Source organism: Lepidochelys olivacea (genome assembly GCF_965140295.1).
Source record: "Lepidochelys olivacea isolate rLepOli2 genome assembly, chromosome: 8".
In the NCBI taxonomy this organism is placed as follows: domain Eukaryota; kingdom Metazoa; phylum Chordata; order Testudines; family Cheloniidae; genus Lepidochelys; species Lepidochelys olivacea.
The window spans coordinates 2,207,916-2,280,004 of NC_140418.1; the positions used below are offsets into that span (position 1 = coordinate 2,207,916).

The following is a 72,089-nucleotide window of genomic DNA, read 5'->3' on the forward strand; positions in this document are numbered from 1 at the left end:
CCGGGGAGGAGCCGGAGGCGCCGCGCTCCGAGCCGCGCGCCGCCCGGCGGAGGGGGCTGCCCGGACCGACGCGCCCCCCCGCGCGGGCCCAGTGGCGGCGCTGCTGCGGGGGGGCGGGGCGGCGCGGCGCCGGGAGCGGTACTTTGTCTCCGCGCGGCCCGCGCATGCGCCGCCCGCTGGCGGGGCGGGGCCTGGAGCCGGGGCCGGGCGCAGCGGGGCCTGGAGCGCGCTCGGGGCGCCGGGAGCCGCGCGGGGAGGATGGTGCCGGCGGGAGACGCTCTGCCGCCGCCCCCGCTGAGCCAGCGCAGGCCGGGCACCGAGCCGCGGCTCTGACTGAGACCCGCCCGCCCGGGGAGGAGCCACCCTCGCCGGCCCAGGTAACTGGCCGCCCTCCGGGGGCCCCTTGAGCCCCCCCGCTCGCTTCACAGATACCCTCGGTTCCCCCCCCAACCGGCCCCCCCCCCGAGGGGGCCCCTGAGCCCCCCCCCGAGGGGGCCCCTGAGCCCCCCCCCGAGGGGGCCCCTGAGCCCCCCCCCGAGGGGGCCCCTGAGCCCCCCCCGAGGGGGCCCCCCTCCCCGAATCCCCCGAGGGGGCCCCTGAGCCCCCCCCCCCGAGGGGGCCCCTGAGCCCCCCCCCGAGGGGCCCCCCTCCCCGAATCCGCCCCCCCCACAAATACCTCCGTCCCCCTCCCCGCCCGACTCCCCAAATTCCCCGCGGCCCCAAGGGTCCCCCGAGCCTCTGCCCCCCCCTTCCGCATTCCCCCGTGAGCCTCCCAAGCAGCCTTCCCCCCCGATTAGCCCGCCCCGCCCCCCATCCCCAGACCCCCCCCTCCGAGGGCCCCCTGAAACCCCCCCCCTCTCTCTCTACAAATGCCCCTTGAGGGCCCCCCCGATCCCCCCTCCCCGACCCCGAATCCTCCCCTTGGGTGGGGGGGGTGAATCCTTCGCCCCCCGTCCCCTCCCCCGAGACCCCTACTCCACCCCAGTTCTCCTCCTCCGCTGGGCCTCTGGATCTGGCTCGTGTGGCCCGCCCCGGCTGCGGGGAAGGGCGGCGGGGGGAATTCCCCGGCCGGCGGGTCCTGGTTTGCCGCGAGCTGTGCCGGGGTTACTGGAGTTCAGGCGCCGCTGAGCTCAGCGCGGCCCGAGCGGAGGATGCGGGGGGCTCTGCAGCGGCGGCGGCGGCGAAGATTAACGGGACCTCTCGCATTGCAGTCAGGGGCGAACAGGAAATAGGTCCCTGGCTGGAAAGGCACTGGGATGGGGAGGGGGAGGCGGAATTGGGTTTACAAACAGAGAGCTGGGCTGTGGATGCGGCGCTTGACTCGAGCCCAGAGGATGAGCCGGTGCTGCAGTCGTGACCCAGGTTTATGGCTCAGTGGTAGAGGCTGCGGTGCTCTGGTTCCCTGTGTCTCTGTTTACATGCTGGTCTTGCAGCCCTCGGAGAAGGGGACAGGACTGTAAATAGCGCTAACGCTTTCTTGAGGGCAGACACTGCAAGTTTTTGTGTGTGAGAAACAGCCCCTACAGCAGACTTTGTGAAATTCAGGTAAGGAAGTGAGAAGGGGAGAGGCCCGGTTATTTTAAAAGCCTGTGATGATGGTTATGTAAGAGGCATTCTCTTTCTCCGACTGGTTAACTTTCTCTGCCTTTATCGCTGATGTCACTTTAGTTGTTTCTTCAAGATCTTCTTTCTCTCTGTACAATAAGGCTTGTGACATGGTTTTGTATCTTGAATTTTAGTGTACGATGGAGTATGGTGCCATGTGTTATGTGCCTTTGACGTATGGACTGTTATCAGAATGATGCCTCCCTTTCAGATATAACAGCACTTTGCAAGGGGGAAGAAGAGTATGCGTGAGAATAAGATGCTGTGGGGGGGGACGTTTTTCAAGTTTTAAAAAAAAATTAGCACACAAAGCAAAATTGGTTTTGCCTACAAAAAGGAACTGTTTTGATTGTCCGTTAACTAGAAGACTTCTGGAAGACCTTTGAGACACAACTCTTAAGTGGTTTGTTTGCATGTGATATTTTAATTGAAAATATTTTTTACTTAGGCTTTAAAAAACAAAAATTAGGTGGTGCTGTGGTCCCTTCAATGTGCGTGTGAACTCTCTTCTGTAGTTTTAGTACAAAAATTTTCTCTACCAATTCATCTTCTGGACTACTATGCTTTGATTTTTTGGATTAAATCTGGTTAGAGTGCAGTACATTTTTTAAATGTAATGTATCCTCTAGGTTTCAAACTGAAAAAAACAGGAAACCATTCTGGTTTTTGTTTGATCACACTGATGTGTAGTTTAGTAAAAACAAAGCTTTCATTAGAAATTCATTTTTTTCTCTTCTGTAAGACACTGCAGATATTAAATCATCACAATCCATTATTGTGGCTGTCCATGCCAACTATTTTAAATGATCAGCTATCTGTGAAGGAGAGAAACTGCAGCTATGCCTTGGTTTTAGTCAGCCTACTACTATTCATTGCAAGATGTTAGGATTAACATTTTCCTGTTCCGAAGACATGTGGGAAGCTTTGTTTTAATCCCTAAATTCATTAATATTGTTGCATGATGTATTGAGGAATTGGTGGTCTTTGAGAGAGATTTTATGTAGCAGGATTGTAACCATTTTACAATACAGAACAATGGATGTTCTTCCTGGGTCCAAAATATAGTGGGCCGATGTTTATCTTGCTTACACCAGTTTCATGCTGTTCTAAATCCATTGAAGTTACTATTAATTCAGACTGTGTTTGAGCAGACACCAGGGACCTTTGTTGAAGCTGATGGAAATAGATTACTGCCTCAGTTCTTAGCAGTTTAACTCTGTGGGATAGATTTTAAGAAAAAAATGCACATAAAGCCAATAAAACAGTAAATGGATTGGTATGTGTCTGAAATTTGTCATCTGCCTTATGCTTGGTATTGGCTTCTTTAAAAAAAAAAACAACAACTCCATGCTGTTTACTAGACTGGAGATGAAGACTCATTGCTGTTGGTTCCCTTTTATGGAGACTGTAGGTAATTTCTATTTCAATCCACTAGAACACAGTTTTATATTTAATTTTAAATTTGTGCTTTTTTGGACCCAAGTACTACATAGAATGTCATTTTAACTATAAGTGAATATACCTTTTTTAACATGTATGTTTGTGGTTATAAAAATTAAGCTAATGAGAATTATATGTTCTAGATACACTGTAAATACTCTCCACATGCCATAGCTGCAGTCATTAAACACTGTGACATATCAGTATCACTTGCATTTACTTTTGTAAGATTCATTTTGCTTTTGGATAAGGGTGATCTGCCTAAGTCACTCCCTTATGAAATTGTTTTTTTTAACTTTTGTCTTAGGCCCTGATTCTGTAAAGTCTTACCTGCTTAACTTTACATACATCCCCCTGAAGTAAACAGCTTCTTGCATTTTGTAAAATTAAGCATGCATATAATTTTTTGCAGGATATAGGGTTCTTAGATTGTAGTATAATTGAATTCTGGATGTTTTTCACCTTAAGAAAGATGTTTTACAGCCCTCTGAAACGTCCTACAGTACATCATCCCGGTATATTCTTGTGAAAGTTTTAATGTGTTCGCATCTTGAGTTTCCATGTCTTTTAATTTTTTTTTCCTAATGGCAGCAGCCTTTCATTCTTCTTTGCTATCATGTAAATCTAGTTGTAGGGAAAAATGCAAGACTGTTTGACAGTCCTGGAGACTGAAGCTTCCTAAATGCCCACGGTGCTTCAATGTTGAGCTAGAGGAATCCTCTCTAAAGCCCTGTCCACGCTACATCATCTAACTGATTGTGTAACCAATTACTGTCATGGCTAAATGTTGCTTGTGTCCGCATAAAAGTACCTAAAAGTAGGTTAGTAACAATGGTTAGTATCACCCTCTTACATAGTTGTGGTTCCTGTAACAAGTTCAGCACACTGTTTCTTTGCAGGGTGTACAGGATATCCTCAGTGGGCCCACTTACTCAGTTTGGCTGGTAGCTAGACAAGACATCCAATATTGCATTATCCCATATACTTCTGTCCTTGCTCTACAAGCATGTGCTCTGGGCACTCTTGTCCCCTGCAGAGGCACTATAGGATAGCTGCCCAGATTTTCCTAGAATACACTGATACAAACATAGTTAGGTGGACTCACAAATACAGTTGTGATGGCAAAAAAGCTGCTTTGTAAGCACAAACTGATTGGCTAAGGTGACCAAGCCTCTGGCTGGTTAGAAGATGTAGAGTTGGACAGGATCTAAGGGTGTTTCAGTCTCCATGTCAATTCGCTCTTTGGCATTTCTGCTGAAATGTTCACATAGAGATGCAATTTGTTATGGTATTGTTAAAGATGTGCTCTCCTGTCTTCAAAGAATTGGACTGAAACCACCAACTAATTTCACACAGTTCACAAAACAGGCAGCCACTCTTACTTTATCTGGATTTGAACTGGTGATATATAAATGAAGGGTTCTGCGTTTCTGTCATTCCCCTGGCTGATTGGGTTCTATGTTGATTTGTTTACCCCCTTTTCCAACAAACTTTAGCCAGAGTTCAGTCTTCTTGGGAGACAAGTTTTTGTGATTTGGGTGTAAAGAATAGACGAGGCATATCATATTTTACAGTCTGTCTTTAAAGAATACAGCTGCTGTGAAACAATTAGGTGCTTTGGTTGGCACTGTAGGAATATAGAGGATGACACATTCTTTGCCTCTTATTATTTATAACCTAAATCAAATACAGACAATGCATTACAGGCCAAACTGGACCCTGCAAACTTACTCATGGTGCCTCAGATGTATGTGTAGTCCTGTTTTCTTTAGTGGGACTAAGTAAGGTGCTTAAAGTTAGGCACATGTATATGTTTGGCAGGATTGGTGCCTAAGTAGATGGGCAGTATCAAAGACATATGTTGCACTCTTACACACACACACTGTGTGTGTGTACATACATAACAGTATATGGTAGAAAGAAAAGGAGTACTTGTGACACCTTAGAGACTAACAAATTTATTTGAGCATAAGCTTTCATGAGCTACAGCTCATTTCATCGGATGCATTCAGTCCACTAGATTGAATGCCTCAATTCATATTTGTCTTTAATTTTGGGTGGGTTATTGGACCCTGAATGTTTTACTTTTCATTTAACAATTCACTTGCTTTTTAGGTGAAAATAGCGACCTCTGTTCACTTGATCTTGTCAGTGCTCTAACCATTCATTTTATTGCACCATATAGGAAAAAATACGGTGTATGCTCATAACTTCTTGTTCAAATAACAAGGCTATGTCTGCTTGCAGTACTGCCTCATTGTAAAACTTTTAGAATTTAAACTCTAAATTCCATCTTGATATGATTTGAAATTGCTGAGCTCCTATAGTAAACCATGAAAACCGCTTTTTAGCGGAAGTGCTGACAAGTCCCTAATTATAGTGTTACGATGCATAATACTAATTTTCCATTTGCAGCTTTAGTATAAGTTATTTGCAAGTCTGCACCATATCCAGCCTCTCTTTGCAAAATATTAGTATGCTGTCATTGTTGGCAGGCCAAGAACATACCCTCATTTAAAAATTACATGCAATTCATACATTTTTTACTTCCCTTGAGCTGGGGCAGGAAGAAAAGAGTTTAATGAAAGCTCTGGAAACAGAACTGTTCTGCTGGATCATCAGTCCCAAACCCAAAATGTTGGACTTCTCTGTGGACTTGTATCAGCACTGGCTTTTTCTGTGTATTTGGCACATAACATTGTCCCTCCATTCTGTCTTGTTCTTGTATATTTCAACACTATGCCAGTTTACAAGAATCCAACTCTCTGAAGAACTCAGAATTGTTTTATATTTCATATCTCCTGCTCCCAAGAACAGAGCGGACATGCATAACACAGAAGCATTGAGATGTGCGTGCAGGCACTCAGAGCACAGCTGGTGGGTCTAATTTTAGGCTTACCAGCCTTGACATTGAATCTTTTAATAGTCCTTAGTCAAAACAGTCTCTGATGCAGCTAGGTGTTCCATTTTAAATAAACGTTTAACCAAGTTAAACAACTAATCAGGAAAAAGATCTTGGAGTCATCGTGGATAGGTCTCTGAAGATGTCCACACAGTGTGCAGCGGCATTCAAAAAAAGGAAACAGGATGTTAGGAATCATTAAAAAATGGATAGAGAATAAGACAGAGAATATCTTATTACCCTTATATAAATCCATGGTATGCCCACATCTTGAATACTGCATACAGATGTGGTCCCCTCATCTCAAAAAAAGATATACTGGCATTAGAAAAGATTCAGAAAAAGACAACTAAAATGATTAGGAGTTTGGAACGGGTCCCATATGAGGAGAGATTAAAGAGGCTAGGACTCTTCAGCTTGGGAAAGAGGAGACTAAGGGGGGATGTGATAGAGGTCTATAAAATCATGAGTGGTGTGGAGAAAGTGAATAAGGAAAAATTATTTACTTGTTACCATAATATAAGAACTAGGGGCCACCAAATTAAATTAATGGGCAGCAGGTTTAAAACAAATAAAAGGAAGTTCTTCTTCACACAGTGCTCGGTCAACCTGTGGAACTTCTTGCTTGAGGAGGTTGTGAAGGCTACGACTATAACAGAGTTTAAAAGAGAACTGCATAAATTCACGGAGGTTAAGTCCATTAATGGCTATTAGCCAGGATGGGTAAGGAATGGTGTCCCTAGCCTCTGTTTGTCAGAGGGTGGAGATGGATGGCAGGAGAGAGATCACTTGATCCTTACCTGTTAGGTTCACTCCCTCTGCGGCACCTGGCATTGGCCACTGTCAGTAGACAGGATACTGGGCTGGATGGACTTTTGGTCTGACCCAGTATGGCAGTTCTTATGTTAAGTTTAGTTCAAAAAAATCAAAGCTTTGCATAGCAATATTCTTATAAAATAATGTTTGGTTTTTTTCCCCAGTGTAAGTGCAGCCTATGGACCAAATTCTGCTCTTACACCCATGCATCCAAAATCAGTAGGGTTTCACAAGTATAAGAGCAGAATTTGGACCTATGTCCCTTTTCAGTTTCTGGCAGATTTCTCTGCAGATTTCTTGCAGATGTTCAAGACATGAGCTTGTGAGGTGCTGAGTGCCTTTTCTGCCCATAGTAGCCAGTGAGAGACTGGAGCGCAGAGTTTATTGCAGGTTGGGGCCCTTGGGGAAGGATTTTCAAATACACTAGGAGTTGGACTAACTGCTCTCACTGAAGTCAGTGGTATTTTTTACCATTGTCTTCGGTGGGAGCAGTTAAGCCAGCACTGAGTGTTTTTGAAAATATTCCACCTTTAGTGTGTTTCTGTAACTACTCACTAAGCATTGTATTTAGGGCTTGTCTACATGAAGAAATTGTAACTACTCACTAAGCATTGTATTTAGGGCTTGTCTACATGAAGAAATTGTAACTACTCACTAAGCATTGTATTTAGGGCTTGTCTACATGAAGAAATTGTATCAGGTTAGCTTAAATGTGCTGAATTAAACCAGCGTGAATTTTGGGTATGTGGACTCGTATATTGATGTAAAACTGGTTATATTGATTTAGGTCGTGCCTGTACATTTATTGATGCAAGCTAATGTAAGTCAGATTTAAACCTATGAGTACATGCATGCAGATTGCATTTTTGTGCAGCTTTGTGTGTAGACAAAGCCTTAGAAATAAACCTATTCAAGGGAAAGTGTGAGAGTTTTTTGTCAGTTTTTAATCAAAAGTTTGCTGGTACTGTATTCTTTTCAGCAGTATTTTATCTATTCTGAAATTGGCATGACCTGCACTTGTAATAAATGCACTGGCCGTGTTTTTCAAAATGGTGTGTCTTAAATTAGGCTCTTAAGTCAACTTTTGGCCACTTAGGGTTTGTCTATTCTACAGCTGAGAGTGAACCTCCCAGCCCAGGTAGACAGACATGTTAAAAACATCTGGATGTTCCAGCTAGACACCCAAGCTAGAACCTAGGATGTAGGGTGGGTTTGAAGTCACATGACTAGCTGGAGCCTCCACAATACAACTATTTTTAGCATGCTCACTCCCAACTTTGAAATGTAGACATACCCTTAAATGACTGGCCTGGTTTTTCAGAAGAGGTGAGCATCCAGCTGCTCATATTGACTTTTTTTCTAAGCATATAAAGGTTTAATGTTTTTTTGCCCAATCAAAATAATGTATTTTAAGATTTTTGTCACATATCAAGAGTTTAGAATAATGGACTTTGCTCACGTGTAGCACATTGTATTGAAACTTGGCAGCAGTTGCATTAGGCTTTAAAGCTTGCAGATTTCTAGTAGACATAATTTAAAAGGGTATCTCATGAATATTGGATGTTTTGTTATGCAGTCTTGTCTCTTTCACCAACAGAAGCTGGTCTAATAAAATATATTACCTCACCCACCTTGTGTCTCTTGTTATGCAGTGACAAGATTTGCTATGATTTTCCAGTGTAGCCACTTTCTGTAATATATTGCCTACCAGTTGCACCATGTTACAGTTGTCAAAGTTGTTTTTAAAAACTAGGTTTAGAAATTTTACGCTGTACCGTTAAGACACAAATACAGTAGAACCTCAGTTACAAACACCTCTGGAATGGAGGTTGTTCGTAACTCTGAATAAAATGTTATGATTCTTTCAAAAGTTTACAACTGAACATTGACTTAATACAGCTTTGAAACTATTATGCAAAAGACAAATGCTACTTTCCCTTTATATTTTTAGTAGTTTACATTTAACACTGTACTATACTGTATTTGCTTTTTTGGTCTCTGCTGCCACTGGATTGCGTACTTCCGGTTCCAAATTAGGTGTGTGGTTCACTGGTCAGTTTTGTAACTCTGGTTTCGTAACTCTGAGGTTCTGCTGTACAGTTCACTTAAGCTCCCAAGTATAGGTTTGTGAATTCAGAAGGGAAAAGCAAGCTTGCCCAAATCGTGCCAATTAACTGAGTTATTCATGGCCCCATTTAGCCTGTGTTTGGGAAAGCAGGTAAGTTCTGCTTGAGTTTGTGGTGAGTAAGGAGTACTAAATAGGGCCCTTAAATAAAACTTAATTTTTCTTGTTCTTCGTATGTAGATATTGTGCCATACAGCTGATTGGTCAGATATGACTCTGGGATATGTAAGAGCTTTTTAATAAAGTCCATTTTGTCAGCCTCATGGGTTTGTTTTTGTTTGTTTTTAAGCAACAAATATGAACTTGTAGCTCAACATGGTTGTCAAGATGTATCTTAACTGCTTTTAAAAAAATCTGTAGATAGTTTGGCCCCCATAAGGGCTGGTGAATTTATGTATTTGGAAAAAACAAAAGACTTGGTAAAAGCTACTTAAAATTCACAGTACCTTTAACTTTTTTTCACATAAGCTCTTAAACTAGATCTATTTATCTTGACACTTTTTCTGAGTATAGGCTTGCAATTTCAAATCAATCTGACTAAAATTTTCTTCTATATATTCAGCCTGCATCCAAAATTGTTTTCTTTAAAATAATATTTTAATACATAAAGCTCTTTTTAATTTATACCACAGCAAAAATATTATGTAAATTATTTGCAGGGGTGTTTTGTGCGGTCAGAACAGTGTTTTAGTGGCTTGGGCAGTGGTTTTGCCTATTCATATTTTAGGATGCTTATATTGTTTTGACTGTCTTTTAAATTCTTCTTGCATGCTATTGTGTAATGCTTCTTAGAAAGATATTGTGTGGGCAGTTTGGTGTATGGCTGTTACTGTTTTTGTATGAGGTGGAAAGATGTGCTGTTTGGAGTTTACAGTTCTGTTAAAATAGTGGGAAGAGTGGGAATTGTACACAAAAATCAGTCTGAATTTATAAAATTGAAAAAGCCCAACAACGCATGATTTACTGAGATCAGACTGATAGGCCACCTTGTAAATTTGTTTTTGGCTTTTTTTTTTTTTTTTTTTTGATCAAGTGCTATATAAAAATAATTACACTTCTTCTTGAGAGCTGTGGAAGGTGGGCTACCGTTGGTGGACAGTATTGGCTTCTGATTGCTTTAACTCTTCTAGAGCTGAAAACACTTGTGTCCCTATGCCTTGTGCAAGTCTTAATGCACTCTTCCCTCCCACCTGCCAAACTTGACCATGAATTATGATTTTTTACAGTATCTTATCTTTGAGGGCTTATGTGAGACTTAGGCCAGGTCTGCACTACTGCGGCTGGTCGATCTAAGCTATGCAATTTGAGTAACGTTAGTAGAGTAACTCAAGTCGATGTAGCTTATGTCTACTTACTGCAGGATCCACACTACGCTATGTCGATGGGAGACACTCTCTCACCAACACTGCTTCTGCCTCTCGTTAAGGTGGAGTACAGAAATCAATGGGAGAGCTCTCTTCCATTGGTTGAGCGTGTCTTCAGTAGACCCACTGAATCAATACCACTACATCCATTACAGCAGTGCGATTTAGCTCCGTAGTGAAGACAAGCCCTTAAAGTGGTTCGTATCCCTTGTGCCAGTCCTCTGAACAAAAGTTAATGTTGTCCAGTATTATGGCACTGAAATGTAATTCCAGTATTTTTTTTATTTAAACTTCTGCATTTCATAGCCATCCAGTAGTGGCGAGCATTTGTGAGTAAAAAAAAAATAAAACCTAAATTTGCAATGAGCAGCATCCCAAAGTAAGGTACCTTAAACCATTTTCCACCTTGCTGTAATTACAATTTAACAATACTGGAGAACATTAATATTTCAGCAGAATAGTCTGGTTTAGTTTTGTGCTGGGCTTCCATATTGCCTTGGTACAAATGATTTTATTATTTTTATAGCCAATCGTGGTAGTCTCAAAAATACCAATAGTAATTGCTCATAGTTTTGAAATGCATTTCACAGCTTTTTCAAAGTGAAAGGCATCTTTTGCTTCTGCAAATTGTTCAGAGTATTGGACAGAGTACAGTTCTTCTGAAATGTTCTTCTGATATTTGAGGCATTCAACCCTTTGAGCCTGGTTTGGGACACAAATCTCCAACAGTGATAGTTTCCACTTGCTTAAACAGTTTCCCACTGCTGGGTTTGAAATCACAGATGCTCATGTTGCATCATCTCTCCACAGGCTCTGTTCTCTCTCTCTTTCTCAATAAACGATGACTTGGTAATAAAGGTTCCTCAAGTAGCGATTGAGCCTGAAAACAACAAAATTGGAGCATGCTTAACACACAGATGCCTGAAAAAATTTGTTTTTTAGCCTCCCCTTCTAGCCTGCTTCTCCCAGCGCCTCTCCAAATCCACTCACCTGAAAATAGGTCCAGGGTGGGAGTGAACTGAAAATGGTTATTGATTTCCTGGTGGTCTGTGTGAAATGCATTGCCTTATTGCCATTCCTACAATGGACAGGTGTCGTCCTCATGAAAACCATTACAATTGGCACCAGCTAAAAGTCTTAGCTGAAGGCCACGGTCTGAATGTGCATGGAGACTGAACCTATTCACTTCTTTATATGTTTCAGAGTAGCAGCCGTGTTAGTCTGTATTCACAGAAAGAAAAGGAGTACTTGTAGCACCTTAGAGACTAACAAATTTTCTTGAGCATAAGCTTTCATGAGCTACAGCTCACTTCATTGGATGCTGAGCTGTAGCTCATGAAAGCTTATGCTCAGATAAATTTGTTAGCCTCTAAGGTGCCACAAGTACTTCTTTTCTTCTTTCTTCTTTATGTGGTCTTTCCAGTTTGACTGAGGTACATTAACAAGTTGTTGTAGAGAAACTTATACTGTGTCTTTTCTATAGCTAAACAAAACCCTCCAATCTCCATTGCTATCAATCTAGCCCAGTTCATGAGCACTAAATTCACTTTACAAACAAACCAAACCCTAATTCCAGAGTACTACAGTAATGGGCCATTGCAGTGAATTACATTAGTATAATCAGGATGGAGCTGCCTTACTGATGTTAATCTAAAAGAAATGCTGTTTGCATAAATGTATACAAACAGAGGTTAACGAATGCCACAAATAATAAAAGCAAGATTAGACTTTTAAAATTACTTCAAGCCGCAGGGAGGAAACAAACCTAAAATGTCATGATTGTAAAATGCAGTGTTGTAGCCACGTTACTCCCAGGATATTAGAGGGTCGGTGTGGTTGAGGTAATATCTCTTATTCTCTCTCACCACTGTCTCTCTCTCACAATAACAGAGAGAAGGTGGGTGAGGTAATATCTTTTATTGGACCACCACCTTTGGTGAAAGAGACAAGCTATTGAGCTATGCAGAGCTTTTCTTCAGGTCTGGGAAAGGTTCTGGTCTACACTACAGCCCCATCTGATGAAGCTCTCTCGGCATAATAAACCGCCTCTGCAAGTGGCACGTGTCTGCCCCAGTGGGTAGATCAGTAACTGCTCCGCTCAAGGGAGTGGATTTTCTACACCCCTGTGCAACATAGTTATACCAACATAAGTCTGCAGTGTAGACCTGGCCTGAGCCTATGTTCACACTGGCACTTCTGTTGGTGTAACTTATGTCACTCACAGGGGTGGCTTATTCACACCCCTAAGTGACAGAAGGTATGCCAACATAAGCTGTAATGTAGACCTCAGGCTGACTTAAGTTGGTATAACTGTGTTGCTCAGGGTTGTAGAAAATCCACAGCCTTGAGCGAAGCAGTTACCCCCAGTGTAGACAGCGTTGTGTCAACGAGGGGGCTTCTCCCATCTGGGGTGGAGTAACTACACTGAGAGGGAGAAGTTCTCCTGTCAACACAGTAGCGTCTTCACTGCAGTGGTGCTGCTGCCTCGATTATCTTTCCCAGACCTGAAGAAGAGCTCTGGGTAGCTTGAAAGTTTCTCTCTCACCAGCATAAATGGGTTCAATAAAAGATATTCTCTTACTCACCTTATCTCTCTCATATTCAGAGACCAGCATGTCTATACCACTACCCAAAGGGTTATTGTAAAAACTGTTTCAAAAACAGCTTAATTTGTTAACGTTTAACATTTTAAAAAACTATTTTTACTTGGCATGTATTTCAAAAGCTGCTTCATCTCAGATGGCTATAGAGAGAGATTTCAAGTTAATCTGGGAATTCACTCCCAAGTGGTCTCGCTAGGTTTTTTCTGCTGCTTTTTTTGGCTCTAAAACCCAAGTATGTTTACTAATGAGTTTTCACAACACATTTTCAAAGTGGAAGAGCATTGTCCAAAAATAATAATAATAAAAGCACAGTAAGTCTTTATGGAAAATAGCTAGCAAACTCCTCTTAATATAGCAAAAAGCAAAAGCTATGCTGTCTGGATTTTTGAGTTTAACTCAATTGATTTGTTTACTGATATATGGCCCCATGGTGTTCTCCATTCATACATTCATGATGCCTAATGGCTGGCTGTACAGTGAGATTCATTTGATTACTTTTGTCTGTCTTGTGCTATTTAGAGTCTGCTACAAGTTCATTGAAAAGGAACAGAATGGCTGCAAAGGAGAAGTTGGAGGCAGTGTTAAATGTGGCCCTGAGGGTCCCAAGCATCATGCTCTTGGATGTCTTGTACAGATGGGATGTCAGCTCCTTCTTCCAGCAGATCCAAAGGAGTAGCCTCAACAACAATCCCCTTTTCCAGTACAAGTACTTGGCCCTCAACATGCACTATGTGGGTAAGTCTGTACACCTCACAGAGATAATATAGTTTCAAATTAATATTTTGCCACAAGAATTTTAAGAATGCAATAAAATAACAATAGTATATTTTTGGCTGTAACACCTTTTGGTCTAACTAATAAAATGGTGCTGTTTATCCTAGCAGTACAGAGATCCGTTTCTAGAATCTCCTAGTGAATTATCAGAATGAGGTTTATTGCATAGCCTCAAAAGGATTTATGATACGTATCACATATGAGTTGGGTGAAATGCTACTAATGCACGGGAAGAACAGAGTACCAGAATGGGGATGGTTTTATCAGGTACTGCTGTGCATGTGACAGATGAACAGGAGAGCGAAGATGGTTAATTGTGATGTAAAAATTAACCTAGTTGCTTGAAGCTAAATAAAAGACTAGAAAGAGGGAAATAAGTTGCTGCCTCTGAACTATGGCCTGCAGCTTGACAAAAGCCAGCTTTCAAACTCTATTACTTGAGCTCAGTACAGATATGGCACTCTGGGTTAAAGTCTTAAGCCTTCAAAATAGTATGAGCACCGACAGTGGATTGGAATGTGTAACAAATCCATGTGCTGCAGACAGAATTTCTAGATAAATTACTCACAACTCAGGGAACTAGAAGTAGAAGCCTGGTCCAAAGCTCTAGCTTTGTTTTTTGGGAGATGAAAGGACCCTGGTTCTTGGGTCAACTCTAAAGGGGTGTGTGTGATTGGCTACAGTATGTGATTTAATTACAGATTGGTTCCCCATTGTTGCATTTGAACTCCTGTGAACCTCAGATGATAACTTTGCGGGGGGTAGAGGGGGGCTGTTCAGTAGGTGTAAGCAAGTGATGTTTATATATTACATTTTTGCCTGATTACAAATGAAAATATGGTCTATGGCCCTTGGTTTGCTGATTTAATGTGATGCTTGTGGAGAATTTCAGGAATATACTTGCTGCTCTTCAGTGTAAAACTACCAGTAGTAGTAGTTGCTCTTCAGGGGGAGAGGTGGGTTGGGGTGGGAATAATGGGGCAGTGCCTGCTTGACGGTGCCTGAAAGAACTACAGGGTCCTTAATGCATATGGTGGCGGTGGTGCCAAAAAGAGGTTCACAACATTTTCAGGAATTTGAGTTCACAAAATCGGTTTGTAATATAAAAGTAGTTGCAGAATAAGTCAGTTTTTAGAGAAATATGCTTAATGACATATCTCTGAAACAGCTTTTCTTTACGGTCATTTGCTATAGCATTACTCAGCTGGGTGCCTATTTAAATACTGGAATGATGGCGTCTCACTTTTCTTTCCCCTTTTGCCTTCCCTTCATCCTCCTTCCTTCTTTCTACAACAGTAATTTCACTTCTTACTTTTAAAATATTGAGTCTTTGTGCTGTTACTGCTCCGATTTGTAATTGTTGCTCTGGGAGGAATTCTAGGACATTGCTTTTATACAAAGCTGCATTTGTTTAGCTAAAACCAGTTTTGAATCTGGTTTATATTTGTAGATAACCCTGTGGATACTCTTAAATTGCTATAATTTTGGCTTATATTGATTTATCTTAAATTGATTCCTTGCTGATTTAAACTAAATTAGTTTACCCTGGTTAAATTGGTTTGTGTCCACACAGGGTTGGGGGGGGGGGAGTGTTTTTTTGCACTGATTTAGTTAAATCAGTTTAAAAACACACCTTTACCTAAGCCAGTGTAACTATCTGTAAACCACAGAGGAGGAGGAGGAGGAAAACAGAATCCTTTCCCTTCCAATTGGGGAGAGGACGGAGATTTCAAATCTACTTGGAAAAGATATTCATCGGTGAAGGGCTTGATTAGCATAGCAACTTGCTGTAAGTATGTTTTAAAAAAAAAATCTACTTTTAAAAATTTGATATAAAAATGTGTCAGTTGGCTAAGCCTCTGGTCACGTTTACAGCAGCAAAAGCGGGATCTGAAAAAACATTGCAGCCACTTGTTGGCAATATCAGGCAGTCACTGAATTAATTCCCACTGACATAATAGGGCAAAGGCTCAAACAGCCACACCCAATTTCCTGACCTGCGCTAGTGTTAGCCGACGGCCAAGGATGTTTGGTGAGGTGCCAGCTATGCCCGTTTATACCATCCGTGACTTTAACCGCTAGGACGCACTGTCCCTTCGCGGCGGGCAGCCCGGGCTAGGCTGACGGATGCCCCAAGGTCCTAACCACCCGTGACTTTAACTGCTAGAGCTCAGAGCTCCTTCGCAGCGGGCAGTCAATACCTGACTGACAGGTGCCCCAATGGCAGCACTAAGAGCCTCTCCACACCCGTGACTTTAACTGCTAGAGCTCAGAGCTCCTTCGCAGCAGGCAGCCAGGATTGACTGACAGGTGCCCCAAGAGTTTGCCCCGTGGAGGCGGCACAACTCAACGCTAGGCTCTTAGTACTCTCACCTAATGGCCAGGCTTTAGAGCCAAAACGGCTGAGGTTCTTTAATTGTGTTGGCTGCTTTACAGTAAACCAGAGAAAACAAGTCAGGCTTATGCATAAATGGTTACCAAAAATTTATTAAGCTAGATTCTAATCATGTGGTTACAAAATTGCTAGTGCCTACTTATTTAAATGTAGAGATGTTACACACACAAACAAGTTACAAAACTGAAGCCACAATCCCAAAGAAAGAAAACAAAGTATAGAGCTCTATTTCAAAATATGTGTACACTAAAGATAGGAGATCAGGTGTGGGTGCTTCTTACCCTCCTTGCATCTCTCGATTCCAGCGGTGCCAAGCCAGGATCGGTCACTCAATTCCGCGGAAAGACGAATAAGGGACAAGGCGTAGGGACCCTCTTAGCTGCAGAAGCCTTGGGAGGCTGTCACTTATCTGACCAGCAGATAGATAGTGAAAAGCACTCAAAAATCATGGTGCTGTAGGTCCCCTACTTATACCTCTGTACTCCTTTATTCTCTTTCTCCTTTCTTATGCCAAATTGAGGCTGGTCTGTCGGGGTGACGCCAGCTTTCGCAAGAGTAGTTTACACTTGCAAAGGAGAGAAACAATAAGTTTCGACTACTGGACATTTCTTTTATCAGGGTAAATATTTTCCCACCTAGGATGTTGGTGTGTGTGCATCACCCTATTTAGTAGGGGCTAAGAGCCATGTCTGTCACAGGGCCTCTGCCTGCTGTGAGCTTAATCCTTGTATCTGCTCCCAGAGGCACATTGTAGCAGCACACCTGTGCTTTCACAGCTTCAAAGGCTGTGCTGGAATATATGTTAAGTGCCCTGTTCCTGCTTCCTCCTGTGTTTCCAGCAATGCTGGTCTGAAGCGGGGGGGGGGGGGGGGGGGCTGGCTGTCTGGCTACAGCTAGGCACCCCTTATATGCCAATCCACTTCAGGCAAATTTCTGTTACTCTTAATTATCTTAATTATGTTTTATGGTTAAGCTCTCTGCAATATCCCGGTGACACGTGCAGTGCATTTTGTTGAAATAATCATCCCCTTGCATAACTAGGCTACTCCATGATGGTAAATTGGGTCATTATTGAAAGAACCAAGTGGGAAGTCACGACTATCATGAGCCAAAGGCTCAGTTATGATAAGAGCCTACTTCCATGATAGTGAATTAAGTTACAAACAGTGAACTATGAGCTCTCTGAAAGAATCCAGCAAGGGAAATAGCTGATTCCCTTCATTGCGGATCGTAGGGATAAAAGAAATTGAGTCCAGTGCTAGTTGGGATTTTTATTTTCAAACAAATACTTGAAATGGTTGAATGACACTAAATGTGTTTGGATAATTAGAACAGGAAGATATATTGGAATGAATGAGAGTTTGGATAACCATCGAATGTACTGAAGAGTTTATATGTTTATAAAATTGATAGTTTTTGCATGTCGGCATGTCCATGTGTGTATTTGTCAGTATATTTTCTGCATTGTGCAAAGTAACTGACCGTACCAAGAGAGCAAAATGTACACTTAGCAGCTTGAACTACACAAATGTTGCATGATAATTATATTTGATTGGGAAGCCTTGTCTGATCTTTTTAAAGATAAAGTATGTTGATTCTAGATTTATGAGGCTGTCTGCCAAAAGGTTACTTAGCTCATAAATGAGCTGATTTGTGGTTCCCTAATCTATTGAACTCTTGCACAAACTCTTTTTTTGAAGGCATTCTTTGGTATTGTTTACAAAGAACTTGGCTCCCAGTAAGTGTGTTTAAATTTTAAACTGCATTGAAGAATTATTTAGTTAACATGCGTAAGAGAGTACAGAAGAAGCTATTCCTGTTGCTGCTGTTATTGGCTGGCTGGTAGAGAACAGTGATATGGATTTTGGCATTATATCTAGTCCTAGTAACTAGACGTGTGGATTAATTTCAGCCTTGAGAATTTTTCATGAATTGTGCCTATAGGCCATATATAATGCAGGAGATTCTTACACTTTCATGGAGATGCTATATGACGTTGCACTTCAAGTTCTTTCAGCTTTTCTAACAGAGAAGCTGTCTTTTGAGGGGAGGGTCAGCAGGGGATATATCTGTGTCTGCCAGTTATGAAGAGCCCATCTTGCTGGGTTCTGGCAGGGACTTGTTCCTGGTGGTCCAAGTGGGGTATAAAGGAGAATTAAGGTGAGATATGAGGAAAAAGAATGGTTTGTTTCTATTATTTTTCAGGAGTTCAATTAGTGGGATTAGAGTCATAGATGTTAAGGCGAGAAGGGACCACTATGATCCTCTAGTCTGACTTTCCTGCATTACACGGCTGTAGAATCTCACCCAGTAAATTGTGCATCAGACCCATAATTTCTGGTTGAGCTATAGCACATCTTTTAGAAAGATATCCAGTCTTGATTTGAAGACTTCAAGTGATGGAGAATCTGCGACATCTGTAAGTAAATTGTTCCAGTGGTTCATTACCTTCACTGTTAAACATTGGTGCCTTATTTTTAAACTGAATTTGTCTAGTTTCATCTTCTAACCATTGGATGTTGTTTTCTGATAGACTAAAGAGTTTATCAGAAACCTCTTCCTCAAGTAGGTTCTTCTAGACTGATAGTCACCTCTCAACCTTATTTTGGATAAACGAAATAGACTGAGCTGCTTAAGTCTCACTGTAAGACTGTCTTCTCTGCAATCTACTCTTGAATTGGGCTGTCATGAGTTAGTCATCTCATTTTAGCATAACTCAATAGTGTGTGGCTGCTATACAGACCAGCAGTTGAGTTTTCCATGCTTGCTGTCACTCCATGTCTGCGCCCGCATGTGATTCAGTTTTGAGACCCACAGATATCTGATGCATATCCTGTGGTTCCTAGTGCTATAACTCTCTGCCACAGGATGTTGTGGGGCAATTTGTCAGTTCCCCTGAGAGATTGGAGGCAGAGATAGTCTAGGCCTGGGAAATTCATTTCTTGGAAAGAATCCAAGCTTCTGTACAGTTACCTCCTGGTCCTTGAAAGTATGGCTCCTTCTCGTCCTGCCAACCAGCTGCTGTTTCTTTATGGAGGCAATGTTTCTTTGACGTGGCTCTGCAAAAGCAACCACCAAGAGATACTGTTCTTTCTTTGAGACAAATATTATGAACTCCTTAACTGACTCTTATGTGCAAAGTTTCCCTGCACAACCTAAGCAGTAACAGTTTCAAATAATTATTGGAAATAGGCAAAATATATTTGAAATGTAACCATGCAAAAAAAAGGAAATTAAAAAGGTTCATAAACATAATGTGTTGTATCATTTGAATAGTGTTGATATATGTTCTAAAGGATGCAATAATATGCAGCACATCAAAGACTTTGATGCCTGGTCCTTCAAAGAAGCGGAGGGCTATAAATAGATTATATGTATCTGTGGGACAGTGACTTGGACACAACTTACTTGTTCGAGGTACACAAACAGAAATGCTGAAAGGCAGACACTGCGCAGCTGTGTAGTGGAACAGTGAATGTTCAACTATTGAAGGGTTTTTATCTGTTTGAACCAACAAGTTGTAACAGAGATCATGCATGGCTAGCTAGTAATGTACATTGTTTTCATTTAGCTGTGTTTAAGCTGGTCTCCTTAAGTCTTCTAGTGGTTTCTCTTTATTTTTGTAGTATGTTTGGGGCGTGATTGTGGCCCAGCATAGAATGGCGGGGAAGTCAGAGCGAGGATAGAGAGGGGACCCCAAATTGTCTGATTCTGCCAGATCTCCTTCCTTTGGGCTCCTAGGGAATGCAGGGTGCATTTGCTTTTCCATCCTTTCAGGGAGTGTTAGGCAAGATTACAATTATACGTTTATATGTTGTTCATTAATATGCAAATATTTTCCAAATTAGTAGGTAGCTGCTATGTGTGCAGAATAGCTACAGGGTTTAGGGCATCATATTTCCTTCCTTTAGAGAAGGTAACACTCATCATAGCAACTCTGGTCTTTGCAAACTTATCCACTGTCACTGAAAGTAACACTGTTATTAAGATGGCAAGGTCCAGTACTTTAACCCCCAAAATGACCACCTTTAACTCTAATTTGAAGTAGAATTTCCTTCGAAATTAACACTTGTATTCAGGAAAAAAGGGGAATGAAATATAGCCCTTCTGATTTGTCTACATTTACACTTCCTCTTCCTTGTAACAAGCCAACCTGTTAATGAATTGTTTTCCATTTTTGTTTGTCAGAGGCATCCCAAATGGTAATGATGTTGGTCCGCTTCTGGGAACAAGGCCTCTACTGCAAAAATGTGAATATTGCTGCGTGACGTGTTTTAAAACGTCTATTTTTCAAGCTTCAGAATGGAATTGTAAATAATGAAATGAAAAAGAAACTACTTGATATGTTTCCCCTTTAAACAAATAATTATAGCAAATGCAAAAACTGCATAGAAATTAACACTGAAATTCTGGCCTGAATCCATGAGCTGCAATGTTCATCACTAAAGCTGCTGCGGCAATCTTGGCTCTGCTGGTTTGCTTACCAACTGCAGTGCATTGAGGACCATCACTATTTATGGCCTTTAAACCAAGGGTTTCCAAACTCTGTTACGATCTGTTCTTTCCTTTGATTTGCACTTGAATTTCATTCTCCTCCTTGAGGTGTCTGTGGGCTTGTCTTCACTACCAGGGTAGGTCAACCAAAGTTCCACTACTTCAGCTACATGAATAACGTAGCTGGAGTCGATGTAGCTCAGGTAGACTTACCCGGGTGTCTTCACTGAGTTGCATCGACGGAAGACGCTCTCCAGTCAACTTCTCTTACTCTTCTCTGGGAGCTGGAGTACTGAGGTCGACCAGAGAGTGCTCTGCCATTGATTTAACGGGTCTTCACAGGACCCACTAAATCAATCCCTGATGCAATATCTCCCTGTAGTGAAGGCCAGCCCTGAGAGTCTCTTCTCCCATTATTCATTTGGAGTTGTGATCACAAAGGGAAGAATGAGCACAGTATGTTCTACAATATTCCAGCACAACAGGGATGCATTATGGATGCAGTAACTGCCTTAGTGCTGAACTTTCTTGCCTTTTACAAATATACTATAGCCCTGTTCAGCGGTAGCTCTAAAACTCTCTGCTACAGTGACTTTCCTGCTCTGTCATCTGTTTCCATCTCTTTGCTCTTAAGAGCTGAAATATGAAAGGACAGAGCAGACAGTCTTGAAGTAGTTACAGCAAAGGAAGACTGCACACCAAGGTAAAGGGAAAAGCTTGTGAGATTTAGGGTGAATCATGGGTTAAAGTGAAAAGGGAGGGTTTAAAGTGAGATTTGGAGAAGGAGATACTAGTCTTAGAGTGGTACAGTACTGGGCAGCACCACTGAAAGTGCTAACCCCTAATTGAAAATTGGAGGAATTAAGAGAATGAGACTAGAGAGTGTTGCCACCTTTTTGTCACCTCAAGTCCTCAGAGCATTTGAGAAGGAGGAAGGCTTGTTGTTGATTTCTAGTCCTCCTTTTCTTTTTGCGAATACAGACTAACACTGCTGCTACTCTGAAACCTACATTAAACATTGTTTGGATTGGATTGTTTGATACTGAGTAAGTAACAAAAACATGTAACAAGTGGCAGTTTTAGCAGGCACCTGCTAATGTGACAGGGTTAAACACTTTTGAAACAATATAAACAAATTTCCAGCTGAAGTCACCTTCACATCTGTCTTTGGAGGCTGTTAATTGAATTTTCGTAACCTGGTGTGCCCCTCTTTGACCTTAACATTGGCTACAGAAGTGCACATCTGCTTAGTTCTTGTATCCCAAAGAGAGCCAAAACTTGTTGCTTGGTCTGTGGGATTTAAGCCAGGCATGCCAAATATTAGGACCCTTCTTCCAGCTAGTTCTTCTTGGGGTGACATAGGACAGTTAAATACAGATTCAGCCTTAAGGAATGATGTTGCCCAGCAGTCCTTGTGGTTGCTGTTCATGTGTTTGATGAGAGACGAGGAGGTGGAGAATAGAGAAGAAGATAAACCTGATAAAATGTGATTTTCTATTTAGCCAAGAAATAGAAGACATGAACGTTTCGTTTGCCTTATTAATTAGAAGTATGTAGCTCATCTAAGGTTTCAGAGTAGCAGCCGTGTTAGTCTGTATTCGCAAAAAGAAAAGGAGTACTTGTGGCACCTTAGAGACCGATGGAGTGAGCTGTAGCTCACGAAAGCTTATGCTCAAATAAATTGGCTAGTCTCTAAGGTGCCACAAGTACTCCTTTTCTTTTAGCTCATCTAAAACACCCTAATTGCTGTAAGCAAACTGTTTCAGTGCCAGGTCTCAGGCTCCACAAAATAGCTGTATTTAATTGAACTTAAAGCTCAAAAGAAAAGAAAAACATTCAGGGGCTTTGTGGAAATTCAGTGGCATTATAGTCCTGTTCCTGTTTGCAGCAGGGAGCGTAAACTGTGCCTTGAACTTTGAAAAATAGTGACCCTCCAATGGACACCTTAATTTATCACAGCTTTGTGTTTTTAATGCAAGATTTCAGGAAATTTTGGAAAATTATAATAAACGGCTCTGCTGTTACAAGTGTACATTTATAGATGTATTTTTGTAAAAATTGGTGAGCAAATAAGTTTTATCTACCTACCCTTACATGGAATAAGGAAGTTTTTACATGCCTGAATGGACTGTTGATTGCTTGGCTATTTTATGGGTCTGAAGTTTTTTCTATGGGCTCATTGCCAGCTGTTTTTTTTTCAGTGAGTGCACTTTTACAAGAGCTTTATAGAGTTGGGAAATAGTAAGTTGCTGGTAATTGAGGAGAATTGGAGTGTTTCTACATCAACATTTGTCTTAGTTTGGGATTGCACCCTATTAAATATTGAGACATACCAGATTGGTAGATTGTCTTATAGTAGCTAATTGTTATTGAACTACTCATATATATATTCTTAGAATATTTATTCAAGAATCTCTGTGCTGTTTCATGCTCATAACTATCTTACAATATACTCAAAACAGCATAATCAAGTCTAGTTAAAAAGGTTGTGACCAAGTAGGGAATTTGCTAAGTAGATGCATGATATTTTAAAACAAGTGGCATTTACTACATATCTATGATCTGTGTGATGAGCCCTTCTGAAGATGTTTTGTTCTTAGCTGCTAGGAAATCCTTTGCTCTTGACAGATTTGCTGAATGGATTTTAGTGCCAGTCACTTAAGTTATTAACCTCTGAAATTAGGATCTCTGTGGCAGAGAGCTCAAAACAAAGGACAAACAAGACAACATGTGGTGTGCATAGGATTTCTGCTCTCTGTCCATATGGTATCTTTGGGGAAATACTAGGGAGTGCCAAACATTAGATACTTATCACTGAATCCCTGAAGAAGCAGGCTTTTCAATGTCTACTTTATTTAGGCATCCGGATAGAAAGATGTGTGAAAAGAAGGACCAACATCTTGTTTCTTGCTTTGAGCTATTCCCTAACCAGGCTGTGTTCTTGAACAGTAAAGCTGTGTATTCATTGGTAATTTTCCTCAATTTCCGCAAATGCTAGACAGCCATTGAAGTAGCTGCAGTGCAAATCCCAGGTGGAGGCGAGGAAAGATGTAATTGTCGCCATTGGAGTGTGCCCTTGCTTGAAAAAGCATCACCTGGGAATTTGCCTGAATTGGAGCAGTGTAGAGAAGAACCTAAATTTCAGTCTCAAATTGTGGTATTAAGCAGGGATTTCAGATTTGAAAATGAATGGTGAGAGAACTGAAGTAATTTACAAGTTAAATTTTGCTTAACATACAAATGAAGGTCTTAAATGTATCTATGTAATGCATTAGTCTTTACATTGTTGTAACTTGATCATTTTGTGAATGTGGTGGATATATTCACTGATATTTATTCCCTACAATGAAGATATTTTGCTTATGCTAGTGCTGAAATTTATCTACACTTAAACATGTGCCCAAGGGAAGAGGGAAGCCTGGACACACACATCTTTCTCTTGTCTTGTTTCAAATCTTGCAATCACTTTGACTTTTGCCAAAATATCATGGGTGGGTTTCACCACTGATATAAGTAGATGCAACTTGACTGAAGTGAATGGAGCTGTATATGCATGTATGCTACCTGTGTGTTTTTCCTCTCTTGTATCCAGGTGCATGTTTTGTTTTTTTAAAATCCTGCAGTAAGAGAGTGATGTCTAAGAGTTTTAAAAAGACATCAGAGGTTTCATTTCAACTTCTGATTTCTGCTCCAGGTTACATCTTAAGTGTTGTGCTCCTAACCTTACCTAGACAGCACCTGGTTCAGCTCTACCTGTACTTTCTGACTGCACTGCTGCTGTATGCTGGGCACCAGATCTCCAGGTAAGAATGTGTGAAATTTTTCACACGACTTGGTTTTCAAATCTGAAAAACTGTGTAATTAATATTTTGCCAGTAGTAGCCATACACAGAGCGGAAGGTCTGTTTTTTCTTTCATTTAGCTGTCTGGAATATATCCTGTCTTTCCATGTGTTGAAAAGAAGTTACAGGATTAACACCAATTCTGCTCCATTTCTGTTGGAAGACGTGTGGGGCCTGATCTTTTCCATTGACTTCAGTGTTGGATCGTGGACATGTGGGCCAGTGTTGGGCCCATAAAGCCTTTATTTTAAAATCCCCCATCAGTCTTCCCTAGCCATCACAGGGGGGTCTCTCTCCCATCCAGTATGAAAATACATTGCTTTTGTGATGCACATAATTTCTGTTGGACCACGAAGAGAGAGTGCCTGTATCTCTTTGAGTTTCACAAATGTTTTACTAGGAGAATGAGACAGATTGTTCCTTTCAACTTGCTGGTGCCTAGACAAAGGAGAAAATGTGGAATAAAGAGCCATAGAGAGGGATAAGTGTAGAATAATAGTGTTGGAAACTTTAATACTGGAATATGAATTTCTTTATCATAAATTATATTGTCCATTATTTTACTTTCATAAATCAGTAGTTCTGATTAGAAATCTTACAGTAATAAATAAGCACGCCAAATACGAGTGGGTATAAAATGTAAAGTGAGACGCAGTGGAAAGGTCTGCGATGATACAATCAACCGAAGTAAATCTTTCGGAAGTAAATGTTCGGAAGTAAACCGAAGTAAATGTTCTTTCGGTGTTGCTGAATATATTTAATCCAAAATAAAAACCCTCACTTTGATTAAAGGCTTGGATTGGAGCCTGAAAAACTATCATTTTGTTAGGAGGCTTCCCAAAGAAATATCTGAAGTGTGGCATTGGACCTGATCCTTTTGACGCCCAGTGGTGGAAAATATTTGAAAACATCATCTTAAACTGATTTGTATAAAATGGTAGGTTTGTTATTTACATGGTAAAATTGTTGTTCCAGCAAATGCTTTGAAACTTCCCTTTTGGTTAAATCTGTTCATTATCAAGGAAAGTTTAAATAGAGGTTTGGGGGCAGTTACGATGTGTTGATGTTGTGGCTGTTAGGGTTTCCTTTAATGGTGTTCTGAATGTGGGGGAGAGCATTGTGGCCTCATATTTTCTGGATAGGAAGGAGGATGGCTTCCTAATTATTCCCCTGGGAATCCTGAGCTTTTCTAGCTGTAGTTTACAGATGTTTGTCCTAGTATTTTAAATACTGTATTTTCTTACTAGAGAAAGAAGCCTAACTTTGTTTTAAGATCTTGGGTTTAAATCAGAATAAGGATACTAATATGACATCCTAAGTGTGCGTGCTCTCTCGGGTGTTCATCAAATGCAGGTGGGCTTTTGTTCCAGAGGGCATGCAGATAGAAGATTCAGAGTGAGTGCCTTGACTTCTGCAGCCTTGAGCTTTGGTCTTTTAACCTGAAAAAAGGGAAAGAATGCATAAACTTCAATTTATATACAGTCTTTGCATGGCCCCCTGTTGGATTTTAATTCTGATGATTTTTTCTCTGTAATTTTTTAATTTTACTGTATCAACTTATGAATATTGTGAGACATAGGATTTATGAAAGTGTATTGCTGTATTGTTTGAACCATTACTGTATTGGTACTCGGCTCCACAGATTTATTAGACAATTCCTAATAACGAGTTAATACGCAAGATTTTCATTTAAATGTAGTTAGGACTGCAGATTTGCCATGGCATTTTTATATAAAATCATGGAGTAGCTCGGTCCTATGGGGTTGGGCCTGGCTTCCTGCTCTGGGCGTTGTGACCTGGTGCACAGAGTTGCTGCGCTACTCAGGTTTGGCCTGGCTGCACCTCCGTTAGGGCAGGTGGGCCAAATCTGAGCAGCGCTGTACCCTGCTCGCCCTATCGCAATGCCTCTCACTGAAATTTGACCTAGCTGCTCCCCTGTCATGATGGAGGGGTGACCAGGCCAAGCCAAGCTGCAACGCCGTGCACCCCAGTTCGCCTCTCTGTCTGGGCATTGCCGGCCCAGCCCCTTGGAGCTATCACAGCAGGAAAATCACGCACATGGGTATGCACACAAAGCTTGGACAAATGGGAAAATCATGCTATCTGTGACTTTTTCTCCACTGTGACAAACCTGCAACCCTAATTTTTCACTTTCACTAGCACTGCACATAAAACAGGCTCCGTTTTAAAAATACAATTGGATCAAATCAACAGTCTAGTAGTAGAGCAAAGTCTAGCCAGATGAAGAGCCATGTTGGGGCACTGAGCTTGCTGACAGGGCTAAAGTGTGGCTTGCTGACATTCTCGAGCAAATTTACCCATTCCCCTGGAGCAGTACGGACTGGTTTTGGCGGGAGCTTGGTCCAGTCATCCTTGACTGGTGGTAGGCTCCCCACAGCAGCTTATGACAGTAATAATGGGAGGACCACCACTCTTAGCACCCCTCAAAAGGTTTTCAGGTTCGACCAGGGTCTTTCACATTAAAAGTACAGTATGACGTGTGACTAATGTACAGATATGCTCTGTACTGTACATATTGTCACTTTATTGAGCATCCAGCTTGCTTTTTATATTGTCTAGTAGACTTAATGTACTAAAATTACAAGAAGCAGGTATTCAGACTATTCTTTCAAATAGTCTAACGCGGTATTGCTATTTAGTTTTAAATCGTTTGAATAACTTGGTGTTGAATCTACTGCAGTTCATTAGCTGGCATGCTGTTTAAGATGGGTGAGGAAGTAGCGCTGGGGAACTACAAACACACCATGGTTGACAGACAACTTTAAAATGTGAAACAGCAGGATTTACTTAGTCAAGAATGCCAGCTGATGTTATGTGCAGCCTTTTGGAATTTTTGAATCACTGGAGAACTTCTGTTTCCAGTGCTGCTGTTCCACTTCTGGAATAACTTGTGGTTAAGACACAGGACTAAGAGTCATGACATCTGGGTTTTATTCCTGGCTCTGGTTTCAGGTTTCCACTCAGAATGTCACTCAGTGATTGCCTGTTTTTGTTCTTTCCCTCTGAAGCACCTTGCTTTGGCCACTGTTAGAAGACAGGATACTGAGCTAGATGGACCTTAGGTGGGACCCAGGATAGCCGTTCTTATGTTCCTATCCAAGCTAACCTGAAAGGCAGATTCACATGCCCCCTCATGAAAAGTAGATGCTCCTCTATTTTATACACAGTTACATCAGCCTCTTGCACAAACCATGCTATTATACAATCTTTCACTGGAAATAGTAATGAGTAGTGCTGGAAATTGTGCTTATGTTAAAGAAAAGAACCCTGAATCATTGCATATGCCTTGTTTTCCTGTTGTGCTGTGGTTCTATCCCACAATTGGCAGCATTGAGAATTATGGGGTTCCAGTGGGGGGAAATAACAAGCAGGAACTATTTTTATATCTAACTTAATTTGTTTTTCATATGACACAAGACATGAAACATCGAGTTGTTTTTTGGTGGGCTTGTTTGACATTAATTGAGGAGACTGATTAACCAAAGTAAATGACAGTGGCATGACACAATTGGGCCAGATAACCGCTGTGTGTTACAATAGTTGACTACAAAGCACCTTTGTTAAAAACGGAAGACCCTTTCTTCCATGTGTGAGAATGTAAAAGTATGAGTCAAATATAAGCACTATCTGAATTGTCCCTTTGTTTAGAAATATAGGTTATTCCTAAGGCTGTTTTAGTCATGGGTATTTTTAGTAAAAGTCACGGATAGGTCATGGGCAGTAAACAAAAATTCATGGCCCCTGACCTGCCCATGACTTGTACTATATGCCCCTGACTAAATCTTGGGCTGGGGGGGTGACCCGGGGGCACCACAGGTGCTGGGGAGGGGCTGGCAGACTCCGTACCTGGATCCGCACCTCCCCATAAGCAGTGACATCCCCCTTCCTCAGCTTCTAGGTGGAAGCGTGGCCTCTGCCCTGAGTGCTGGCTCTGCAGTTCCCATTGGCTACAAACTGCGGGGGCAGTGCCTGCAGGCGGAGGCAATACGCAGATCTGCCTGGCCATGCCTCTGCCTAAGATCTGAGGGATGTTGCCGCTCCCAGGGAACCTCCACCCTGAGGTAAGCGCCACACAGAGCCCTCACCCCCTCTCAGGCCCCAAACCCAAATTCATGCTCCTGCTGTAGAGGGAGGAGGGTGTGTGCGTGGCCTGAGACTGCCCAAGCAGCAGCTGGCCCGGCAGCTGACCCCTGGGTGAGCCGCACTGGCCGCTGCCGAAGTCATGGAGGTCCCAGAAAGTCACGAAATCCGTGACCTCTGTGACAAACTCGCAGCCTTAGTTATTCCTAGTTGATTGTGAGTGGCTTTCTTTTTTTAACTTTCCAACCTGGATTGGCTTTAGAGCTGCATTCCCAACAGCAGTAAATCTGGAAATCTGATCTTAGAAAATTAGGACATAAATATAAAGCTAACACAAATCATATGAGACATTTTATTTAATAAGAAAATAATTGTTTTTACACTATTCCAGCAGAATGAACGATTCTGAGACGTAAAAGCTGCAGCTTAATAAAGCTTTAATTGACCAAAATTGAGTGCGCACACTCAGTCCTGTCAGCATCTTTGTATGGCACTGCAGCTGTTCGTGGCCTCTTCTGAATATCTGTATCAGAAGATCATTATGCTTGTGCTGCTAATGTAATGTAATAAGAAAATCACTGCTGTGATGTTTCACTAATTTTGGATAAGAAATTAGGATTCTACTCAACTACAAATACTTTTTTTAAAAATTGTGCTACAGTTTTATAATGTAGTACTTTACAGATCTGTTACACTGTCACAATATAAATTATTTTCCTTCAAATGTTGCTGCATTTAAGCCTGTAGAAAAATGAATGCATGAGATCTCCTTTGAGTGTGCGTCAGTGTGGATCTACTGTAGGTGCACATGCACTTGAGATCAGAGTCTCTTGAATAGCAGTGTCTGTCATGGCCATGCATGTGCCCTGTGCCTCTTTGTTCTCCCATCTGAGTACATAAAGGGTGTAGGGGTTGCCACCCTTTCTCAGTTCTCTCGTACCACCCACAGCCGTGAGAATGAACCCAGTGAGTGTCTGACCAGCTACTCCCTTTAAAGACATTTACATTGTTGTTGTTTTCTTAACCAGGTTTGTTGACTTTTTATCTACACGCTCCCAATCGAGGGATGTTCCCAATAATCCCATCCCCAATCCGTGACACTGTTGAACATTGGTGCGAGGTGCTTTGCATCAATCACCATGCCTCATGGTGGATTCCAAACCCTGCCCGTACTGCCATGGACTGATCCTTATAGGGGATAATTGCTAATGCATATTCTACCTAGGGGAGAGCTACCTGTGCTCTGTGTGCAAGTCCTTTTCTTCAGGGTCTGCAAATCCAGGGATGTTCAGCTCAAACTACATCAGCTAGAGCAGTCCACGTGGGTCACTTCAAACCCAGAGGTGATCATCACTACCAGAGCAAGGCCAGCTAAACCAGCATGGGACAGCATTCCTTTGAGGGCAAATCATAGATCTGGATCGGGCAGCAGAAAGAAGGCAAAGAGGACTCTGGTAGAACTGGCACTGACCTCTTAGGCACTGACCACCTCTGTGTTGATGAAATCTTCAATGCTGACAGCCCCAGCCAACAAAGCCAGCACCTGCTCCCAGAGGTAAAGGAACACAGACTTATGCAGCTAGACAGAGCTCAAATATAGCTCCAAAACTGAAGGGACGTGCTGGAAGGAAAACATCTCTCCTTCAAGGACAGAGCTCCTACGTCTTCAGTCAGAATGGGAGTGGATCAGGGGACCAGAGACCTGGCACTGCCCTGAATACTAATATCCATGATAAAAGCTAGGCAAGGGCCCAAGATACACTCTGGAGGAATCAGTCTCCTCTCCAGAGACATTTTGAGGACTGAAGAGGTGACCGGCACAGGTGATATATCACCCCACAGCACCGCCATTCAAAGAAGAAAAGTATTGCTTATCACCAGCATTGAGCAGAGAAGAGGAATTGTGTATAACTGGTGTTGGGAAGAGAAGGACAAATGTTCTTTCTAGAACCAATCCTCTAGATTTCTCCTCAATCCTCATGTATTTTAATGCAGATTACTATCTAAAGAGCCCCATTTCAGCATACTTGGCACGTACTGTGATGCCTGAAAATCTGCATTGAGCAAGCAGGGCTGTCACACATAGAACAGATTTTTGAAGTGTTTGTTTTTACTACTTGAGATTAACTTCTGAATTCCAGAGACCTTTTGCAAATGAGAAGGTGAATTGCAGGGTGAAAGCATAACTGTTTATCAAGTCAGGATAGAGCTGGAGTATTTCTCCATGTTTAACTGGCACAAGGTTGAATCCCAGGGCATAGTTGCATTAAAGCAGTGTGAATTCGTTGGATAACTAGCAGCGAGTCACATGCACTTTCTATGTTCAAGTGAAGGGAAGGACTTTCCTCTTTCATTTGATATGGGGATATCTGTTAATAGGTTGCTTTTGCTTTAACTGGAGTGACTGCTATATTGTCCCAATATGTCCTGTTTATTTGGAGGTGCTAAATGTTCATATTCTTTCTGCAGAGGTCCACAGATCCATTACCATGAGTACTTCCGCCTGCTTGGGGGCAGAACCAGACTTGTCAGTCACTGGCAGTAGGGAATGCCCCGCATCCTGAAGTTTCCTCCAGGTTTTTTTCTGCCTCCCCAGCAGCTAGTGGCTCAGCCAGTCCTCCTCTCTGCAGAGCTTCTCCGAAGGAAATAACAAACTTTATTTCAAATGTTTAGGCTAGCAGTTTGGTTTAATTATGTATTTAGTTTCCAATTGTATCCCAGGGCTGTTTCAGATTTTTAAGACGACTGTCCTCTCAGCTCTGCTCCTCTTCTAGGTATTTGCAGTGGCTGGCACCCCTGCAAGCTTCGGGGAGCAAGGCAGGCCATGAAAAGCCAGAGGCAAAATGAAGGGTTTGCCTACCCTGTTTCCTTCTTACTGCTTTGGAACTCAGCCAGCTCTGCGGGCAGGATGCTGTCTCCGTCACAGCCTGGTCCAGGTGATGTCACCTTAGCCAACCAGAAGGGTTGGAGAGACTGGACCTGCCCGGCAAGATGCAATGCGGACCTGACAAGATTGCCTCAGCCCCCTCCTTCCCTGGCAGGAATGGAGCCAAAGAACTGGTTCCAGGGCAAGCAGCCCATTTACCCCATCTCCGTAAAGGTGTGAAGCAGGCAGAGCATCAATATATTTTCTCTTCTCATTTGCACTGCAATGTTCCCTATCCCCATCTTTAGTGGAAGAATACTTACATTGGACTTGTGCACGCTATCCTGTTCTTAAATAATCGAAAATGTGTGTGGGTACATATGGGTATGTGAATTTGTCCCCCTTCCCTTTAACTATACATATTCTACTGAGGGAGCAATGCAAATAAATAAATACCAAGAGTGACACAGATACGTAAATTATGTACATCACGTTATTTCAGCTGTCCATGACTTGTTTTTATGAAGCACTATGATAGACATTCAAGTGTTAATGTTAAATATGAACTTCACCTGGTACTTAGGTTTAAAAACAAAAAAAAGAAATTAGACGAGATGGGGAGCGATGAGGGGTGGGGTTGGAGAGAGGAGTGCCTTCTAGCTATTACACAAAGAACAAAAACTGGCTGGTTTCATAGAACTTTGACCTCTGCTTTTCCTAAATGGTCTGTTGCTCTTGAATCATGTACTTCTGGTGTCTTAAGCTGCTATCTCCTTCCATGCATACTTCAGTTGGTAGCAATGCATTCTTGTTGGTCAAGATAGGGGGTGTTTGGATTTTCATATACTAAATTGAGGAAATTAAATTTCACCACTAAAAGGAAGTGAGTTACTTGTGCAGATGATAAAAATAAGTTATTCTCTTATGTTGGAGTTCTTGAAGACAGCCACATTTGGAATATTTCATTCCAAACCAGCAATGCTGGAATACTATAGGAGGGAAGGGTCATATGACCACTGAAACAAAAATTGTTGCATTATACATAATATGTTAAAGTAGAGAAGTTCACCTTGTAAAATGTTTTCTGATACCCTCCCCAGCTTGCTGGGCTGCATGTCCAAGTTAAAACTACTCAGTCACTAATTTAACTTGAGCACCATTCATTAAAATACACGTTTTGAGAGGTCTGTGTAATTTGTTAGTTTAGGTTGTGATTCAGCAAGGCATTTAAGCTGGTTCCTAAATTTAAGCATGAGTAGTTCTTTTGAAGTCAAATATGATTTGACACTTCTCCATTTAAAGAGACAGGTTTTTAAAGTGGTACAAATGACCATTTAGTAAAAAGCTGACAGCGGTTTCACCAGCAAATGAATTGGAAGGACATTTTTGCTCATCCCTCCAGTTACAGAACTGCTTGACGTGGAGCTGGGAGGAGAAAAACTGATGGATAGAAAAGAAATATTTAAATTGGCATCACTGAAAAGTGAAATGGTTTCTTTCTAAAACTTTCTTGTAACTTCAGTCTGTTAAATACAGTATGCCGCAAAGGTGCATATTATATGAAGTAAATTCCTTTCAAACTGGTTAGAGACTTCTTAATTTTTTGTTGTTGTTGTTCATTAGGGATTATGTTAAGAGTGAGTTGGAGTCGGGATATGAAGGGCCAATGTATTTAGAACCTCTCTCCATGAATCGTTTCATGACCGCTTTAATAGGTAAGTGCAGTTTAAACATCTAAGGGGTGGCAGAAATAACTACTTGTTTCTTAATTCTCTTCCTGATTTCTTCTGCATGCACCTTTTTTTAATTTCTTGGGCCTGAGTGTCTCTTACCATTACAGACATTTATAGGTTTTTAAATAGTAATAATATGTATTTTTCCATGGAGATGATTGGATCCATGCTGCCTTATGATGTAATTCTATCTTCGGGGTGGGGGGGTTCATTTACTACAACTTAACTAATAACACATTCCCTTGGGTTGCAACTTTGCTTATAAATTAAAACTTTCACGGTGCCTGGTTTCCTTAATATTAGATTGTAAAAGTTTTAGTTTCACTTTGTTTTTCATGTAACAAAACGAACCTACTAAGTTGTAGTAAAGACAGATTTTGGCATGCTAACCTGATTTGACTCCTCTTGAAGCAACAAAAACATGCTGTCAGTCACTGGAGGCTTCTATCAAAAGTGCAGAGTGGTTTTTTGTATGTACCTACAGAAGGATTTTAAATCTTTTCCATACAGGAGATTAGTGTGGCTGAAAATTTGCCCAGGAAATAGGAATTCATTTAAAACAGTTGATTTACTGAGAGTGCTGGTACAGTACATGTTGGGGTTTTTTTTACTTTTGTCTCTGGCTCCCTGGAATGTGTCGGGGGAGATCTGAGAGTCTCATCTAGGGGCAACAGGTCCCTTGGTTCAGTGTCCAAGGAGCAGTGGAGAATGCTATGGTCTGTGTTGCCTTCAAGACTAAGTTAATAAAACCCAGCATGTTGGTAGTTGCCACCCTTACAGTTTCAGTTCCTAAAATTAATTCTCCTCCCTTCCTGTCTCACTGATAGACTAGCTCTCTGACTCCCTGGCTCTGATTTAATTTAACAATGTAATTCAAATCTGTTTGAATTCCTCACATGGAAGGCATTGTAGAAATTCCAAGTATTACCAAGCATGTATGCACGATCGATTCTTCTGTCTTTAAAAGTGCAGAACAAAAACATTCGTTCTCAACAGCCCTGTGGGTTAGGTAAGCACTATTCCCATTATATATAGTCAGGGAAGCTGACATATCTGGAGGTTAAGAGATGTCTTCTACCATGCAGAAGTTTGTGTAGGTGGACCTACAAGGGTGCAAATAACTATTTTAAATTCTGAGTGCCAGTAATATTATTTCCCTAGTTTTGACTGAAATGCAGAGGTTAACTGAGCTTGACTTGATGGCTCGTGAGCTATTCTTTCTCAGAAGTGTTACTCATAACAGCAAATGTGATTTACGTATATGAAGATCCCTTTTTCTTGCACTGTCTCCATGCAATTTTTCTCAAGATGAACTTTGACCAGTAAAGAACATGTTTTGGTATTAAGGTCACTGAACCCTACCACATTTCAGTGGGAGAACTTAGGAATGTTTACAGAGTGTGTTCATAGAATGGTAGGAAGTCAAAAATCTTTTAAGATAGGCCCTCTCCAATTCCTCTTGCTAAGGTCGAAGGATTTCATCACAGTAAAAGCTGTTTTATCTGGCACTTCACCGACTGGAAAGCTCTATAAACCAGCAGTTCTGATCTTCATAGAAATTCCGGTGTATAGCCCAGTTGGTGTGGGGCCAGGAGGGGGTGCGGTGTGCGGACTCTGGGGGGGAGTTTGGGGGCGGGGTTGGGGAGTGGTGGTGGGGTGCCTGATCCGGGGAGGGGGGGGCGGGGTTAACCTTAGGCATCTCCCCGCAAGCGGTGACCTGTCCCGGCTGCTCCTAGGCGGAGGTACGGCAGGCGGCTCTGCGTGCTGCCCCTACCTAGGAGCAGCCAGGATAGGTCGCCGTTTGTGGGGAGCAGCCAGAGGTGAGCACCCCCAGATCCAGCACCTTGCACCCTCTCCCATTCTCCAACCCGCTGCCATGACCCCCCCCTCCCGCACCCAAACTCCCTCCCTCTTATGTACAGAAATTCCTATAGCCCTCATGTCTGCCGTGTTTGTAAATGGGCTTTCAACAGCCATTTCTTCCTGCAGGCCTGTGGCTCGGGCCGACCATTGCTGACTGAGATTGCTAGTATATACTTTAGTGCTGCAAGCAGTATCATTTGAGGGTTGTCTCTTGTATAAACATGACATCCTGTGAGCATGTTAGCTGGGAAAATTCCAAAGCTAAGTGGCTTTGGAAACTATGCTGCCCACAACATTAATCTTCTTAAGATGGAACCCCAATAGTGTACATTTATTTTAACCACAGTTTAAAAAAAAACAACATAATGGCTTAATGTGGAAGAAAGGGAGAATTTGTCAGCATCAGCCTTTTGTGGGGAGGTGGAGGGGGGAGGGATAGCTCAGTGGGTTGAGCATTGGCCTGCTAAACCCAGGGTTGTGAGTTCAATCCTTGAGGGGGCCATTTAAGAATGTGAGGTAAAAATTGCGGATTGGTCCTGCTTTGAGCAGGGGTTGGACTAGATGACCTCCTGAGGTCCCTTCCAACCCTGATATTCTATGATTCTATGAAAACACAGACAGTTCTCTATTAAATGATTTGGAGGAAAGGTTTACCATGTCAGCTTGCTTGCAACAAGTCTTCTATTAGCTCATGAGCTAGATGATTCAGGCTGCTAAAACTGTGCAGAGGTCTTGGGAGCAGAAAAATGTTTTTGTGCTCTCAGAGCTCAGGCGCTCCACAGGAGACAGCCGTCCTTGTTCCCTACTTTCTCCTTCCCTGAAGAAGAGCTCTTAAATTCTGCAGGAGACAGGGTACATCAGCACTGCTTCAACACATCACTCAGCCCATGGTTTGCAACTTTCAGAATGCCAATAGACGAGTGGATTTGTTGAGGGTTATTAAGTTTGTTGGCACAGTCTGTTCTTCTGTTTTGACATTCAGAACAAGTTCCTTTCTTTTGACTAATTATATCACCTTATGTTGTCAATGGTTTTTATCACATAATACCACCTCCCCAAGATAATCTGACTGTCTTTCCAAGTTCTTTCTGTCTCTCTCTCTAGCTATCTTTAACAAACATGCTGTTGCTAGCAAGGAATGGGGAGTACCTTTTCATCAAAAGTCCCGTCAGAGATCTTTTCATATCCTCTCTGAAGGGGTAGACAAATGACACGACACTGATTTGAGAGAGCAGATCAGAGCCATGAGATAAAGTACTTGGTTTATTTAATTTGGTGACATACAGCCTCCCTCCTGCGACAAGTAATTTTCAGTCAGTGCTTAGATTCCAAAGGTGGAAGAGGAGACTGCTGGGTATTCTCAGGGAGTTAGCATAACATTGACTTGCTACACATTTGGCATGTTGATTAGTAAGGGAACGTGGTCGCACTACTTTCTGTCAGATGAAACTTAGATCTGTGGTCCTGCTCTTCAGAATCAAGAGAGATCCAGTGACGTTCTTTATAAGAGAAGTATAAGGCTATGTCTACACTACAGACCTTACAGCAGCACAGTTGTACAGCTGCAGCTGCGCTCCTGCAAGGTCTCCCATGTCGTCGCTCTCTCCTGTCGGCATAATTAAACCACCCCCCACGAGTAGTGGTAGCTATGTTGGTGGGAGAGTGTCCTCCACCGACATACTGCTTTCCCCACGGGCACGTCCGTTCGTAAAACTTACGTTGGTCAAGGGGGTGTTACTTCACACTCCTGACTGACCAAAGTTTTACCGACAAAAGTGCTAGTGTAGACAAAGCCCAAGGATACCAAATTGGTGCTGTGGTAAAACTTCACTTTAGATAATTACGTCATGCCTATACCCAAAAAAGATTGGTGTTAGTTTTGGTATTCTTTTGTCTATAAAGCTGGGTTGCCTTAGTTACTGTGAGTCACAGTAACTGGAGTCAATCCAACTGTACAAGCAGTTGAGTAACAGAAAATTGTTAATGCACAGTGATGTGCTGCCAGTATTTTAACCAGGGCTCCCTCAAAGATTTTCTCCCATCTGCTAACAAATTTCATGTACTGGGGACAGAGATGAGAGTGGGTGATGGGGGATGGACAGAGCAGAAAAATGATAGAGGGAGGGATTTGGGGTCTTCATTGTTTCCTTTATCCATTTAAAGGAAAATGTTCTTTCAGAACCATAATCAAGGAAGGGAGGCAGCAGACAGGGCAAATATACTAAGTTTACTTGCTGGAAATGTGTTGTTTATGTTCCTGAGAAATATACTTTTGAGAATATAGTGCAAAGTGCAGCTTGAAAGCACAGTTGCCAACTTCTACGTGGTAAATAAGCCCCGATTTTCACAATAAGCCAAAAATCAAGCTAATTCCATTTCAAAACAAGGCCAAAACAAGCCAATCCCTAAGAATCCCAATACTCTGTGACTAGATTCCCCCTGGCGTGCAGTCTGGGACTGTGGTGGGCCTGCTGTGCTCCCCCGACTCTCTCCCCCCCCTTGCCCCTGCTTGCAAGGAGCCGATCCAAAAAAAAAAAAAAAAAAAGCTACAAGCCAAACAAGCTACAAGCCAATTAAGCCAAAAACAAGCCCAATTTCTGCATTTTTTTCCCACGGATTTGGCATGTCTGCTTGAGAGTTGTGTGCAAACCATAAAATCCTAGAAATGTAGTACTGGAAGGGACCTCAATAGATCTAGGCCAGTCCCTTGCAATGGGGCAGGACTAAGTATTCTCTAGACCAGAGGTTCTCAAACTGGGGGGCACAGAAAGTATTTGGAGGTGCGAGAGGAGCTGAGGGGGGGAGACTTGCTGTGCACATTTTACCCACAGCAATGAATAGTCCATGCCACTCTTACTTCTGTGCTCCTGCTGGGGGTGGTGCCTGCCTTCAGAGCTAGGTACCGGGCCAGCAGCCACCGCTCTCTGCTCTGCCATCAGACTGAGCGGCCGGAGAGTGGTCTCCGGATAGCCCCCCAGCCACTCCTTCTCTTCCTCCTATCTCAGGAAGAAATGACAGCACAGTTGGGCTTCAGTCGTATGTACATATGTGGGTGAAGCTAACGGGAGGGGCGAAGAGATGATTTGCCCAGTGGTCGTAGGGCTTGTTCCAAGGTCCTTCCTTTCAGCGAGCAGATAGAAGCTATACTTGGTGTGTCAGCCTTTTCTCTGATAAAACTTCTTCTTATGATACACCGTGAGATCGTATCCAGCATGCACTCTGAGGGTGATGTCGTGTGTGAGCCTCCGAAGATACAGGAAAATCCAGTTTCATAACAGGTGTGCTGTAGTTAGCAGAACTGTCATGGTAGAACTGGATACTGTTAGATGCTTTACTGGAAAGCTAAATTAAGATGTTTTTCCTGGAGGAGGTGAACAGCTTGCTATAAAATATTTTGTCATGTTTTCAGGTCAGCTGGTGGTATGCACCCTGTGCTCCTGCGTCATGAAAACCAAACAGATCTGGCTCTTTTCTGCTCACATGCTCCCTCTGCTGGCGCGGCTGTGCCTCGTCCCTCTGGAAACCATTGTCGTCATCAACAAATTTGCCGTGATTTTCACTGGCTTGGAAGTGCTCTATTTTCTGGCATCAAATCTTCTAGTACCATATAATCTTGCGAAATCTGCATACCGAGAGCTTGTCCAGGTAGGCTGCAAGTGGATCATAACAGGTTCATTGGCTTCAGTTGTGGCATTACTTCACATTTTGTGGTCTGAAAAACCAGTCATTGCACAACGTTGTCCATGGCTCAGCTTTGGGAGTTAATTGTGCTTTCCTGTCATTCCATATTGTGTGTGTTTTAGCAATGTCCTCTTCCACTTTTTTAAAGTTACATTGCAAGACGGCATAGACTAGCAGTTAGAGCAATGACCTGGATTCTAATCCTGGTTGATCACTAAACTTATGCGACTTGCTTGATCTCCAGTTTGCTTAACCCATGGTTTTATTGGATGAAAACCAGGGCCTCGGTAGGATGGACATTAAAGTTGCTAAATCTGAAATAAGCCCCTCTTGGAAAGCAAACTGCATCCACAAAAACAATTGCAGTAATTCTGGTGTATATAATAATGCCCTGTGTAGAAAAGTGGTAGTTTGTAAGTATAGCTTATCTTGAGCTGGAAATGAGAGATCCAAGAAGAAACATGAAACCAAGAATAAACTATGAATAACTTACACTTCTGCAATATTAAAATGCATTAACAAATTTGTACACACATAAGCATCAGTTTGGAAATTCACTCGTAGCAAAGGCATCCATTTTCCCATTGATATGTGTAACTTTCATTAATGGAAATTATGCAAGTCGGTTGAAAGAGAGACTTCAAAATTGGCTTACTGCAAATCAGAACAGACTGAAACATGGGGAAGCTTTCAGACCGTTTTAACAAGGAATTTCCTGGCTTTTGTCAGGCAGAGTAACTCTTGTCAAATTTTTCAACCAGCACCCGTGTACAAACCCCAGCTGTGCTACAAACCCCATTTGTAGCTTGATAACATGGGTTGTTATACTCTTTGGCTGCAGAGAGAGACAGGAATGAACACCAGTCCCTATGGAGTGCCCCAGTTCGGCCAGACATAAGTCCCAAGTTGCATATGTTGGCCCAGCAAAATGCAAAGTGACTGGGAATAATGAAGTTACATGTATCAAGAGGGAATGGAGAATTGACTGAGACTGCAGTTTCTATGCAGAATATGAAGATAGGCTGTCTCTCCAATGAAAACAATCCATGTCATCTCACTGTTTTTAAAAATAGGTTCTACCACACATGTGTGGAAGGCGCTCTGACCTATATGGACTTCCTTTGGAAACTCTTCAGAATTACGTGTCTGGTTCTAAACATGTTCCAAAAACTTTTGCTTGGCCCCTTGCTGAGCAGACAGTGTTTTAAAAGTGACCTGGAAAGGGAGAAAATAAAATTTGGCTTGCACTCTGTTTTTACTGCTGTGTTGTATATAAAGAAGCCCTAAAAGGTTTCTGCAAAAAGGAATTTTCTTTTTCCCTTAATATTCTGATCTGATCTCACCCTCGAAATCTTTACAGCTTTGTCTAGGCTAACCATTTGTCCTACAAACTTCCTGTTGTTGCTACCAAATGTGGTAGAAATGGTGGGACTATTAGTGTGGATGAACATCCTGCAGCCACTGGTGTTCTCACTACTTTGTTGCCTAACTCTGCTTAGGGCAGGTCAAAATGACAGAGTGCTAAAAGCTCTACTCTGCACCAGCAATGTCCCGCAATGTAGTAGCACTAGTGGGATTGTTTTTAGTAAAATTCCCTACTGCAGACAAGGCCTATCTGAAACTTGGGAATTTTGTTTTTTCTTAACACCTATTTAACCTCAGTGCCTAACACGTTTAGTTGAAAAGATGTCTTTGTCAAAGATTCATTGCTCTTCATTTAAGTATGAAAGCTCACAAGGCAAATCTGAGAGACCTTCTCCCAAGAGTAGAAAAGACCAGACTTGAGACTCTCCACATTTCTGTGGTGGTAATACAAAATCAACAGTATAAGTCAGCAGGGTGTTTTGGGAAGATGGTCATTTCTGTACATCGCAAGGAAGAGCAAAAAAAGCCTGAAATCCAACATAGTTTTGTATGTAGCTTACCAATAAACCCATGTTAAACCTCAAACTGACTTTAAAAGCTTAGATCAACAGCTAACACTTGAAGTGCAGTGACATCATAAATGTACTGTCAACACTTCTTTCTTCTCTGGCACTTGTGTTAAGAACACTTGAATATGTTGAGGTTGTTTTAATGCCATATGCATGCTCGAAGGAAAAGCTACTCAAGTGTTTGTTTTTGTCTATTCTCTTTACCACTTTGTGGGCCATTCTAAGTGTACTAATTAGATTGGTTTTTAAAATCACTGTAAAGATTTGAAAGGTAAGTGATTTTTTTTTGGGCTGCCTCACTGACCCCCTTTGTCTTTGAAATCTGTGTTTACTAGTCAATGTAGTACTGTTTTGGCCTTAAGAAAAAATATTCTAGTATAAACTCTTCAAGGAGCATTGCTCATGCCATGTTTCTACCAGTGCCCTGTGCAAATCAAGGGCATAACTTCTCATGTGTGGCTATGGAACAATTTGGAAGGTATTAACAACATGCTGCTAGAATAATAAGCAGCTACAGCTGAGAATAGTAGTGTGCAATGTATGCTAGAGAGAACTGGCTGGAATTAGGAGAAATGTTAATGTCTCTGGTAATCTTTTTTGGAAGGTGCTTCTGAAGCAAATTGCCTATGCCAACCTCAGCAAATGGGAACAATTGTAATTGTGTTGGGCTGCATATTATGATTATAATCTGGTTTAATTGAAAGCTGGAAAAAACAAGAAAATCAGCCTTCTAATTTTATTTTTAAGGAGCTCACTAATGTGGAAATCTAGAGCCTATTCCCTACTCCAGAAACAAAAATCGTGGTGAAAAAATTGGCCCCCTTTCAGACCTAGTGTAAGTAGATGCAACTCCATTGAAGGTCAAGGAAGATGAATCTGCTTATACCAGATTGGAGTTTTGCCCTAACCTGATTTTAACATGACGTACTCATCCTTTGTCATCACTTGTGGTAGTTGCTGACTTCAGCATGAATTATTCAGTAATAACTTAATCAAGTAGTTGTGACCTCACAGTTGTTAGAGGCTTTGCAACTGTAGTAGTGCAAACAGTTGTTTGTAATACCAGTGGAAAAACTTGGGAGAAGGGGGATATTAAGACACCCAGGCCTAATGTTTAACTTCATCTTCTGAACCCAGCGGTTCAGGGGACTAAGCCCAGGGGGAGGATGGGCAAAAGCAACTTTTTGTCCTCTTATGCATCCTGGATTCTGGACTTTGGGGGCTGGTATAAGTTTAGAGCAACTTCAGGGGTTGCCTACAAGTTATAGAGCTTCCCAGAATCCCCCATGTTGCTCAGTACTATAGGTGCACCCCCTCTCTGTGTAGGGGTGCTTATGCTGGTTCCGTTCTGCTCCTGTGCCACAGGAATCTTTCGCAGGGACACTGCAGATCCTTTGTAGAGCCTGAGCAGAGGCTGCTTCTGGCCGCCAAACTAGTCGGCTGCTTGTTAGTCAGCTATGATAGAAATTACATTTACAGGACCTCACTGTAATATGTTGTAACATTTGCCAGTGTTGACAGGGATCTGCAAATAATATGATTTGCCTACTCAATCTTTCACTCTAAAATACTAGTAGTTACATGCTTGTAAAGTACAAGTTTTTTCTCTAATTCTCTTTTCTTTTAAAATACAAACTTACTTTTCAGCCTGAAGGCCGCATCGGGTTTCGGAAATTATATGGAGGGCTGGTTACGGGAGGCTGTGCCTCCCCAGACAGCCAGGCGTGGCTCGGTCCCCATTCCCTATTCTCCCTCCGCCCCCCACCCCTGCTTCTCGCCCCCTGACACCCCTCCCCCCGAGACTCTTGCCCCATCCAACCCACCCTGTTCTCTGATGCCCCCCTGGGGCCCCTGCCCCATCCACACCCCCCACTCACTGCCACCCCATCCAACCCCTCTTCTCATTCCTGACTGCCCCTCCGGGACTTACAGGGACAAACCATCCCGATGAGTTACAGGTTACAGGGACAAACCATCCCGATGAGTCGAAAGAATAGTAAATATGGCAGGCGACCAGCTTGGCTTAATGGTGAAATCCTAGCGGATCTTAAACATAAAAAAGAAGCTTACAAGAAGTGGAAGGTTGGACATATGACCAGGGAAGAGTATAAAAATATTGCTCGGGCATGTAGGAATGATATGAGGAGGGCCAAATCGCACCTGGAGCTGCAGCTAGCCAGAGATGTCAAGAGTAACAAGAAGGGTTTCTTCAGGTATGTTGGCAACAAGAAGAAAGCCAAGGAACGTGTGGGCCCCTTACTGAATGAGGGAGGCAACCTAGTGACAGAGGATGTGGAAAAAGCTAATGTACTCAATGCTTTTTTTGCCTCTGTTTTCACTAACAAGGTCAGCTCCCAGACTGCTGCGCTGGGCATCACAAAATGCGGAAGAGATGGCCAGCCCTCTGTGGAGATAGAGGCGGTTAGGGACTATTTAGAAAAGCTGGACGTGCACAAGTCCATGGGGCCGGACGAGTTGCATCCGAGAGTGCTGAAGGAATTGGCGGCTGTGATTGCAGAGCCACTGGCCATTATCTTTGAAAACTCGTGGCGAACCGGGGAAGTCCCGGATGACTGGAAAAAGGCTAATGTAGTGCCAATCTTTAAAAAAGGGAAGAAGGAAGATCCTGGGAACTACAGGCCAGTCAGCCTCACCTCAGTCCCTGGAAAAATCATGGAGCAGGTCCTCAAAGAATCAATCCTGAAGCACTTGCATGAGAGGAAAGTGATCAGGAACAGCCAGCATGGATTCACCAAGGGAAGGTCATGCCTGACTAATCTAATCGCCTTTTATGATGAGATTACTGGTTCTGTGGATGAAGGGAAAGCAGTGGATGTATTGTTTCTTGACTTTAGCAAAGCTTTTGACACGGTCTCCCATAGTATTCTTGTCAGCAAGTTAAGGAAGTATGGGCTGGATGAATGCACTATAAGGTGGGTAGAAAGCTGGCTAGATTGTCGGGCTCAACGGGTAGTGATCAATGGCTCCATGTCTAGTTGGCAGCCGGTATCAAGTGGAGTGCCCCAAGGGTCGGTCCTGGGGCCGGTTTTATTCAATATCTTCATAAATGATCTGGAGGATGGTGTGGATTGCACTCTCAGCAAATTTGCGGATGATACTAAACTGGGAGGAGTGGTAGATACGCTGGAGGGGAGGGATAGGATACAGAAGGACCTAGACCAATTGGAAGATTGGGCCATAAGGAATCTGATGAGGTTCAATAAGGATAAGTGCAGGGTCCTGCACTTAGGACGGAAGAACCCAATGCACAGCTACAGACTAGGGACCGAATGGCTAGGCAGCAGTTCTGCGGAAAAGGACCTAGGGGTGACAGTGGACGAGAAGCTGGATATGAGTCAGCAGTGTGCCCTTGTTGCCAAGAAGGCCAATGGCATTTTGGGATGTATAAGTAGGGGCATAGCGAGCAGATCGAGGGACGTGATCGTTCCCCTCTATTCGACATTGGTGAGGCCTCATCTGGAGTACTGTGTCCAGTTTTGGGCCCCACACTACAAGAAGGATGTGGATAAATTGGAGAGAGTCCAGCGAAGGGCAACAAAAATGATTAGGGGACTGGAACACATGACTTATGAGGAGAGGCTGAGGGAGCTGGGATTGTTTAGCCTGCAGAAGAGAAGAATGAGGGGGGATTTGATAGCTGCTTTCAACTACCTGAAAGGGGGTTCCAAAGAGGATGGCTCTAGACTGTTCTCAATGGTAGCAGATGACAGAACGAGGAGTAATGGTCTCAAGTTGCAGTGGGGGAGGTTTAGATTGGATATTAGGAAAAACTTTTTCACTAAGAGGGTGGTGAAACACTGGAATGCGTTACCTAGGGAGGTGGTAGAATCTCCTTCCTTAGAGGTTTTTAAGGTCAGGCTTGACAAAGCCCTGGCTGGGATGATTTAACTGGGAATTGGTCCTGCTTTGAGCAGGGGGTTGGACTAGATGACCTTCTGGGGTCCCTTCCAACCCTGATATTCTATGATTCTATGACTTCTGCCCCATCCAACTACCCTTCTCCCTAACCACCCCAGGAACCCCTGCCCCTGACTGCCCCCCACCATCCCATCCAACCCCCGCCGCTCCTTCCTGATTGGGCCCCCCCCCCGGGACCCCTGCCTCCATTCAACCCCCGTGTTCCCCGTCCTCTGACCGCCCTGACCACCACCCCGAACTCCTCTGCCCTCTATCCAACCCCTCTGCCCCCTTACCTTGCTCCCTGGAGCACTCGTGGCTGGCAGCGCTGGCTGGAGCCAGCCACACACTGCGCAGCACCGAGCACCGGGTCAGGCTGGGCTCTGCAGCTGCGCTGCCCAGGAGCTCGCAGCCCCCCCGCCCAGAGCATCGCTCTCGTGATGCAGTGAGCTGAGGCTGCGGGAGAGGGCCTGGGGGCTAGCCTCCCGGGCCAGGAGCTCAGGGGCTGGGCAGGAGGGTCCCGCAGGCCGGATGTGGCCCCACGGGCCATAGTTTGCCCACCTCTCTCCTAGTGGGTACTCCGTAGCCATTGTGTGATTCTTGTCTTGGCTGTGAGAAACAGACATTTGATTTAAAATAAAGCCATCTGTGGAAGTATTAGTGATGAATAATTTCCCTGTCACTTTTAAGGGATTAGCCTTCCAGCTTTCTGAAAATTGCTCCATAGTCACCTAGTATTAACATTGTACAAGCAGTAGCATAAACTTTAAAAGAATTGCTGTCCAGACTGTAACAGTCACATGTTGCAAATGTGCCAATTTTTAGATATTTAGCCTCTGCTCTGACAGGTGTCTGAGGCACTTAGCACCTGCCTTTAACAAAAGGTCAAAGAAATACAAAGTCAGGAATCCTTGTAACTGACCCACTTGTGCCACATGAATCTGACTCATGGTTTGAATTGCAAATGAATTGAATGTTTGTTTGTTTTTTCTATTCTGTTATCTCTGTAAACATACAGGATGTGAACAAATACAACAAACTGGTCTTGTCTTTACCTTGCCCAGGTAGTGGAGGTGTACGGTCTCCTGGCATTGGGGATGTCTCTGTGGAACCAGCTGGTGGTCCCTGTTCTATTCATGGTGTTCTGGCTTGTCTTATTTGCTCTTCAAATCTACTCTTATTTCAGCACACGAGATCAGCCCGCCTCAAGAGAGAGGCTTCTCTTTCTCTTTCTGACAAGGTAATTAACTAGTGTCCATAATAAGCTGTTTTCTGTGCATGCATTGTTTGTATTCCTGAACTAATCTACTGTCTTCTACAGATGGAATGGTTTAAATCAGCTGTCTTCTTCTAGACCCCAGTAAATATTTGTCCATCATGCATATTAGTTCAGTGAAGCCTTCTGCTTCACAGCAGCTCAGGAGAGAGGGGTATTAACAGAACTATGGAAAAGCTCCCAGTGAATACAAAATATAACTTAGTGATGGGCAAACCACTGTACACTCAGAGCTTCAGTTCAGAAGTTTGGTAGGGCTTCAAAAGATTTGACTCAGCAAACTCAGATATCACCAGCTGAGGCTAGGAGCGCATTCCTCCTCTGGTACTTGTCTGTAGGATTGTGTTGAGGAATCAATGTGTCTTTTGGGTCCTGGAGGCTTTATTTTCAGCTGTGATATGCAACACGTTCTGGAGTGCATTGAAATCCATGCTATAACTGAAAGTTTAGCAATGAACAACGACCATGGGGAATTCCATCCACAATTATATCAGCAGAATCAGAAATAAAGCACACCTGGAAAAAAAAGTATTTTCCTCAGGAAGAAGAGACTTGGGTTATCTTTCTGATGGTGATCCTAAATATCCCAGTATGCTACGCTGTTCCCCAGTTGGATTCTTCTTGGAATCTAGCTTTCAGGGTATTGGACTGGATTCTCTAACAAACTATTTCTGATGTTTGGTTTGTTCTGAAGGGTGTCTTTATTTAGCAGTCCACATTCTTATGGACCATTTCATCAGCAGAGGGACATTCTCAGTACCTTGGTGCTTGGGAACTTTTCATACCTCTTCCCTGTCTTGTTTTTGGCATTAATCTTTCTACAAGGTTTAGAGAAAGCATAGGAAACCTATTCCACCCTGTCTCCAGTCATTCCCTTACTAGATTATGACTCGCCAGTCTTTCCCTTCACCTTCTTATTGCATTTGGGACCTTGTCTATCAACTTTGTGTGGTTTAGTAGAAACATTGCCAGCATCTTCTAACTCTCTGTAAAGGTTTTGTTTTTAGAATAACCTGTTCGACACCACAGTCTCAGGATCAAGGTTCTAGAACATTCCTGTCACTTACCTTTCACATATGGCCCTGTGTCCATCACAGTACTCGAGTCTTCTGATTTCATTGTCAACTTAAAATAAACAGAGAAACTCCAGGGGTTTGATCACATTACATATTAAAATGAATAGTACCATCAGTATTGTATTGCATTACAACATTAACAGAGGGGATTAGTTTGCAGTCTCCCCCCCCCCCCAAAATCCCCAACTATTTTACACCTCCACTGAAGTTTTAATTTTGCACAAAGTAGAATATTGACTGTACTTAACTGTACTGTAGCAGTTGCTAGGGGCGTGGACTGCATGACCTAATAGGTCTCTTCCATCTCTAATTTCTGTGATTGAGTTGAAGAAATTGCTGGGTAGATGACAGGTTTTTTGCTGCTTGTGAAGAACTGGAAAATTTGACTCTTGTCACTAGGGTCAGAAATCTGAGACCCTTGACAGCAGGAAGGTAAGGAATCTGGGGATGATGAAATGACTCTTCCTCGCAGAGAAGACCCACTAGCTCCCACATCACTGAGTCATTTAGGCTCAGAGCTCCCCACCGTGCCTGATACAGAAGCCTGTGCACTAGTGATGTGTGCAGTCTGGCCGTAGGCAGAGAGCAGAGGCTTCTACAGCATGGCCCAGCAGGGGAACTTAGATTTTTCTGACACGCCTCATGCATTTGGCAAATATTGTGGCTATTGCTACATGCACAAGATCTCCAAAAGCAAAGATTTTTAATGCCAGATTGACACACTCCGTGCAAATATCCCTGTTAATCAGCGTTGGTCTTTGCAGGCATGAACCGTCAGTATTCCAGTTACTGAAATTATTTAAAGTTAAAACACAGGTTTACCTGGTGCAGTCTAAACCACTTCCAGTTCTAGTGTTTAGATTCTGGAATTGTGCCATAGAATTGAGGGGCAAGAGTGTGAATGATCATGTACCATCCATGTACATCAGGTAGAACTTGCCTGCCAGGTATCAGAATAAATCTGTATCTTCATAATAAGTGAGAGTTAAACGAAATGCTATCTCTAAAATATTACTTGCTAGACTTTCTCTGTACAGCCCAAAACATGAAAGCACCAGACTTTTTCTCTTAGACTCAATTTCATCACGCTCTGGGGATGCATTTCCTCAAGGCATCCTTCCTGGTGGGTTTTTGGCAATTGCTGTCATCTTTTACCTGCCTGGGAGCAACACACACAACCAGGAAACTTTTTTATGCCAGTGTTGTGGGGGCCAAAGGCGCATTGCTTTGCCATGGTAAGAAAATGCAACAGCAGCACTCTCTTTCTTCAGAAGAGAAACAAGCTCCAGTAGCAGGTTTTATCTCTGACAGCCTAACTGTTTAGGAGAGGATGTTAAAATATCATTTTGTTAGACAAGCTAAGAAAGATTCTCTAGTCAGCCAGAAGACTTCACTGTACCGCAGTCCACTTAGTAAAATGGAAAAATGTTTCTCTGCCAGAAAAGAGCAGTCTGGGCACATGTGCCCTTTATTAGCGGTAATGAATTATTTCCTAGAGTGTACAACTCTGGAATTCAAGCAAGAGCATTCAGAGTGCATTTAATAGCAATGTTAAGCTTCCACAAATGCACAACAAACAATAACAATACACAGCCTTCATTGTTTTTTTGTTTTTTTTTTGAAGATGGCAAGAATTCAAACCTTCAGGACAGTTACAAGCTCACACCTGGGGGCACATAAGGATAAATCTGAAAGCTCTCCAGTCAGTCCTTTGTTTGAGGTTTTTAAGCTCCTCTGAGTCCCTTACACAGTAAATTATCTCCGCTTCAACTTCATTAGTAAGGGTGGTAGCATGCTTGCTAGAGGGGTTGAAAGTTCTTTATTATGGAGCCTACCTGGAGGCTCAGCTATCCTGGATCAGACTTCCCCTTAACTATAGTTCCTTCATTCCTGACAAGTTTGGAAAAAAACCTGAAGTTATTCAAAAATACCTCACACAGCGGGGCCCTTAATCTTAAACATCGCACATGACCAGTACTGAGAGGGACAAACACCAGCGCAAGCACGGTTCCTGGAAGATAGTCATCCCTTACAGGGACTTCCACCTTTTTTGGCCAGTTCTTTCCTATTTGTGGACACACCAGAGCAACATACTGGGAACTTGGAGGAGTCACTACAAGTCACATTGTACCACAATCATCGGGTATAACTCTTCTTTTCCAACCAGTTAGACAAATCTGTCTCATGTGCACATTGAGCTTTATGCTTATTGTTTTGGTACTGTAGACGTGCCCTTCTTTGCTGAGAGCTCTGGTGGCGAGGAGTGTTCTTAGAAGCCAGTGTTCCATTACGGACTCTATGCTTTCTATATCTGTAGGCCACCTTCCGAAAGGGCTTGTATCACTCCCACTGGAGAATAGGGAGGATTTGATGAGTTATCGGGAGTACCCCTTGATTGTATGATGAATGAGACACTTCCACATTCTCTGCTTTGGTGTTCTTTCAAAGACAGCTACCATTCATGTGCAGAGGCATAGCCAGGAAGTTAAGAAGCTTCTAGTGAGCCTCCTATTCAGCTACAAAAGGCTTTCATGCCCTATCAAATAGGGGAGGAGGGATATTTTAACTTAAAATGTTGGATTGCTGAAGAATAAGCAGAATGATCTGTAATAAAACTTGAGATGCTATATTACACAGACACTTTAAAAAGAAATGACCTGCTTTTATTGTGTTACCTCTCTGGTGCCGTATAAAACATTAAAAATGGACTAAGAGTACCAGTGCATCTATTTATCGTTTCCTTTGTTCCATCTAGTTTTTCTGACACATGTTCTTTCTTGGAGCACTTTGCTTCTACTTGACCCAGCAGTGAATTAATCAGAATGCTGCAATGTGGCATCCTAGTAATTTCTCTGGGAATAGCCTGTTGTCCTGAAGGAACCAGGATTGCTGTTGTAGCCAAAAGTGCCAGAACGTGGCCCTGAGTTGAGTAGCTGAGGACTCCCTGGTGTTAAAGAAAGCAAGCATAGAGCAGCTCTACACCACTGCTTTCCAGCTCTGCTGACATTGGAGGTGGGAGGATGTATAGCCATAGTAGCAGTGTGATTGATTCCCATTAAAGGCCGTTGTACTCTGGAGAAACACAGACTGCTCTAGACTGCGCTGGGCCAGGACTACAGAAAACAGGCCCCAGGATGAGTGAGCTGAAACAGCTCTTTTATGATTCCTCAAACTTGGCTGCACCCAGCTCTTGTTGCAGCTGAGGATTCACCTTGTGACTTCACTGTAGTAGCAAGTCAAAAGAGAAGTAGGCCTGAGAGCGAGAGCATCCTGTGTTCTCACTCAGATAATTGTTTAAAGGCTGTATGTCTCTTTGGTATAGTTTATTTGAAGTTTGTACTAGGCCTCTTTTGTGGGTCAGCAGTAGTTGAATATCAAGATCTCAGATCACTTTTCAGACCCGAATTATGAAAAACGTTACAATTTATTAGCCGTTTTAATAACCGTTTATATGAGCACTCTATAGTGACTGGCATCCTGGTAGTATTGCTGTGTGTGGGAACTAACCAATCAATCAAATTGATCTACTGTAACTTTGCGTCATCTTGTGGTAACTGGATTGAAATGTCATTAAGTGAATTGAGTACATCACTTTTCCATGCCTGAGCAAGAGTACTCTTCTTTATTAAAGTAAAAGCAAGATAGCACCACCATGTGGGGCTGTCTTGAAGCACAATCTGAATGAGCAATGGGGAACCACATAGGCTTGCTTATCAGCTGATAGACATAACAATGCGTTTTTGTGACTGAGTAACCGTGAATCTTTGACCTTTGATGTCCGAGGAGAAAATAGTGGACTTTGCTCTCGTAATTTTGTCTCAGTAGAAGAACGTGCATGTACTTGTGGGGCTGCTCGTGTTCTGTTTTTTAAGCCAATCCAGATGTGATTTCAAACCAGCTCAGACTCTTAATTGAAGAAATCTTTTTATTAATTAAACTGTGTTTTTCCCCCAGCATTGCAGAATGTTGCAGCACTCCATATTCACTCCTGGGGTTGGTGTTCACGGTCTCCTTTGTTGCTTTGGGAGTTTTGACTCTCTGCAAGTTTTACTTGCAGGGCTACCGAGCATTCATGAATGACCCAGCTATGAACAGGTAAGTGCCTGGCAGCATATTTAGAACTACGTGTCACTGAGGTTGGCATTTGTTAAACTGAGAGTTATTTTAACCCGTTATAAACGCCTTAGTATGCATAGGAATTCTGACACGCTTCTTATTTATTAGCCCAAATACACTATTTTAAAGGGTTTGAGATGGAAATGTCTATCATGAATCTTAGAATGGCAGTCATGCAGTTCTGTAATACATACAGTGCTTCTCTTTGGGATTTTAGATTCTTTGCGGTGTCTTCATGGGGATCAGTGACTGAAGGAATCTAAAAATGTTTAGAAAAACTAAATGCTTATGTAGTTATATTTTAACTTCCTGGTTCATTTCCCCCCATGTAACTACATGTGAAACCAAACTAATCTTTTGTGGAAGATTTGCACTGGTCAGCTAAAAGTTACTGTGGTAAACTGCCGAAGAATATAGGCAACTTGTTTCTCTTGTGCTTCTCATAACTGCCTGACATAAAATTGGGAGTTTAGTTGTGGCCCTGTGGGTTAGTATGTTAGCTTTTACCAGGAGGTCAAATGCTGGTTCAGGCCACAAGTGAAGGACTTATTTTTACTTTGGGTTCTGAGGTGAGTCAGTGGGAATTGCAGTGAGTATAAAGTGAGGCTGCCCAGGAATGGTGCAGAAGCATTGTGGGCGTGGAGGAGAACCAGTCATGGGTAGTCCACGCTGTGCCGTAACTGCTTCAAGACAGTGCTGTCATTGTCTCTACGTCAGAAATATTAAATTCACTTTCAACTTCAAAACCACAAGAGTGAAAGAGGGACATTCAGGGGACTCTTTGTTCTAGAGTGTCTGTTAGCAACATTGGAAGCTGTGCTGTATGTCTAACTCTGAATTCATTGCTTTCAAAGTGTACCCAAGTGGTAGGACTTCAGACAGGAATGTCATTAAAGGAAAAGAGAGACAAGGCAGGTGAGGGAATATCTTACACAGAGTTCTTCAGGCCCCGACCTGAAGCTTGTCTCTCACCAATACAAGATATCGCCTCCCCCACCATGTCTCGCTAATATCCTGAGACCAACATGGCTACAGCACCACTGCATACATTAAAGAGTAAAGGTCAGCGAAGCCTCTACAAGCTACAAAGAAGTATAAGCAGTATTTTTTAAAGAAATATATCAATGTTAATTTCCTGAGGTCATACAAGGCAGAAAGAAATCTTAAAATAGAATCAGAAACAAAGGGCTAGAAAAACTGTTGATTTCATACATGCCAGACTTTTATTTTAAGATGAAGCAAAATAATTAACCCTCTGCATTTTATTTTCACTTTCTCTTCAAAACCCCAACCCAAAGGGGGATGACAGAAGGAGTCACTCTCCTGATCTTGGCCGTGCAGACTGGTTTAATCGAGCTTCAAGTTGTCCATCGGGCATTCCTGCTTAGTATTATTCTCTTCATTGTGGTAGCATCCATCCTTCAGTCCATGTTGGAGATTGCTGATCCCATTGTTCTGGCACTGGGAGCTTCAAGGGACAAGTAAGAAATGCACTTTCTAAACTGAAAGCTATTTAAAACTCCTTTTTGTAGAGGTGAGCGCACTAATGTATGGCCTGATAGCCTTGTGGGCTACCAAAAGGTAAGTTAAGGTGGTCCACATTCTTGTAGACTAAAGAATAATAAGGTTAGTATACAGACAGTTCTCATTTCTTTGCTCCTTCTCCTTATCTCCTCCCTGCTCCTTCCGCCCCCCCCCCCCCCCCACACACACACAATGATGTTCACCAGCACAGAGATGCTTTGCAACATGATTCCTTCTGCAGAAGGAAAGTGACTTGAGTCGCATGGTCCTAATGAAGACTCATCTGTGAGCATGTCTTACAGTCTGCACAGGATCATGTTGCTCTGCAGCCACTGGCCTCAGGAATTGTGTGGGTATTACATGACAGAAGGAAAGTCATCACCCCGCACTGAGAGACACTGAACCCTGCTCTTGGCTAAACAAAACCACAGTTCAGCATGTCACGGAAACAGCCAGTTATTTAATAGAATCATGGGGAAAAAATTCTACCAAGTTGTAATAGTCCATAGATTAACTTCAGGATCCCAGGCTTGTGGGACCGGTTGTAGGCCTGGAATGGGAGGTGTCTATGGAGAGAACCTGAGGAGTGGAAGAAGGGAGTCTTGTGGATGTTTTGATCTGCTGGGTTTTTTCCTGTTATCTTTGATTTCTTTGTGTTTCTTTAAGGAGCTTTATTTGTCTTTGGTGTTCTGGCATGAAACTGCATTTCCTATGTTAATTGCATGTCTCTCTTCCCCTTATGTAATCTGTAAGCGTCCTAAATAAAAGAGGAGGTTTATTTATATCCAGTGAGTCTGTTCGGCTCAGAGGTTGCTTGTGGTCAACACAGTCTCTGTGGCATGTTAACTCTAAATATGCTGACGAAAGGAAAGGGAGTAGAGCCAGGAGATAGTATTTGGTTCTCAAACAGATAGATAGTCACTGGTAGCAGCAAATTGTAACTGTTTGCCAGGTCCAGAGCTGAATTTGTAGGGAGTTCTGAACAAATGAGGTGGGGAAAGCCCCTCCGCCCTAACCCAGAAGGAATACAGGTATTTACAAAATTCAGTTAATTTTAGAATTTTTTTCTTCTAACCTTAGTTGCAGTCAAATTAGGGTAATTCTCCTCTCCCCTTTCTTCCCTTCTACTCTCGTTTGTCAGTTTCAGTGTATCTCTTATTTCTGGAACTAAATGTGTGTAAAAAGACATCAGAGAGAGCTGCCAAGTAGCGTAGCGAGTAATGACTGGAGGCACTGGAAAGATTTCCAAATGGGATGCGAGTGAAGAGATTAGGACTGTGTAGGGGAGAGATTAGTAAAAGGGGTCACGATAGGAGTCTACAAAATAGTGAAGAGCTATGCCTTATAAAAGGGAGAGGACAGCTGGCAGGGCTTTCACTCTGAGACTCTGGAACTTGCTCCCCTTTGATCTGAAATAGCCTGAATTTGGTTTCTTTTGGGGAATACTGCAAGAGACACCTATCTGAAAAAGTCTTTGGAGAAGGCTGAGGGTATGCTTCCTTGATCACGGAGAGGTAGATGGCTGGGCTGTTTGGCTGAGTTCCCGTGGAACCAATTTCAGTGCTGCTGAGGCTTAACTTAATTGTACTTATTTCATGATCAAGTATGTTAAGATAACTAGAGCCTTGGAATAGATGTCTTTATTTTTAAAAATCTAAATAAATACAGTTCATCGCTCTTCATAAGAGCAAGGTGACATCCGTTAATACTGAAAGGCAACATATTTAAAACAGATAAAAGGAAATACTTTTACACAATGTACAGTCATGTGGCAGTGAGTTTCACAGGTGGTTATAGAGGCTAGCAAAGAGTCTAGTAAGAGTCGAAGTATGAGATGTTTTTATGGGGAAACTTCTGCAGGTATACCAGATAGCATTTAAAATAACCTTATAAACCTTTATGCTTCAGAGCATGGACTGCCTGGAGCAGATTATTCCATAATTGTTCTAATGGGATTTCCTGGATTTTCATCTGAAGCATTTGGTATCAGCCTCTGTCAGAGACCAGAGACAATTAGTTTAACCACTGACCTGATCCGCTGTGGCAGTACCTATGTAACTTATTTGTAGTCTTTAATTTTTGCCTTTGTCTCACTGAGGATGTAGCCTTTCCACTTTGTGCTGAGAAAGGCACAGGGAAGAAAGAACTGAACTTCCATCAGAATAACTGTCTGTTTGTACTGCGAATTAGACTGTACTTGAGGAAATTAAGAATTCCTTTTCGTAAAGTAAAAGCCTTCCGTAGATACATAAGCCACTGTCCTCTCAGTGAGAGGATGCCAGTTGTCTGAATCCCAACCATTGCATTGTTTCTGCAGGAGCCTGTGGAAGCATTTCCGTGCAGTCAGCCTGTGCTTGTTCTTGCTAGTGTTCCCAGCATACATGGCCTACATGATTTGTCAGTTTTTCCACATGGATTTCTGGCTGCTGATCATTATCTCTAGCAGTATTCTAACCTCCCTCCAGGTAAGGCACACTAGCCTCATGGTAGTCATTTATTTTTTTTCTCTCCCTAAGGTAACGGGATATGACCAGAACAGTGATGGGGGGAGTTTTAGAGTGCAGAAGCTGGGATGTAAAATCTTTTATTTATCTCTTCCTGCGGCTAGAGTACTCTAGTGCTGGGCTGAGAACATAGAGAACTAAAATATTTATTGTAAATAATGCTGTAGGATTGGAAGGGCATGTTGGTTACAATAATAAGCTTCCAAACTGCACATAGATTGCATCATTGTAGGAGACTTCCATGACAGAGGTGATCTGAAAATATATTGGTGTCCAAAACATGTATACATACGTACTTTCCTGTGTGGGGGGATGTATCCTCATTTTCATTTTTTAATTCACTATTTAAAAAATAGCTCTTAGAAGCTTGTCATGTGATGTCTTTGTGTGTCTAGTCACTATCCATGTCTCTAAGGGCTTGTCTACATGGCACGGCACTGTGCACGAGAGAAGTGTGATTTCTAAAGTGCACCAACATATCCCACACTGACTGGCCCATGTGTAGACCCTTCTGGCATGAACTAAAAGTTCCCTAGTGCACATTAACGTAATGCTGTTTCAAAGAGTGTTCACACCAATAGGCCTGTGCGCGTTAGAAATCACACCTCTCTAATATGCATTTTCTGCATGGACAAGCCCTAACTATAGCCTTGATTCAGCAAAGCACTTAAGCATGGGTTTCCCTGGTATTTAAGCAGAAGCTTCATGCTTTGTGAGTAGGGATGGATTTAGGTTCTACTTGAAGTTAAGCAAGTGGTTGGCTGATTTGGGGTTTATATGCTTCCAGATGAGGGAGGCCCTGTGTGTACTGAACTCTACTTACCCTGGGGACCTGAATGCTGAAACCATGTCATTCTATCCTCTTTTCAGGTGCTTGGAACACTTTTCATTTATGTGTTGTTTATGGTTGAGGAGTTCAGAAAAGAGCCAGTAGAAAATATGGACGATGTAATTTACTATGTAAACGGCACATACCGGCTGCTGGAATTCCTCGTGGCTCTCTGCGTCGTGGCATACGGCGTCTCGGAGACTATCTTTGGAGAATGGACTGTGATGGGCTCAATGATAATCTTCATCCACTCCTATTACAATGTGTGGCTCCGGGCCCAGCTGGGATGGAAAAGTTTTCTTCTCCGCAGGGATGCTGTGAATAAGATCAAGTCGCTGCCCATTGCCACAGAGGGGCAGCTGCAGCAACACAATGATATCTGTGCCATCTGCTACCAGGTTTGCAATTCAAGTAGTAGAACTGTAGGGGCGTGACTCTTAACATACCTTTGGATGGTCTGGAGTTAGTCTCCGGTGCTGTAACGAGTGCAGTGACTTTGGTTGTGTTTCAGTTGCAATCCCCACAGAGTTCTGCTGTGTGTAATTTGGCTTAGTGCAGAATTGGAGGGAGTCCTTGCATTGGAAACCTAGAACAAACTAACATGGAAATTAAGGAATTTAAATAGACCAGAATAGCTTTTTCTCGTTTGTTTTTTTGCTTTTTTTAAAATCGGTTTTCAGATTTAACTAAAGCAAGTGTCATACTCTTGAACGTATCTGAGGTTCTGAAGCATTTCCAGTGAGTATGGGCCAAGCTAGTCTCTCTAGTAGAAGCAAACAATGACTTTTTTTTTTTCAATTGGGGAGATTTCTCTTACGGCTTCCTGTAAGGTTGTATGTACACCGCTAGCCAATGTATCGTACGGTTTCGTAGAAACAATTCAGTCTCCATGGATTGTTAATTCCCACTCTTGCTTAATTTAAAACACTGGTTATAAAAGAAAAATAAACCTAATTACTGTAAGGGGAAGGATTTAACATAAGCCAACAGAAGTAAGGAAATTAGAAGTTAACACTGGAAGCACTACCTTTACCACACTTTGTGCTTTGGAAAAAAGAAAAAAATACAGGTGTGCTTCTTTCCTCCCTGGGAAATCATGTTTGTTGTGAATGGAAGTGAGAGAGTAACCCTAGGATGAATGCAGCATGATTTTATTAAGATTGGATGGGCTCCAAACTTGGTTTCAGTGATCTGAAATGTTTGTTTAAAACAAAAGCTTGCTTTGCATTTGAGTAAAAATCCCTGGTCTCACCTCAGTGCCTTAGGTCCAGGCACTTCATTTCTACTCTGCTGCTCTCACACCATGGTGGTTACAAGTGGACTATTGGGTTTGTCTTTCCACCTAGTACTCTGTAACCAAGACCCTACAACTACTTCCACAAAGCGTTGTAAATAACAGTTCCTTTGTGCTTGCTTTTAATCTGTATGGGGCTAACTTCCATGGGGTTGCAATTGTTTTGTCATCAGCCTCATGAGGCTGGGTACCTGAGTTCTATCACTTTTTTTCCTCTGGAAACTTACTGGTCTTGTGCCTGTTGAAAGTTATGTGGAGGTTTGTGTGTATGTAGAAAAATCATTACACGTCTTGCCTTAGAATTTTAATCTCACAGAGTAAACTTGAGGTCAGGTGGAGTATGTAGGGTAGTTCTGGGAGGACAAGGTGTTTGGCTGTTGTGTGACATCTTGATGTTTGTTATTTTCAGGACATGAAATCTGCTGTGATCACACCATGCAGCCATTTCTTTCATTCTGGTTGTCTTAAGAAATGGCTGTATGTGCAAGAGACCTGTCCTTTGTGCCACTGTCAACTTAAAAACCCCTCGCAGCCACCAGGACTGGCACCAGAGCCAGCTCCACAGCCAAACCCTGGAGCAGAGCAAAATACTGGTCATCAAGAAGCAACTGAACATCTTGGTGTTGAACACCAGGAGGAGAGAAATCTAAAAGAGAGCCCTAGTGATCGTAACGGACAGGTGGCTGAAGGGCCAGATCACCAGGAGCACTCTCAGGATGCCAAGAATGATTCTCAGAATCTGGATTGTGACACGTGTCTGTTTAAAGCCAGCCAGGGGGAGATTATTGCGGAGGAACCGATTGGAGGCCAGGAGGAGGTTCTCACTCAGGACCCGAGACTTTCTATCCAGTTCTGAAGTGGCAGAAGATGATGTAGGAACAGACCCATGTCAGAGACCCGTGCCTGACTCAGCAGAGCGAACTTATTACCCTTCCACAATTGTGAAAAAGTTTAGCAATTAATGCTGGTCGAAATGTAAAATCCCATGCTGATTTTTGTGGGCTGCCTGGTAGAGGCAATTCCAAGGCGATTCAACAGAAATGACTTCAGAAACTGCTTCTGAACTGCAAGGGAGGGAGAAACTGGAAACAAATGACATGGACATAGAGTATTTTCAGGGGGCGGGTGAAGGGGAAGGAGGAGAAGTAGGGGGGTGTGAGGTGCGAAAGAAACACAACCATTAACTTGTGTTTGGGGTGGGGAGGAAGAATCACACTGAACCATGTCCCAGGGTACCAGTGAGAGATGCTCGAATGCTTTGGCCTGTTTTTCTGCATTGACTGGAGCGCAGCCATGATTACTGACAAAATTTTGTACAGCACTGAAGCCAAAATCAAAGATGTAACAGCATTGATTGTATTGGAAGATGGAAGCACTCTAATACGTTGCGTGTATGCATTGGGTATTTTTGGTGGGCAATTACATTTGCATTCATGTAATCTATAGTGACTCCTGACTTTTATGATGGAGTCTTCAATATTTTGATGTATATGAAACTTTTGTTAATATATTATGCACAGTATGGGCCATGTGAAGTAAACTAAAGCTCTAATGAACACTTTGCCCTTCACTGCAAAGTGCAGGAGAGAGTGGGATGAGTTTTAGGGCACAGATAGCGGCCTTGCAATACTGTTTGATCCTGTGTAATGTTTAATTCTTGCAGCTGAATTGAAACAGTGTTAAACTCTGGCAATATTTGCACTTTGGGAATGAGTACAGAAACATGTATGATCAAACGCCGCAAATGCCACTTTTAAAGCTGTTAATAGAATTTGCACCTTTATTCTTTGACACGCATGTGTCCATACTTAAATTTTTACATTCATCACGGCTTCAGATAGAACTAGGGATGGGAGGGGGGAGTTGGGGGCAGGAAATTTTTTATGTGAATTTTGATATGAAAAGAAACTAGTCACTTATTTATACAATAGGCTTGGCTCTGAAGTGTTTTTTTCAAAATTGGTATTCTTAACGTGAAATGTGATATGATTTTATTTTTAGTAGTAAATTTGGATGTAGACGAACAGACATAGCTGAATGTCTTAATAAATTACATTTGAAGATTTTTATATTTGGTGATGTGATTCTTAAGCAGAAGGTGGTACCTGAATTATATGTGCATGCAGACTGACTGCATTCCCCTCTGAGCTCAGCAGATCTGATACTCACTCCCACATGTGTTACAGTGCTGTTCTAGCTAAAGACCATTCTAGTTGTTAAAACCTGTCATTGCCACCGGTGCCTTAACCTAGAGGAGCAACTACAAAACGGTATGTTTTGTTCTCTCTGCCCCCCCAGCCTAAGCATGCTGCTTCCCACAGTGCTGCTGGGCTACTGGTCCCCACAGCAAATACCTCGACCTGGGCTCTCACCTGAGAGTTGAAAATATCAATGGCAAGAGCCTGCTTCAGTGTCTTCCGTTTTTAATGTACTGCCATGTCTCCTTAGTGTGTGACGGTAACATTTGCCATATGCTTCTTTGATCATTGTGACTTACGGGCTTATTAATTAAGTAGAATTCAGTGGAAAAATAGGGAGAAACTTTCACTGATTTGTCACTTTTAAAATTTTTTCTTCATCAGTATAGTGCGTCAGTGGCAGACAGTCAAACTCTCCTTCATCCTTGTTTTCCGTGATAGCCTGACCTCTCCCAAAACAAAGTCCACAATTGTACAGTTCCAGGTGTTTCACTTTTGATGCCCACATTTAGACATGCTTCACTGCAACCAGTTTTGAGTTATTGGAGGTATAAGGGTTGCAGATGGGCCCTGCATAGGATCCTAACAGGGTACTGATCAGTATTATAAAACACAAATTTCTTCTCATTTCCTAGGGCATGTTTTTAGCCAGAACCATGTACTCCAAAATCCAGGTCCTCAGTCATGTGCCAGAAGGTGCCAAGCAAAGCTCTCGGGGCTGATGTGAAGAAGTTCTGATCTGTGTGAGATCTGTCTGTTCCACTGATGCACAGGGAGCAAAGCTGTAGGAGGGGAGGGGATAAGGCAGAGCCCCAGGTGTCTAGGGAGGCAACAAGGAAACAAGATGACCCAAGAGAAGCCTGGTGGGAGAAAGGAGAGATCAAAGCACAAACACCCACTTGAGGGATCTGTGAGATCATCAAAAACATTGTGAACTAAAAGTTCATCAGTTTCAAGTTTTTATACTTGGAGGAAATGTTCCTGACACTCTGCCTCTCCCCCCATATGATTCCTAGGCCAGTGCCCCATCCCCTAGATTATGCTGCCCACAGGGGTGGGATTTGATTTATTAATATTTAGAATCGGAAGGGTGTTCACTATCAGATTATAACTCACATGAAAATTTGGGCATATCCCTTAAGAAAATTTGTATATATATATATTTTTTTTTCTAGGAAAGCTAAACAGACTAAGTTGAAGGAACTCTGCTTGGTCCAAAATGAACTCTTACAAGAAAATCAATACCAAAACACGAACAGTACTAAACAGTACTGTCCATTAACATACTGGTTTAAAAATTCCATGGAATCTGCTGTTTTCAATACTTCCCCTGCAGTGTTTGCAACCCACATGTGCTGCATTGAGTGTAACTAAATCAGAATGAAACTGACATCGCTGGGTTTTTTGCTCTATCACAGAGAAATGCTTTAAAGTAAGCAATGCAAATAGTGAAAAGTAGATTTGATTTTAAATTTGAATTCCAATTTTGAGACACTAGTGCAGTGGGACACAGGTAAAAATATTGGTTTACTATATATTGGCAGTTCTCAAACTGCTGTGGCTCATGGTCTGCTGGTAGTCTACAAGCACTTGCTAGGGGTCCCTGCTTATTTGGGGAGTTTAAACCTGCTCTCCCCTTGGGTGTCTGGTCCCTGATTGTCACACATGGGGAAGGCTCTATTTCCAGCTGTTAAACAAGCAGTCAAAAATACCTTTTTAAATACCTCCCTCATATCACTTTTCTGTGTAAGCACTGGCGGTAGCTATCCCAAGGATGTTTTCCCATCACAAATGGAAGAGAGAATTCTATGCAACTGCAGTTAAGGAGGGGGAAATGGTTTTATGGACCATCTATTAAAATCTGGTCCACTCTCAAAGGAGCCCGATTTTCAGACTTTTGAGCACTCACCCACTGAAAAGCAGGCCCCTGGAAATCGCCCACCCAAAAATTGAGGTTACTCCACTTGGCGTACCTGATCAAACAGAAATGCCAAGTAGAGTGTGTGTGAACTGACTGCAGTCCAAAATAGCTTGGTATGACCTAGTGGCCTCACTTGCCCGGGGAACAAGAGAGATGACACATCACCATGTGCCAACTGTGTGGAGATCTTAAGGGATGATGTTCAATTATATCCAACTCATGAGCTCTCTCTGGTCTTACCTGGACTAAAGAAACCGGTTATGTTTGAAAATGCTTTAGCTAATGCCTTTTTAAAACACCCCTTTGCACCTCCTGTCGAGATGCTTTAGTGCTTTTAAACGTAACTAGCTGGTCCTGGTGGACGCTCGACTCCTTATGTGCATAATCGTGTTTAAGATCATAACTAGCATGCCGGAAAAGCCGGACTCTCTTCCTAGTCATGACAAGGCCTATGGCTGGTTTGTTTGTAGCCATAATCGTTTATTACTGTACTGTGTGAGCCCTGGATGCTAGTGTTAAAGACTTTTTGTGTTACCTGGTATGGCGTTGATGCAAATGTCCAGTGAAGAGAAGTCTCAAACACCCCAAGCCATGCAAAGCTCAGGTCTTTGCTATGAAGAAACAAAGCAGTGATTTGGTTATAAACTATTCAGGAAACTCACTGTACAACTTTAAACTGTTTTTTATGAATCTTTTGCAAATGAACAATAGCACATATGAACATTTTAAAGAAACAAGGAGCCATGACCTAGTAAGTCTGTCTTTGAGGGGAGTTGCTTTAAATGCAATTGAGTTCTCAGCAGACTAGAGGACAATAAACAGTATCAACCACAGGGCATGCCTGCAGGCATACAAAGCCAGAAGAGCCATTCTGGTTAAACGGGCACACTGCAAAAGAAAGGAACCAGAATGCAAAGAAACTTAGAATGCAGTTTTTGCCCACAGTCGTTATTTCCAAGACGCTGATGTTTCTCGTCCTTAATGTTACCAGTTTCAGCTACAGGTCTTTTGCTACACACAGCCAAAGGCCAGAAGGTCCTTAGAATTTGCACAAACAGATATGAAGTGTTTGAGATGGGAGAGTTGTTAAAATAGTTCATTTACAGGAGTGCAATATACCAAAAACAACTGATCTTAATAGGAGGGGAGATACGTCCCATATCATCTTTTCTTTGTAAATTAAATATATTTTTAATGGACCATCGCACACTTTTTAAACAATCTGTTCACTGCAAGCTTGGGGGAAAAATCCCCGCTGGAATGCAGAGGGATTGTTTTATTTATTTTCCCTGCTAAGAGCTGTATTGTGCAATTTAAAAGGAAATGTCCTTGAAAGATGTGTTTCTCCATAAGCTATTTCAAGCTTTGTTTGTTTTTAGATGGAAATTAATTTCTCAAAGGCCCTGCACGTTGGGAAGTTTGTGTTGATAAGTACAGCAAAATGAGAAAGGACAGCCTGTTAAAATGAGAAACATTGTTTTCAAAATAAAACTTTTAAGGCCCTACATGTTTGAGATTCTGTACTTTGTCTGTCTAATCATCTTGCTGAAATATGGGACGTTCACAATGATGCTGAGTTACAGAGGATGAAAGGCAGGCCAGAAAAATTTGCCAGGGAGCAGGAAAAATCATAGTTATTCCCTGATGTGTTCAAAGTTCACAGTATTGCTAAAGCTATTACTTAGACTGTGCATAGTACTTGGATTGGGGCAAGAACCATCTTTTTGTTCCATGTTAGTACAGACTCTAGTGCAACAGACTCGGGCTTCGAGGCACTATTGCAATGCAAATTAATAATTGCTAAAGTAGTTTGCAAAACCTGGGCCCCGTCCTGCCATCACCACTCAGCTGAGCAAGTCGCTCACACGGCTGTGGTAGTCACAATGGTTAGTGTCTGTGAAATCAATGGTCTACGTGTCTGAGTAAAAATTACTCCAATTAGTGAGCAGTGCAGAATTGGGCCCCGACTTGCTAAAGAAAACCATTTTACGATCTAGCAATACAGGTGAAGCACATTAGGGAAGGTTATTACACTGTGTCAGGAACCGATTTTATTTTATAGTCAAATTTCAAGTTCTCACATATTAAGGATTTTATTTTCTGTACTATTACTTTACAAGCAGGCTTCCAAAGAGTAAACAGGTGTTTGCTTCAGCACAATATCCCCAAGAACCATAACTGGTAGCAGTCAGACATTTCTAGGATTAGTAACAATTCAGCCAAAGCTCCAACTGGCAGCTTCTCTTTTAAAAAAAAAAAAAAAAATTACAGTAGCACGCAGTGAACAGGAGCCCCGTAGCGCTAGAAGTTGTAGCAACACGTATCCGAGAGACAATCCTTGCCCTAAAGAGACAGGTTTTGGGCGTACCAAGGAGGACAGATTTTCTGTTCCGAAGCAGATCCTGCATGTCCATAATTAGCTCTCATCCCTGAGCTCTGAAGTGCCCTGGGATTTTCTTAGCTCTGTTTTCTTTCCCTGAGTGGGGCACATGTGAGATTTATTTTGAGAGTTTTATGCCCCATCACTTCTAGCCCCTTCTCCAGAATCCTAGGGTTGCCAACTTTCTGCTGGCACAAAACTGAACACCCTTGCCCCGCCCCTCCTCTGAGGCCCCACCCTTTCTCTGAGGCCTTGCCCCCAACTCACTCCATCCTCCCCTCCCTCTTTTGCTCACTTTTGCAACCCTCCCTCCCTCATTTTCACCAGGCTGGCTCAGAGGCCTAGGGTGCAGGAGGGTATGAGGGCTCCGGCTGGGGGTGCAGGCTCTTGTCTGGGGCCAGAAATGAGGAGTTCAGAGTGTGGGAGGGGGGCTCCAGGCTGAGTCAATGAGTTGGGATGTGAGAGGGGGTGCGGACTGTGGCTGGGGGTGCAGCCAGGGATGAGGGGTTTGGGGTTCAGGAGGGGGCTCTGGGCTGGGACTGAGGGGTTTGGAGGGCGGGAGTGGGATCAGGGTTAGGGCAGGGGGTTGGGGCACAAGAGGGAACTCAGGGTGTAGGCTCCAGGTGGTGTTTACCTCAAGCAGCTCCTGGAAGCAGCAGCATGTCCCCCTTCTGGTTCCTATGAAGAGGCATAGCCAGGCAGCTCTGCACACTGCCCCGTCCACAGGTGCTGCCCCCGCAGTTCCCGTCTAATGGGAGCTGTGGGGGCAGCAGCTCTGCACACTGCCCCGTCCACAGGTGCTGCCCCCGCAGTTCCCGTCTAATGGGAGCTGTGGGGGCAGCAGCTCTGCACACTGCCCCGTCCACAGGTGCTGCCCCCGCAGTTCCTGTCTAATGGGAGCTGTGGGGGTGGCATTTAAGGCAGGGGCAGCTTGCAGAGCCTCCTGGCTGCCTCTATGCATAGGAGCTGGGGAGGGGGGGGGACACATAGAACCATAGAATATCAGTGTTGGAAGAGACCTCAGGAGGTCATCTAGTCCAACCCCCTGCTCAAAGCAGGACCAACCCCAACTAAATCATCCCAGCCAGGGCTTTGTCAAGCCTGATCTTAAAAACCACAAAGGAAGGAGATTCCACCACCTCCCTAGGTAACCCATTCCAGTGCTTCACCACCCTCCTAGTGAAAAAGGTTTTTTTTTCTTATATCCAACCTAGACCTCCCCCACTGCAACTTGAGACCATTACTCCTTGTTCTGTCATCTGCCACCACTGAGAACAGCTGAGCTCCATCCTCTTTGGAACCCCCTTCCAGGGAGTTGAAGGCTGCTATCAAATCCCCCCTCACTCTTCTCTTCTGCAGACTAACTAACCCCAGTTCCCTCAGCCTCTCCTCGTAAATCATGTGCCCCAGCCCCCTAATCATTTTCGTTGCCCTCCACTGGACTGTCTCCAATTTGTCTAAACCCCTTCTGTAGTTGCGGGACCAAAATTGGATGCAATATTCCAGGTGTGTCCTCACCAGTGCCGAATACAGGGGAATAATCACGTACCTCAATCTTCTGGCAATGCTCCTACTAATGCAGCCCAATATGCCATTGGCCTTCTTGGCAACAAGGGCACACTGCTGACTCCTATCCAGCTTCTCGTCCACTGTCACCCCTAGGTCCTTTTCTGCAGAACTGCTGCCAAGCCATTCGGTCCCAGCCTGTAGCCATGCATGGGATTCTTCCATCCAAAGTGCAGGAGTCTGCACTTGTCCCTGTTGAACCTTATCCGATTTCTTTTGGCCCAATCCTCTAATTTGTCTAGTTCACCCTATGCCCTATCCCTACTCTCCAGCATATCTACCTCTCCCCTCAGCTTAGTGTCATCCGCGAACTTGCTGAGGGTGCAATTAATCCCATCATCCAGATCATGGATAAAGATGTTGAACAAAACCGAGCTTGCTACCGGCTGCCAACTAGATATCGAGCCGTTGATCACTACCCATTGAGCCCGACAATCTAGCCAGCTTTCTATCCATCTTATAGTCCATTCATCCAGCCCATACTTCTTTAACTTGCTGGCAAGAATACTATGGGAGACCGTGCCAAAAGCTTTGCTAAAGTCAAGGTATATCACGTTCACCGCTTCCCGGGAGCTGCGCAGCGCAGAGGTCAGCAGGCAGCCTGCCAGCCCCGCTGCATGGCGCCGCCAACTGGACAGTCAATGGCCTGTCAGTGGTGCTGACCAGAGCCGCCAGGATCTGTTTCCGAGCGGGTGTTCTGGTCAAAAACAGGACACCTGGTCCCCCGTGGCTCTTTGTGCCTTTCTGGCTTCTGCCAGTGCAGCTCCATTGAAACCAGGTTGCTGGCACATCCTCCGCGGGTGTGAGTGCTACAGGGTGGAAGAACAAATGCGAGGGGCTTTATTGTGAATTCCTCTGGTGGGTGACAGGCCAGATGGGTCTGCCCCGGACACCTCTCCTCGGCCCCAGGGGAACCCCCCACCATTCTGGGGCAGGGTGGGTTGGGGACAATCCCCAGAACCAGGCAGTGCTCCCCATGGACATGGAAATGCCAAGGCCAGATTCATATGGGGAGAGTTGGGTCCATGAGCTGTAGGAGGTACAGGCTGGCCTTGTAGTTGTTGGTCAGTGGTTGGTTACACAATGTTGAGGGTGCCTGACCTTTATGGCAGTGCAGCCATCTCTCCCTGAAATGATAAAGTAGCTGCAAAATTATTCTGTCCAGCCTCAGACCTTAAGAAGGATCTGCCATGTGGTTAATTACTCTGGTGCTGGCAGCCTTAGAATTTAAGCTTGCTCACCAAAGTCCCCGTGCACTGCCAAGGGTTAAAACCATGGTGCTGGGATGCAGGGCTTGTGCAGATGGGATGCTGTTACAGCTACTCTTTCCCCAAAGTATTAAAGAAGACCTAGAACTAGTGGATTTTGCTGGGCCGTCGCTCTCCAGCCAACCTTATTGCCAGTTCTACATTCCCTCTGCACTCAATCTCAAGCAAACTCTGTCCCTACTTGACTTCCTCTTCCCTGCTGCTCTCGGACCTCTTCAGTCAGCCATTTGGTAGGGCTGCATCCTCAGGTGGGTTAGCATCTTTGAATGGGTTCCGGCCCTTGCAGAGACATGCTGCACCTCATCCACCAACCACACCACACCACTGACACTCCTGTACCAACACCAGGGCTTTCCTGGGGGAACATATCTGCACCTAGGGTGGAACTGGTCCCACAGCAGGCAGCCAGTGCAAGGCACGTGTTCCACTTAGGTTGCTAGGCAGGTCATTTAACGGACCTCTGGAAAGCCCTCAGTCACCTGGTGATGGGCACAATTCAAGACCCTGAATAGAACGTAGACTGTCTGAAGAACTATCTAGAGGGCATTTCCTTCCTTCGCTTCTTTCATAAAGATGATATTAATGATGCTTCTCTTGGATTCTGTATCAACATATTCTAGTAAGGACGACAACAGAAACCCTATATTTTAAAAAGAACAGGAGGACTTGTGGCACCTTAGAGTAACACATTTATTTGAGCATAAGCTACTCTAAGGTGCCACAAGTCCTCCTGTTCTTTTTGTGGATACAGGCTAACGCGGCTGCTGCTCTGAAACCTGTATATTTTTAAAAAATCAATCGGAGGAAATGTGCTATATCCAGTGACCACTGGATGGTGCTGTGGTTTTGCAAATCTCAAGACAACAAACCCAGTCCAGCCTTCCGCTGCTGTCTTGCAAACACTGTGACAGCAGTGAGAATGCACAGGGCTCACCGAGGCTCACTTCCTTGCTTGTTTTCCTATTTGTGTTTCTCAGTTTGCAATGGCAGCTGGAATTACTGGAACAATTTCAGTGCAAAAAAATCTATCTTTACGATTCTTCTCACAAAATGCCAAGTTAGCCCTGGTTGCCAAGTGTTCCATCTATTTTGCGGGGCCATCCTGATGCCTGGGCCTCTGATAGTGTCAGTAAAATGGGAGTTAACTTTACAATGGCTGGAGACCTGCTCTAAATCCAGGATTTCCCTTTCAATTTCAAAGATCACCCTCCCCCGCACCCCTCAAAAGTCAGATAGTGTACACTGTTACTGTGTTCTCAATGACAAAGCAGTTATATGCCACCAAAGAGATCTCTTACTTAGGAATTTCCTACAGATAAAGATTTATATGATAGAAATAATATGATAGAGGTCAGGATTTCTGCTCAGTACAACCCGAGGGGCTTCTTAGAATTGCTCGAGTTCTATTCAAATTCCACTGGATGCTAATCAACAAACTGCCCAGCTTCAATTATGGGCTCCGGTTCTTTTTCGTCCTTCTGTATGCACAGGATTTTAAATCTATGCAAAAATGTGCCCCTAAGACAAGCTCCAATTTTAGCCTGACCTTTATGCTTTAGATCAACTATTTTCTTTGCTATAAAAATTCTTTTAGTTGCTAATTTACTCGTCACAATTAGCACAGGCTGGGGGTTTTGGAAATAATTTTGAATTCATGCAAATAGAAAATCTTCCTGGCTACATATTTGAATAAATAATTTAAAAGGAAGGACATTTATCATTCAATTATTATAAGTTGTTTTCCACCAAGGCCAACATTTTACATCAGGAAATTCTAAAAAGCAGCTGAACACCGCCCGCCCACCCAAGACGAGTACCGTTTTCTACAGTCAGTCCACAGCTAGTGGAAAATAAGTATAGGGGATACAGTTTTTTTTATATAAACAAAATAATTGGTCCCAAATATTAGAAATCTGTTGCTGAAAACGACACGTTTTCCATGTTTTCCAATTATCCCTAGTACCTAAAGGGAGGCCATTCTGAGACATGTTCCTAAACCATAAAAACCTTGAAAAATGAATATAAACTGGGTCAGTTTTTATCATAGTCACATTTCGAAAAAGGGGGCTAACTCACCTCTTAGAGACTATGCAAAAAGAACAGGAGGACTTGTGGCACCTTAGAGACTAACCAATTTATTTGAGCATGAGCTTTCGTGAGCTACAGCTCACTTGATCGGATGCATGCCGTGGAAACTGCAGTAGACATTATATACACACAGAGACCATGAAACAATACCCCCTCCCACCCCACTGTCCTGCTGGTAATAGCTTATCTAAAGTGATCATCAGGTTGGGCCATTTCCAGCACAAATCCAGGTTTTCTCACCCTCCGCCCCCCCAACAAACAAACTCACTCTTCTGCTGGTAATAGCCCATCCAAAGTGACCACTCTCTTCACAATAAGAAAAGGAGGACTTGTGGCACCTTAGAGACTAACCAATTTATTAGAGCATAAGCTTTCGTGAGCTACAGCTCACTTCCTCAGATGCAGTTTCCACGATATGGTTTTCACAGTTTTCACAAGTACTCCTTTTCTTTTTGCAAAGACAGACTAACACGGCTGTTACTCTGAAACCTCTTAGAGACTAAGTCCCCCGATTCTGTATACGCGTAGAAACTTGCTTAACTTTACACCGTGCGAGTTGGCAAAGGGAGTGTTTACAGTGCATACAATTAAGCAAGTGCATCAGACTTCGCAGGATCAGGACTATGTAGGTAGTAAACTACATTAGACCCATAATGTCCCATTTGTTGCTTTACTCACCCTCTGCAGAAAGAACTTGAGGATGTTCTTTACCCTGCTGGACACCATCAAGCTTGCGTTCCCTATTCAAATCACAACCGTTTTACCTAAGTGCTGCTTCAAACTGAAAATGAAAAGTTCTTCTTGGGGGCTGTGCCCCGAGGGGTGCTCGACCACAGGATGTGCCCAGGCCTGTGCAATCTCCCAGGGATGGTGTAAAGCAGAGTCTGCGGCCCTGGGCAGAGCAGCTCCTCGTGGGCCTAGCGGGAGGTGAGGCCCCACCCTCACTCAGTTTGTTCTCGACCACCTGCAACTCAGGAGCAAAACTTGGTGTCCGCAGTTCTGCAGCTTCCCGCCTTTTCTCACGTACTGTGATGTTTCCCCCTCACTTTAGTTATTTACTTGTTATTTTGATTTAATTGCAGCACAGATGTGCTTTCCAAGGAGGCGGGTTGGCTCCCCCATTCAGGACTTTAGGTTTAGTGCTTTGCAAGCCAGATTATGTGAATACCCAGGATTTAAGGCCAGGTCTTTCCCTCATAGTGACAGACCTTATAGCTGTCTCCTGTGTCTCAGAGACACCCACATCCCACCAAGGTGCAACGTCAGCGTGGGCTTTACAGGCAGGCCTAGAAAAGGCAAAGAGGCTACTTGAAGCTTATCTCACTGGACCGCTCCTGAGGGTCCATTTCCGCTCCTTGTACATTGGGCACAATATCTCAGGCCACTTTGGTAGCACTGGACCCTTGGCAGCAGCCCCAAAGACTAAGACTTCTAAGACAAAGAACCCTCTGTCCCAAAGAAGTGGGGTAGGTCACCCCATCCATCTCACTCCTGGGAGACCTTGGATCCCTTATGTGGTTCTGTGGAGACCCTGTCTGAGATTGGTACCAAGGAGTCACTATGGTGGAACACCCCTAGGGATATATACGCAAAGAAGAAGGAGCGGTTACTTACCTATACAGTCCTTTGAGTTCTTTTGTCCCTATGGGTGCTCCACCTCCTTCCCTCTGCTGCAGAGTCTCTGGCTTTGCAGTTGAGAAGGAATTGAGTGATGGCAGGTCTGCACCTCTATATACACCCTCATATGGGAGCCCGAGGAGTTGCTCTGTGCAGGTGTCGTAAGGACCTGGGGACTAGAGCCTGGAGTGGCTGATATTCTCACAGTGCCACCAGCGGGCCATGCAGAGGTGCAGCTAGGGAGCAGTGTAGCAAGTAGGTGCTGCAGGAAGTACCACCCAGGAGACCTCGAGTGGCAATACCCTGCGGCCCTCTGATTGGCCAAGTGCCCCTACTTAACCCCAGGGATTGCCCCAGGAAGCTGTCTGGGGGATTACACAGACCTTGGCTTGCTGTAATGTCAGATTTTGTCTTGCCTCCTGGTCTCTGACTCCAGCCTAACTCTTGTTTATGGGACCTGGCCTTGAGATTCCTCTAACTCCTGCCCGGTGACTCCCATCCCTTGCGTGCAGACCTCCACCCAGCTGTGACCGCTAGACCAGACCACCTTGCAGCCTGGGCCAGTGGACACTGCTTTAAAGTCTCCATTTGAGAGTGCACAGGGGTGCATGCCTCTTACAGTGGAGCCCTTGTTTAATCCTGAGCTGATGGTGTCAAATCAGCTCAGGATTAAACAAAGACTGTGACTGGCTCACCAACTACGAAAGCAGTTTCTCCTCCCTTGGGGTTCACACCTCAACTGCTAGAAGAGGGCCTCATCCTCCCTGTTTGAACCAACCTCGTTATCCCCAGCCTGATTCTTGTTTGCATCCTTATACCTGCCTCTGGAAATTTCCACTACGTGCATCTGACGAAGTGGGTGTTCACCCACGAAAACTTATGCTCCAATAAGTCTGTTAGTCTATAAGGTGCCACAGGACTCTTTGCCACTTTTACAGATCCAGACTAATCTGGCTACCCCTCTGATAAGTGACCATTAGTTAAGTCTGTTGTTGTTTTATTAGGCCTGGTCTACGCTACAGGGTTAGGTCGAATTTAGATGCATTAGGTCAATTTTAAAATAAATGCATCTACACAACCAAATCCGTCCCGTCGACCTAAAGGGTTCTTAAAATCGACTTCAGTACTCCTCTCCGGGGAGGGGCGAAGCGCTAAAATCGACCTTGCTGGGTCAAATTTGGGGTAGTGTAGATGCAATTTGACAGTATTGGCCTCCGGGAGCTAGCCCAGAGTGCTCCATTGTGACCGCTCTGGACAGCGCTTTCAACTCCGATGCACCAGCCAGGTACACAGGAAAAGCCCCGGGAACTTCTGAATTTCATTTCCTGTTTGGTCAGCGTGGCGAGCTCAGAAGCACAGGTGACCATGCAGTCCCCCCAGAATCGCAAACGAGCTCCAGCATGGACCGAAAGGGAGACACTGGATCTGATCGCTGTATGGGGAGAAGAATCTGTGCAGGCCGAACTCCGATCAAAAAGAAGAAATGCTGATATATATGCCAAAATCACACAGGGCATGGTGGAGAGATGCTACACCAGGGACACACAGCAGTGCCGCGTTAAAGTCAAGGCGCTCAGGCAAGCCTACCAAAAGACAAACGAGGCAAACGGTCACTCCGGTCACAGCCCCATACATGCTGCTTCTGTGATCAGCTGCATGGCATTCTCGGGGGGAGGCATTGGGAGCTTAACCCAGAATTCCAATGGGCAGCGGAGACTGCGGGAACTGTGGGATAGCTACCCACAGTGCACCACTCCGTAAGTCGATGCTAGCCACGGTATTGAGGACACACTCCGCCGACTTAATGCGCTTAGTGGGGACATACACAATCGACTGTATAAGATCGATTTCTAAAAATTGACTTCTATAAAATCGACCTAATTTCCTAGTGTAGACATATCCTGAGTAACAATGTATTTGGCCTGTTACAGTCTAAACTGTGGTGTAATACATTTACAAAGCTACACCTGTGTGTA

At 43.3% G+C, this 72,089-nt stretch overlaps 1 protein-coding gene across 2 annotated transcripts; it reads left to right on the top strand.

The window, feature by feature from the left end:
- The first annotated feature begins 205 nt into the window (after positions 1-205).
- On the top strand, positions 206-59,142 carry RNF145 (ring finger protein 145). Of its 2 annotated transcripts, none has more exons than XM_084637397.1 (11): positions 206-377; positions 13,375-13,590; positions 24,213-24,321; positions 32,951-33,042; positions 38,333-38,568; positions 45,521-45,696; positions 50,763-50,903; positions 52,223-52,405; positions 54,766-54,913; positions 55,823-56,179; positions 57,485-59,142. In XM_084637397.1, the coding sequence occupies exons 2-11, from the start codon at positions 13,407-13,409 to the stop codon at positions 57,929-57,931; spliced, it is 2,073 nt and encodes a 690-aa protein (XP_084493523.1). In that variant the 5' UTR covers positions 206-377; positions 13,375-13,406; the 3' UTR covers positions 57,932-59,142. The 2 variants fall into 2 exon arrangements, with proteins under 2 accessions (XP_084493523.1, XP_084493524.1); XM_084637398.1 differs by lacking the exon at positions 206-377 and adding an exon at positions 1,391-1,545.
- The last annotated feature ends 12,947 nt before the right edge of the window (positions 59,143-72,089 follow it).

Excerpts from the sequence above, each read along its gene's own strand:
- RNF145 (XM_084637397.1), top strand. The coding sequence starts at position 13,407 with ATGGCTGCAAAGGAGAAGTTGGAGGCAGTGTTAAATGTGGCCCTGAGG. Across the intron at positions 33,043-38,332 it reads TTTCATGACCGCTTTAATAG|GTCAGCTGGTGGTATGCACC; the intron begins GTAAGTGCAGTT and ends TCATGTTTTCAG. Across the intron at positions 50,904-52,222 it reads AATGACCCAGCTATGAACAG|GGGGATGACAGAAGGAGTCA; the intron begins GTAAGTGCCTGG and ends CCCAACCCAAAG.